Consider the following 70,534-nt stretch of genomic DNA (forward strand, 5'->3'; position numbering starts at 1 on the left):
CCCTTTTTTTGATGTCCGTTAGTGCCCTATATCAATATGCAGACAGGGGCACACAATTACTGGTTCCACTTTGGGCGGTTCTGCTGCCCACCGGAGCCGGGGTGGTGTAATCGCTGTCGAATGTTTTCTCAGCCAAATTTTACTCCACTAAAAGTAAAGGTGAAATTCAACAACAATGTGGCCGGCAAAAAAGCAATGGAAGATATATGAATACGATATATGCCAAAAAAAAAATGCTGAGATAATTTATGGGATTTTTTTTTTTTTGCAATTTGAGTAATTATTTGAGTAATTCGATCTCTTGAAGTTACATTATTAGCATTTAAGTTTATTCAGCATCTGGAAATTAGTTTAATTTAAGATGACATTTGTTTTGGCTAGCATTCGAGCATAGCATTGTCACATACAATAATGCAGTTCAACTTTTTTCGAACTGTAAATTAAGATTAACCAACAATGTGTTTATCTGAGGCTAAAAGGCATCATTTAACAAATTAAGGGAAGTGGAAAAATAGTAACGAGTTAAATGAAGGAAAGGGTGAGAAAAATTTTCGACCTTCCTAGTTAAATTCTCTATGCTTGACAAGAGCACACGGGATCCTCAGTGTCACTTTTTCAGTGGCAATTCAGTGCCACTTCTATATTTATGCCAAATGTCCTATTTATTTAATTTGTCATATGTTATTTATTTAAATTTCTTCTACCATCACGTGATTAGTGAGATTGACACTGGATTTGGCATCGAGTAGTGGCACAGAGGGTCCCAACTGTGACAAGAGCCCCATATTAATAATTTGATATGGGCTACTTTCTTATTGCTTAGTCAAACTTTGATATTAAAATTTTAATCTCGTTGTCTTGACAAGAATTGCCTCAAACATTTTTTTTTTCTCCTCAGTTTTACTGGATTACAATTGCCAAACTTAATATGTTAGGGATACGGAAGTTTACATGTGAAAGTAAAAAGGTAAACAACAACATGGGATCACCATTTTAGTTCACTTAAATTAAAATTGAAGATTAGGATCACATGGAACTATTAATTTTTCTCCTCCACAAAAAGAGGAAGCTGACTCAAGCATTAACTAGTGTTTTTCTATCCCGTCACGTAATTAAAAAAAAAAAAAAAAAAAGGTCAGGCAACAAGTAGTTCTGTATACTAAATTGTTTTTTTTTTAAAATATATATATATATATATATATATATATATGTGACTCACAAAATGCAGTATAAATGGGTAGGGAAACAGATTGCGCTGTTATCCACTGTCTTGAATCTGTATAACTGTGGTACATGCATGCAATTGATCAAAGAACGACATACATGTTAAACCTTCATTCATCATGGGGACGTAATATATATCACTTAGTATAAATTATTTGAGATTTGGTTTGATGCGAGTGACAATGTTCAAAGAATACCAGTTAAGTGCAGCATTCACATCTTGAATGAGTGGCCAAATTAATGACTGCAAATTGGCAAGTTGGAAAAAGAATTTTATGGGATTCCATTAATATGGATTGGTGGACGCTTCCTCCGAAACCAGCTCATGATTCTCCTTTACCTCATAAACATTGAAGAAATATTTGTTTTTTGCATTAATTTCTTCGACCATACACTTGTATACAGTGTACTTGTTAATGAAGCATATAATTGATCGACTGCATAGCTCATGTCTTCGATCCTGCTTAGATGTCTCTACCCCAAAAAGGTGAAGAATGGATTAATTAATGAGATTGATGCAGAACGAATACTGCCCTCTTTGCTACTTCTTGGCATATTAAGTCAAACCTAAAAAATAGAAAATTTTATGCTATTATTTAATAATATTTTATTTAAGTTAATGTTTTAGTAATTTTATTTGAATCAAATTATGATAGTTTTATTTCGTACGAATTAGTATTTTAATAGAAATTTTCTTGTAATTGTAAGACTTATTTATCAAGTCTCTTATAATTGTAAGGCTTGTTTATCAAGTCACATAGTCTATAAATGAAGAGTTTTACTATTGTTGTCACTTAAGAAAAGTGAAAGTTTGGTAAGGGAAGGGTTTTTAAAGTTTTTCTCGCTTCTAGACTCTGCTTTGAATCCTATAGTTGTATTGATGAGTTCGTTAATTAACAATTATATTGAAGTCAAATGAATATTATATTTTAAAGTATAAAATAAGAGTTCGGAGTCCAAATTTAGAGTGTTCCTTTAACAAATATGGCCATACATCTTTTTCGTCCAAAGTTTCAAATTTCAACATTCTTTTTTACAGACCAAGATGTGTTAAAAAGCCTACACACCTATAAAAGCGTTAAAGATTATAAAGGGTAATCGCTTTCCCATGCATGCATGTAAATATTCCTTTTCTTCAGAACTAGCATTTGCTTACAATAATGCATCTGGCCGAGTATCCACAGGTGAATCGTGTATGTCACCGGGGTGAAAATATATTTCACATAGGCCCATCACCATCTATCAAAGTTATACTTGGTTCTTTTTTATTTTCTTTCCCACCCGAAACAGCAAAAGATAGATTTAATTGTAGGTTTTGGTGGTTCATGACGACATGAGAAAAGGTGTATCAATTGATATCTTACTTTAGAGTTGAATAACATCATGATATCGACCGAAAGAATAACAAGAATAGTTAAAAGATTTGACAACCAAAAAAAAAAACTATTTCCTTTTGGTTTGCTTACAAGGCCTGACTGGTTTAGGAAGTAAGCAAACGCAACTTAACCATTGCCGTGGATGAGGAAACAAATGTAGCAATAAATTATGAGATACCTTGTACTTTTGTTTAGAGTTGGAGTACATCATAAATCCCTCTTACGTTTGGTTGAAGTTGCTTTCTACACAACTTCTTAGGTTAAATTTACTTAAGAAAATGCCATTAACTAAAGCCCCTCGTGCAAGTTGGCATCTGACTATTTCCAACGCGCTCACCTGAATCAGTGCTTCAAAAATTAATTAATTAACGATCTGTTTAACACGGGTGCTCATAAGGCACATGTCCAGATGTTAGATTTTTGAAAATATAAGATTAATTAGAAAAATTGTATAAATGTAAGGGGATTAATTAAGAAAAGAGAAAATCGTTCAAAACGTCTCTCACATTTTGTAAAATGACTTTTTTTGTCCCTTACTTTTAAAAGTATAATTTTATATCCCTTATAAATTCACATTGGTCAAATTTGATCCCTATTTAGGTTTTTAACTAGTTTTTGACTAGAATTCATTACGTGCCTTGCACGTGATTAATTTTTAAGGGTAAAATTGTCAAATCAAATTTTACATTATTCGATTCATTGTCCTTCACATTTCACAAAATGAATTTTTTCAACCCTAACATTTTACAAAATGAATTGTTTCGCTCCTCTCATTTCACAAAATGAAAATTTTTCATCCCTCACATATTTCAAAATGAATTTTTTCATCCCTCATTAATTATATTTACGAATAGTTTTTTTCTCTTTAAACCGATGTATATATCTATTTGCTTTCACTTGAGAGTACGAATAACATGTAATATATCTCTATTTGATTTTACCTAAACAGACTAATCGTAGTTATGCACATGCTATTCATAGAGATATGCAAGGGTTTAAAACTAACAATTTTATTTTAAACTCATGTATATATGTATATAATTTCACCATGTGAACCTATTCAATATTTGTGGCCTTTTTCTTTTGATAATAATTTATTTACTGAGTTGTATAATAAGGTCATCTAATTAATGGGTTCTAATTCGTATTCTATAGTCGTACTAACAAATTGCAGTTTAAATCTAAAATTTTTACTCGCCACTTTTAAGATCAACAGTTGAATTACTTATCTTGTGATTATTTTAAAATTTGAAAGTGTCAATCACTTATTTCTTTTTATCACACTTTTCCCCTTTTGTTTAGTCCAAATTTAATTTAATATAAATACTCGATAATATTTAGGATTAAATGTCTTCTTTGTTTTCAATTTTCGAATAAAAAAATGAATATGAGTGAAAAACAAACAATTTTTTTTAAACCTATGTATATATTTATTTGATTTCACCTGAGCAGTACGAATAACATGTAATATATGTCAAATAGAGATATATTATAAATCAAATAAAAATATATTACATGCTATTCGTACTACTCATGTGAAATTAAATAGATATATACATGAATTTTTTAAAAAAAAACTATTCGCACACATGATCAATAAGGGATGAAAAAATTCATTTGGAAAAATGTGAAGGATGAAAAAATTCATTTTGTGATATGTGAAGAACTATAAATCGAATTATGTAAAATTTAATTTGACAATTTTGCCCTTAAAAAATGATCACGTGCAAGACACGTAATGAATTCCGCCCAAAAACTAGTCGGAAACCTAGATAGAGACCAAAATTGACCAATGTGAATTTGTAAGGGACGTAAAATTACACTTTAAAAGTGAGGAATGAAAAAAGTCATTTTGCAAAACGTGAGGGACGTTTTGAACGATTTTTCTTTAAGAAAAGTGTGTAAATGTAGAAAATAATAATAATTATTAGTGCGTGTGTGTGTGTATATATATATATATAAAAGGTTAGATAAAATATATGTATGTTAACGGGTAGGGATGTAATCGAGTCAAGTCAAGTTCGAGTATTGCTATACTCGAGCTCGACTCGACTCATATATACCTAGGTTCGAGCTCGACTCGAACTCGACCGAGTACAAAAAATCGATATTCGAAACTTGACTCGAGGAACTCGTTTTAAGCTTGAAACTCGACTCGATAAGGCTCGACCTTTAGTCAAGCCTTATCAAGTCGAGCCTAATCAAGTTTTTTGACACACTTTCGTCTTTTCTTCCCTTTTTTAGACATTTTTTCTTTTTAGGTCTTTTTACAATTATGTTTTTACTTTTTTGCCATTATGAAATTTTATTATAAAGAAGAGTTTATTGTAAATTCCGTAAAACTTATACCCATAATGGTCATTTTATAATTATAATACATATATATTATTTAAATTATAAATATATTATTTAAATACTCCCGACTCGACGAGTAGCTCGACAAGTCTCGAGCCTCAAAATATTGGCTCGAAACTCAACTCGAATGACAATCGAGTAGCTCGAAACTCGGCTCGAACTCGCTCAACCCGAATTCAAGCCAAGTTGTTGACCGAGCTACTCGATTATGGCTCGACTCGCGTACATCCCTATTAACGGGTGCCCATATGACACCCATTAGAAAAACTCATTAATTAATCAAGTAATTAATCGTCCCCTAATCAAAAACTAAAATAAAAAATCAGATAATATCGGTTTAGGAGCAACTCCATAGATCCCAAATCTGGTTGATAATACATGTGTCACCAAATAATGATTATAACTTGTTATGTTTATCTCAAGTAAAGGATACCCATATCTAGAATAGTGAAATTGCAATAAAGTGAAAAGGCATATTTGCCACGTATAAGACTACTGCTTGATACGAATCTTCAAGTAAGAGGTTCAAGAATTTGCAATCATATGCCCAAATGCACTCCAAGCAATCCAAGTTCATGAGTTAATCAACCAATATGGAATTGTAAGAGTATAATATTAAAATCTTTTTAGTGCAACCACAACAAATTGAAGAAAGAAGTCATTGTAAAAGATTTTACAGTTTAACCTATACTGTAGACTTAATCCTGCCCCAGTATTGAATATTCAGTGTCCTATTGTTTCTGTCTCCGTGTTATGGAGGCACTTGCACATTGCCCTACTGTTTACATACTAAACTCAAGAGCTTCTTGACCAATCAGGAGCTTTGATTTATTATGCAATCAAGATTTTATTATTCAACCCCCATTTTTAATAGTCAACAGTTTGATGTGATGCCTCTTCAATTATTTATAAAGATACAAGAGTAGCATTAATACCAATTATTTATAAAGTGCCTTTTAGGGCTGGTAAGGTGTCCAATGTGTCAAAACTTGAGTATATAAATACACCACGAACGAACATGTTAATATTTTACTCAACATTGTTTAGTTCATATACACATATTGGTAGAGATCGTAATAAGTGATTATTATATACCCGTGTTTTGGTATTACAATGCTATTTGCAAGATTAATCCTGAATGTAATTTCCTACTTAATTAGGTCTTGTTTGAATTGTGATTTTTTGTAAACATATTTTCTAATCACCCTTTTATCTCATATACATCGAAACGTTACGGTATATTTTTCTATAACAACTTTTAAAAATAGCAATTCAAACGGAGAAAATTAAACAACCGAAAAATACCAAAGAAAATTAAACAATCCTGAACAGCATTATGAACTGTAAACATGGGTGACTTTGAGGTAGTACTCTCATATTGGACACATCAACCGTCTACATTCTTCAAGCTAAATGATCTGTGTTGTTTATCTACACTCTTCAATGGTATATCTTCATTTCGCCAATTTTTTTTTTTTTTAACCTTCATTTGTTTAATCTCTACTAATTCACATCGTACACCAACGAACAAGTATGACCAAGTGCAGTCTGAAAGTGACAATAATGTTTTCTTTGCCTGTCAAGGTGACTGCTTCTTAAAAAAAAAAAATTGAAAAATTTTTTCGCTTTGTCCTCTAGTAATAATTAATGAAGTTTATATATGTGAGAGGAAACACAGAGGAGTTACAAGGTCATATCATGATAATTGCGTTCAATAGTCTGGGTTGAATGAATCAGTAGTATTTTATTTTCAGACAAGCAATTTACAACAAATAATATCGTGTGTGTCTCGAATTTAATCATTAAAGAGCTGAACAGATCCAACAATATGATTGAAGATGAGACGAATATTCTGCGATGGAAAAAAAAAACTAAACGAATCAAAATGAGAGGCGCAAAAAGGAAAAAAGTGATTCTAGGAGCAAAACAAGCAGGAAAATCAATACAACCATGGAAAGTACAAACAAAAAGAACTGCTATTTAACAAAGAGGCCCTTTTTTTTTTTTCTTGCATATAGTAAACGTTATTCGTAATTGTCAAACCTTCACCACGAAATCTCCAATCAATGATTGGACGAAATATAGCAACATAATAAACAGGAAAAAAAAGGCTATTAATCCTCCTAAGCCATGAATAATACAGCATGGCATGAATAAATCTGTTCAATCATTTGATTATATTTGTGATTCCTTAACCAAGGCCTGGAATTATATCTTTCGCCCTTTATTTTTCTTCTCTATAAATTTCAAAAAAAAAAATAACGAAAAGCCCCTTTAGAATATGATTAGTATCACACCAAACACAATTAAAAATTGCAATGCGGCCAATTGGGAGAATCCTATTTTTTGGCTGTCCTTTTTCCGTAAATGATGAGAAAAACTTTCATCTTCAGTTCTTGGTGTTTTCCACCCAGTGGTTTTTTCAATTGTTGTTCTCACAAAATTGATTGGAAGAGGACACAAGAAAATGGGTAGGGTCATCTGGAGCCTCACAAGTCACAAAAACTCACAACTGTTTCAATCTTTACACCCGAGCACGAGCAGCAGCCTCAATTGCATGGCTAGCCATCAATGTCGACCACTGGCTTTATTGCCATCCCGTACTCTCGGCTTCCTGCTTGTTTGGGATGCATCACGGCCCGCTATTTTGGCCATTTTTTTTTTGTGACCTTTCCAAATTGGAAGAGCTTTCTTCGCATCATCAACTTCTAACATATTTGTTATTTTCAATTTTCCTCAATTATTAAACCAAGGTAGGAGAATACCTTCCTAAATTTCTATCCTCATTTTTTTTGTTCTTGAATGCTGATATGTCAACATAGGCTTACCAAACAGGGCCTACACGTAATGCATTCGAACAGCTAAACAATACTTTGTTTTTAAAATATCTTCATTTTTTATGGGACAAAATTGACATGACATGATTTGTGAAGCTTTTTACAACATTATAAGCTTCACATTGCAATAGCCACTGAGTTGCGCTGTATGAAGTTGGACCCTTCAATCAATATCCAGAAACAAAGAGAGGCCATCCCTAAGACACATGTATGGCCGTTACCCAAGTTTAGCCCTCGAAAGAATTCTTTTTTTTTTTAATGGAAAAAATGGGGAGGAAGAATGACTTAGGTGAGTATTCAACCTCTTTTTCTCTTCAATTTTTTTTTTTGGTTGGAGGGTTGGCTGGTAAAGAGAGAGGGATTATAAGTAGGAGATGCTGGATTAAAAATTTCCCACTTACAAAAAAATTTAAAAAAAAAAACTCTTTTTTTATTTTCTATTTCTTGGATAATAAAAGAGAAGTATTTCAAAACCAAAAAGAAAAACTGTGAATAAAAAGGAAAACTTTTATTCCTGATTTTCACTGAAAACCATCAAGAGCCAATACAATAAAATGACTATTGCATTATAGCATCAAAGCAAAATGGTAACCTAGAGGTACCCGTAGCACAAGAAACTTGTAGTAAGTGTTAAGATTTAAGTGGCAATGCAGGGCCGATTGGTTCAATATTCTCGAGTTCCATCAGATTCAAAAGCATTCAAGAGTCTTTTAGCACACTTATCTACAAGGAATTGGTAAAACATTTTGCACAAGTGCAATTTAACAAGTATATTAGTACGTTTTACTGGCTGAATCTATACCCTCTCTAATTTAACTAATATTGTCAGTCCAGTGTCCTCACATGAATATGACATTGGGCTTCGACTATAATAACAAAATCTAAAATGCCTGTCCAATACACTTGAGCTGCGAATCTGCAGGGCTAAAGTTTCCACAGCCCAATTAACGTGATCTATGGTGTAAAGGTCTACTGTAGTCCTTGACCATCATATGAATCTTTTTACCCCAAACTATGGCCCAATTTATCGTAATTATGAAGTAGCGACCATCCTAATTGCTCCTCTCCCTAAAACTCCTGGTTTAGTAATAGAAAGAATTAATTTACATGCTGAAGTTACGCATTTTCTCGACCCTCAAAATCTGCTAAAACCATCAAAATCTCTCCCGGGCGTGTCAATGTTTCCTTAGAATTGTCCTCTTTTTTAACCCTTACAAACAACTTACTCAAATCATCACATTTCTTCATAAGAAAATAATTTATTTCAATACAGTTGTATAAAAAAATAATTAAAAAAAACACTTTTAAATTTTAAAATTTTAAGTTTGGAAGATATTAAGAAGGTTTGTTGAGATAGGATAAAAATCACTCTTGTTTCAAGTTTTGAAGAGATAGATATGGTTATTTCAAGTATATCACAACAATATCCATTTGAATCTCAACTATACGAGATATTTTAGGATGTCTTTTCGTCTCACTATATCAAACCGCTATATTAGAAAGAATCGACCTGATTAAAATCTTACGATCTCTTCACTCAAAATACCTACACATCTTCTTCATCAACCATCAACCATCAACCATCGTATCTTCTTTACCATGGAGAAAAACATACACTTTTGGGGCATGACATATATTCTAGTTATAATATCACTTGGCATGGGCAATGCTGTGTGGACTACAGCAAAACCTGATTCGAGTGCACCATCTCCGGCCGCTGTGGACTGCAGTGAATTAATATTTGACATGTTGGATTGCATGTCTTTCCTAAACAACGGTCCATCTGATCCGAAACCTTCCCCTTCATGTTGCACGGGGTTTGAAACCGTGATAGATGCTGATGCTGAATGTGTGTGCGAAGGTTTGAAAAATGCTGCTAGTATGGGTCTTAGTGTCAATATTACAAAAGCTGCAATATTACCCTCACTTTGCCATGTTTCTGCTCCATCCATAAGCACTTGCAATAGTGAGTTTTTTTTTTTAAATATCTAAATTGGTCATGTGATTCAATGTGAGTTTTTTTTTTTTAATTTATTATTTTTGCTAATTCTTGATAAGCTATGTTTTTAATTGCAGTGTCGATTGCTCCCACACCATCTAATCCTATACCATCACCTTCTACACCATCTCCTGGTATGTTTTACACCATCTCCTGGCATGTTCTGGTATGTAAAATATAGTAGTGTTTTTTCTTCTTGGTGACATTTAAATATAGTAGTGATTCTGTCTAGGCATAAATATTTGATGTACTATCTATCACTTGTCCATATTTGTATCAATTTGGGTATCCTTTCAATTGCTTGTGTATCAAAACTCTCAACTCTCAAGAAATATTACTAGTGATTTAGTTGGTAATTTAGCTGCCAAACCCAAAGGATGATTTAGATTAGAGGGTGAAAAGAGGAATAAGACTCATTGCTCTTCTTTTAACATATTTGTTAAATTTATTACTCTCAATTACTTGTGCAGCCGTACCACCCACCGCTAGTCGCCCGAAAACTTCGCCGCCGACAACTAACCCACCGACAAATAATCCTCCGACATCAGCTCCAATAGCATCACCACCATCGGGCGGGGGAAATTCTCCAGCTATTGCACCATCTTCCCCTAGTTCTAGTTCAGGAACAACCATTAGCATCATGTCAATTTTTATGTTTTCTGCTATCACGGTTGTTGGTTCCTTTTCTTTTTTAGCAGTGATTTCTTAGAATGAGCATTGTTGCAACTCATTTTTATCTATTTTTAGTATAGTTTAGCTATTTTTTTTCGTAGTTTAGTTGAGCTTAGTAGTCAAGACCCTAATGTCTAATCTTTTATTTTCTAGTTCGTCTTGTCTATTTCTTTACTTCTTGTTTATATTACAGCAAAATATACAAATCTGTTGGACAGCAAATAAATAAAAAGGCCACCTAACATAGCAGCAAATGAAAAAGGCCACCTAGTAGTATTAGTTATTATTACAATCTGTTGATAAGGAGTCTGTTGATAAGGACCAATGTTATCCTAACAGCCTCTTGATTTAGTTTTGAAAAATCAAAATAATTTACTCTAATTTTGTTATACACCATATAAAAAGTATCAGGTCCCTATTTTCCTAGAAAACAAAAAAAAAAAATCATTTTGAACAACACAACATCGGAGGAGATAATGAATAATTATGTGCATCAAAGAAAGTAAGATTAGATCATTAATGGTATTGTAGGACCTTGAGATAATGATATCACAGAGTCTTGTCAAGGTTTTCAAAAATTAGGAAATCATATGTTAACTTGTCTTGGAATATGCAAAATTCGTTCTTATCAAGATCGTAGGATGGTTTATATATGATCAATAAATGCAATCTATTGACACTAGTCTGTTTTCAGCCAATAGTTCATAAAAATAAGTAAAGTGAGGTAGAAAATGCAATTTAACTAAAAATAATAGTTTCTTTAGCTCAAATTTATACTAGTTGTTAACATGATGTACTAATACTAGCAAAGTTTACCTACTATAATAAACTTAATTCGTTTTTAAAGGAAAATTAGAAAAAAAATGATATGAATAATTTAACTTGATCAAATATATATCTGTTCAAGATCCATCCTAAATTTCCATTAAATCTTTTTTTCCAACAGAAAAGTCTTTGGTTTGAGTTTGAATTATTGTAACTTTATCTATTCTTGGTAATTTAGAGTTAATGTTTGAATTAGAAGATCAGATTATAAAGAAGACATTATTGCCTTTGTTCTTTTAATCATTCCTTGATTTTCTCCTGGAAAAAAGTTAAATGATACGTCAATCCTCCTAAAGGTAGCAAGTTATGATTGTTAATTAGTTTCTTATTTGTGCAAGTGATGATGCTTTTACAAGTATGTGATTATGCATTACATATTTGTCCCCCATTTCTTTTATTGTGAGGGAGAGGGAGGAGGCAACTACTAAAACTTAAGTGAAGTATTACCCAACTTTTAAGGGTAATTCATGAACTAAAGGCCCGGGGGAGGGACAATTGCCCACCCTCAAGATAATGTTGCTCCGCCCTGACTCAAATTTAACAAAGTACTCCCTCCGTCCCACTTTAATAATCATGTTTCTTTTTTCACACAGTTTAAGAAAAAGTAGTTAACTTTGTTGGAAAAGTAAATTTAGATTGCTATTTTTCTAAAATACCCTCACATTAAATATGGTACAATTTTATGGGAATTTGAATTGATGGTAAAAAAAGAATCAACTCTCATTAAATGTGGTAGGTTTATAGTAACAACTACTTACATTGAATAAGGGTATTTTAGAAAAATTAAAATACAACTACATTCTTCAATTGGAAAGTGGACTATAATTTGGGACAGATGAAAAAGGAATACATGACTATCAAAATGGGACGGGAGTATATTATTAAAGTGATCAAGGGAAAACTTCTCAAGAAAGAAAAAAATTTTAGACCTTACAGTTGCCTATGAAATTCTTATGAGTCGTCTACCAATACATTTCCCCGGTGAAATATGAACACACATGTTTATTGACCTAGATTTTACCTATGAACTAATCGGTGTTTGCGACCATGGCTTGTTAAATGAGGATGTAACTTCGAGAGACTGTTGCACCGTGCCGTGTGCCATCAAGTTTTCATGACCTGAAGAATTGAAATATCCACGTAGTTTAATCCAGCAACAGAAAATGACAATCAATAATATGACTGATGCAAAAATAGGTGAGGAATGCATGCCTCTACCCAACCCCCAACCATAACCGAACACCAATGCAACAAATTTAATACCCACTCTTTTTTTATTGGTGGATCATACAACGCACATTCAGTCACCTACACACTTCATCATCTCTGTGTTTTTATTACTACATTTCTTGTTATATCAAGAAAGGCAGGTATTCTATTTTGTGATCAGAATGAATAGTTGGATATCAACTAAGAAAGGTAAAAACAAGTATGACAACTTCCGCCTTTATACCACAATCACAAATACACTAATACAGGGCAGGATAAACGAATAATTGGACAAACACTAAATTCTTCTTTCTTTTTTCTATCTATACATAAAACGAGAATGGTTGGTTGGTCGACTACGGCACCCAACACTCGGTCAACAATCCAAACGAGCCAATCCCCTGGAAAACTCAAAACGCCGCCACCCCTGCCTGCACCTGTATTTCACGATATTTGTATATTTTAAGTTAGCTACCTTAGTTTAATTAATAAAGAAAATAATTAATTTTTTATACACTGACAATATATACACTATCACTATTGGATACTCCCTCTGTTCCATTTTGATAGTCCTAGTTTTTTTTTTTTTCACAAAGTTTAAGAAAAAGTAGTTAATTTTGTTGGAAAAACAAATTTAGATTGCTATCTGTCTAAAATACCCTTACATTAAATAAAGTTGATTTTTCATATATCAATATGTTTTGGAAAATCTAAATGCATTAAATGGGGTTGGTTATATTCAATACTAACAATCTATATTAAATAATGTGTAGTTTATAGCAATAACAACTTATATTAAATAAGGGTATTTTAGAGAAATTAAAAGACAATTACATTTTTCAATTGGAAAGTGGATTACAATTTGGGACAGATGAAAAAGGAAAACAGAACTATCACCGTGGGACAGAGGAAGTATATGATAATTCATCTGAATTTAAATTTAAAATTCATATATTATTCATGTGTAATGCATCTAACTGTGACAGTGTATACACCGTCATTGTATATAAAATTTACTCAAAAAAATTGATTTGAAATTTTTACTAAGAAAAAAAAAGAAAAGACTTTGTCATAGGAAGTATCAACCTCGAATCCTACAACCTCCTTCGTGTACTAAAATATTACTAACAGAAGTAATCTGTTAAATTATTTTTACAGATGGGCCTTTAGGATCGTCTGTTACTCAAACTGGTACATAAAGATTTTGACTTTTCACACGTTGAAAGACAAGTACTAAAATTTTTCCATTGATTCATAAAAATGTAGAAATTGGACAGAAAATGATAGAGGAGTGCAGGACTATAGGGGTGGGCATGGGGGGTAGGTGGGAGCTACTACAAAGATTGGAGGAGGGGAAGGGAAACCTTTTGTTTGCAGGCGGAAGAGGCAGGTAGCCATGTACCACGTGCAAAGAGGGTTTCAATTTTTCTCTCATTTAAGGACCCTTTTGTGAATGAACCCATCATCATCATGATCATCATCATACATACATGAGTATTTAAGACACTCAACCAACCTAAACCAACCCAAGACCAAGAACCTTTTAGTACCAGTGCATTGTCATCACCACCCCATCTGTCCCTCCTCTCTCTTGAAGCATCACAAATTTTTAAATTTTAATTCAACTACGTAGAATTTGACTGCATCCCAGACTTGTGCTTTCGCCTTCTGGTGTCTGTAGAAGTTTTCAGTGCATTTCAACTCCAATTCTTGAAGATAATGCTACCCAGAAGCCAATTAGATTGAATTGTTTGACTGTCCGTTTCTCAAAGTTTGGAGCTTTTTGGGCGGGTTTTTAAGGTCAGTCTCCTCAATTCAAATCTTTCTTTTGGCAGATTTTAGGCTGAGAACTTATGTATTTCTATAAAATTCATATGCAGTAAGTGTCTTGTTCTGATTTGGGTTCTACTGTTTTGCTGGAAACTTAGCTCAAATTGTCTCCGAGTATTGGGGAATAAAGAGAGTTCTCAACTTTGTCGTTGTTAGTTGCATTTACGGGATGGTATTGCTTCTGTGAATTTGAATACGTGATATGAACACCCAATTAGCTCAATATGATACTTATGTTTGTTTGAATTTTCTGCTATAGTGTTTATACGTGGATCATTTGCTTGTGTGATATCGAATAGCTGCATTTAATCAATGAGTTTTGACGTTATCAAGTGGCAGTTCTGGTATGATGCTGCTGAACGTAAAGAATGGATTCTGTTGATGACTCTTCTCCATTTCAACATGGCTGTTCTTTTCAATTGGAGCAATAATTTGTAATATAAAGTCAGAAAGTAATAAAATTTGCTTGACATGTTTTTTGTCATATTTAAAGTTGCTTTTTCATGAGCTTCGTATTGCTTTGCTGCATTTGAACAAGTTATGGATTATTATTTTCCTTTTGATGTAGAGAGAGAGATGGATGCAAGCAGACAAGTTACTCAAATTTATTTTCATCCATCCACCACACACAGGCACTATCAAAGAATAGGGTGAAGGCTAGGATCGTACTTTCCATACTTCCTTAAGAAATTGGAGAGTAGCTTCTATGCCTTTGAATCATAAATTTTAGTTCGTAACTTCTAAAATGTGTAATACCTTTCTAGATATAAACAAGTCCTATACCAACTTGTTTCGTGAATATAGATTGTGTGTTTTTATTTACCAAGTGTTGGTGGTTTAATACAATGTCATTAATGATCTGAATGAAGTTGATGAAGGCTAATTGTGTGCCTTGTAATGATATTTAACCTTGCAACAGCTTTTTTTTTTTTGTCCCATTTCAGGTGGTGCAGCATGTCAGAAGCCCAAAGGCAGCCTTTGGTGGGTGGTACCAATCACAGTAATGGGTACATGAATGGTGCAATATCATTTAGGTCTCCCAGTACTGTGTCTATTGTTGATGAATTCTGTCGTGCACTTAGTGGAAAGAGACCAATCCATAGTATCTTAATCGCAAACAATGGAATGGCTGCTGTTAAGTTTATAAGGAGTATCAGAACATGGGCTTATGAGACATTTGGCACAGAGAAGGCAATATTGCTAGTTGCAATGGCTACACCGGAGGACATGAAAATTAATGCAGAGCATATACGGATAGCTGATCAATTTGTAGAAGTACCTGGTGGAACCAACAATAATAACTATGCCAATGTTCAGCTTATAGTTGAGGTTTGTACCTATCTTTTTGTTTCTTAGCTTAAAATAGTTTATCATACAAATCGAGGAACGCATGATAAATGTGTTTATATGCAACCTATCTACGTTGAGACACTTCAAGAACTGCTGAATGGTTAGTCTGATAGCTAAATGAGCTTAATGGTGTCCCATCATTTGCAAAATTATGGTTTTCAAAGTGTTTCTTTCTTCAGAGTTCTTGAACTCTGGGGTTCTCAAGGTGGAGGAATGAGGAAATAGAATCAGGGGAGTACCTAGATGATCTTGATGTCTTTTGAGATGAAATGGATTTTTGGTAAATGTCAGGTGATTTAGAGATTTTTTTTTGTGATGAGTATCAAAAAATCTAAATTTCTGATGAGCAATTTAACTTCTTTGTTTCTAGATGGCAGAGATTACACATGTAGATGCAGTTTGGCCTGGATGGGGTCATGCATCTGAGAGTCCCGAACTGCCAGATGCTTTGGGTGCAAAAGGCATAATATTCCTTGGGCCTCCTGCCACATCTATGGGTGCTTTGGGAGATAAAATTGGTTCATCACTGATTGCACAAGCTGCTGAAGTACCTACCCTTCCATGGAGTGGTTCTCATGTAAAGTCTTTTGTACTCTGCCTCATAAGCTCTGCTCTTCTAATGTCTGACCTGGTATTGTGTATAATAAATGGTATCTGCCTTTTAGGTGAAAATTCCTCCAGAAAGCTGCTTGGTCTCTATTCCCGAAGATATATATAGTGAAGCTTGTGTTTACACCACAGAAGAAGCAATTGCTAGTTGTCAAGTTGTGGGATACCCTGCAATGATTAAGGCATCTTGGGGTGGTGGTGGTAAAGGCATTAGAAAGGTTTGTTACCTAATATTACAAATGATGCAGTGATCCCTTTTTTTGAGTTTTAGGTCTCGAATAGTTATTTTGTGTAGCTAATTTTGGTCATAAGTACCACTTCCTTTCTAGTGATTTTTGAAATTATGGTGAAAAGATTAGTGAATTTCTATCTGCAAGCAACAAGGTTGACACTCTATTGCCATCTCTTCTTCTAACATCATTAATCAATAGTAAATTGCCATTTTGACTTATAGGTCCATAATGACGATGAAGTTAAGGCACTGTTCAAGCAAGTACAGGGTGAAGTTCCAGGATCCCCAATATTTATTATGAAGGTTGCTTCCCAGGTAATATTTTCTTCCACATAATGTGATCTTGATGCTTAAGTTTTAATCTTTAGAAGTCATTCTAACATCGGAGGCTGTTTCTTGCTATTAGAGCCGGCATTTAGAGGTCCAATTGCTCTGTGATCAGTATGGCAATGTTGCAGCTCTTCACAGCCGTGATTGTAGTGTTCAAAGGAGACACCAGAAGGTGCGCTTGTACTTTTCTTGACTTCTGATCTGTATCTCTTTGTTTTTTGTGACTCAGGTTCTCTAACTTTCCTAGTAGTTTACAAGTATATATGTGAGTTAATTGAACATGTCTTTCTTTGTCTATTCAAACAAAGAGTAATCAGTCTTTAAAGCAGCATTATAACATCAGGTCTGTGTTATAAATTTGAAACTCAACTTTGTAATATTCAGGTCCACCTGTAAAGTATTGAGAAAAGAATTTGGAGTACTTCATTTGCATTTGACGTAAGGAAAACATTTTAGGTTAATAGATAATTGTCTGAAACACTGGGAGTCATTTGGAATATGAAAACTAACTATTACTTTTTCCTGTTGTCAGATTATTGAGGAAGGCCCAATAACTGTAGCTCCTTTAGAGACTGTGAAAAAACTTGAGCAGGCTGCTAGAAGATTAGCCAAATGTGTTAATTATGTAGGAGCAGCAACTGTTGAGTATCTCTACAGTATGGAAACTGGGGAGTACTACTTCTTGGAGCTCAATCCACGGTTACAGGTTTGACATACTTTCATGTATCATTATTTCCCGAGTTTCTCTTCTAAGATTTGATTTTCTTGTTTATTCTTAAATGTCAACTGTGGCTTAAATCTGATAAGATCTTAGATTTCAAATGTGGCATATTGGGGCTTTGGCAGTTAGGTTTCCTGAATGTTACTGTATTCTTGATATTTAGGTGGAGCACCCGGTGACTGAGTGGATAGCTGAAGTAAATCTTCCTGCAGCCCAAGTCGCTGTTGGGATGGGTATTCCTCTATGGCAAGTTCCAGGTTCAGTACAAAATTACCTAAGTTTATAAAAGGTCTTCATGTCATTTATCTTTCTCAATTGGATTCCTGATAGTAATTTTACCAGAAATAAGGCGTTTCTATGGGATGGAGCATGGTGCTGGATACGATGCTTGGAGGAGAACATCAGTTGTTGCTACTCCATTTGATTTTGACCAGGCAGCGTCTACAAGGCCGAAAGGTCATTGTGTTGCTGTTCGTGTTACAAGTGAGGATCCTGATGATGGTTTTAAGCCTACCAGTGGGAAAGTACAGGTTGGAAGTGATAGATTTTTGGTAGTTACATACATACATACATATATAATCCGATTTGGTATAACAGTAATATTAAATTAAATTTTCTGCAGGAGCTGAGTTTTAAAAGCAAACCAAACGTGTGGGCATACTTTTCTGTCAAGGTACTTCTTAGAAATTTAAGACACTGAAGATTTTTCTTATATGTATCAATGGTTGACTGACTAACAACATAATTCTTGCAGTCTGGAGGAGGTATCCATGAATTTTCTGATTCTCAATTTGGTAAGTCAAAGCCTTCTGAGGCTGTCTAGTGTAACAGAACTGCACATGCACCCTAGTGGGTGAATATGTTTTGCCTGCATTGTAATGTGTGTCGAAATTATTAGACTGATTTTGAATGCTGTCAAGAGTCATAATGCTCATAATTTAACCCAAAGTAAATAAAATCCCAATTTTCAATTATGTCTTTGAGGAGGATGAGATCATTTCATGCCTATAAAAGCCTGAGTCTTGTGTAAGAATTTAATGTTTGATTACAAGCCTGACTCTATCAGTTATTTCTATGGATATCACGTTGAACTATATGAGAACACAGAAAAGGTCACCATGTTAGCTGGTATGAATAAACCAGTGGCCGATGGTTCTGTCTAACTCACCAAAGCCTTGTAGAGTTGATGTTCAAACAGTCAAGAGAACTTGCGAACTTTCAATTTTTGTATGGGCTCTTTCTGGCTGACCTGATTCAGGTCTTTCAGTCTTTTGTTTGTAAGTCCATATGGTACAATGAGAGAACTGTCCATCCCTTAGATTTTCTGAAGGCCTTGTAATCTGTTTATTCTGTTTAGTGCTTGTTTTATCGAATGTATATAAATTGTCTAAAGCTGTAGGATCGTAATGGAAATTTTTACCTCAAATTTTTTCTTTCACATATTATCCATCTGAAACGAAGGGCATTTTTTTGTACTTTTGAATATAAATTAAGTTGTTTCATTATCTTCCAGGACATGTTTTTGCATTTGGAGAGTCAAGAGCCCTGGCTATTGCAAACATGGTTCTTGGGTTGAAGGAAATACAAATTCGAGGAGAGATTCGTACAAATGTCGATTACACAGTTGATCTATTACATGTAAGTCTTTTTGAAATGGAATTATCTGTTTTTCTTTTAAGTCAACTGAATAGATGGTAGTGAATATTTTAGTGATTTTGTAGGCTTCAGATTATAGAGAGAATAGAATCCACACTGGCTGGTTGGACAGTAGAATCGCAATGAGGGTTAGAGCAGAAAGGCCACCTTGGTATCTGTCTGTGGTTGGAGGTGCTCTTTATGTAAGTGTTCCTTTCAAATGCTTAGTATAAAGATGTTGAAGGTTTATTTGGAGAATATATTTTCTGAACAACATCTTCATCATTCCTCTGTATTTTATTTATTTATTATTATATTTTTTCCTTGTTCAAATTCAGAAAGCTTCTGCTAGTAGTGCAGCTGTGGTTTCAGAATATATTGGTTATCTTGAAAAAGGACAAATTCCTCCAAAGGTACCTGCCTATCCCACTTTTTTAGTTCGAGCATGTACATCTTCTTTGTTTCATCATTGATGGCTATTTCCTACTTGCAGCATATTTCACTTGTCAACTCCCAAGTTTCATTGAACATTGAAGGAAGCAAGTACATGGTGAGTATTGCGTTACAGCATGACAAAATTGCTAGGTCATTAACATCGACCTTGAGTTATCTGATAAGAGTGATGCAAAAAGGGTGGATAGGCTTACATTTGATCTCTTTAAATAGTTCAGGAGAAAAGAATGTGATATTTCTTCCTGCCAATTTCTCTTTTATTTTTGACTCGAGGTTTTATTTTTATTTTTTCCACCTTCTTGTAATCTCTGGTTGTTTCTCAGATAAGTATGGTTAGAGGTGGACCAGGAAGTTACAAATTGAGGATGAATGAATCAGAGATTGAAGCAGAAATACATACTTTGCGGGACGGAGGTTTATTAATGCAGGCAAGGATTCTTGTTAAACATAGTGCTTTAATACGACCCTTGCATTGGCTACCCACCATATTAGCACTGACTTATTACCTAGTGCATGGATATATGAGTTGGATGTTGCAAATGGTTTTTACTTGGCATGATACTTAATGTATTGCATTTTGAAATGTCTCAGCTGGATGGGAACAGTCATGTTATATATGCGGAGGAGGAAGCAGCTGGGACTCGCCTTCTAATTGATGGGAGGACTTGCTTGCTTCAGGTACCAAAATCTAATTCTACTTTCTTACAAAATGTTTGATTTCTCATGACTTGATAGTGGAGGTCTATTTTCCGGTTGTCTCCAGAATGATCATGATCCATCAAAGTTGGTAGCAGAGACACCATGCAAGTTGCTAAGGTATTTGGTTGCTGATGGCAGCCGTGTTGATGCTGACACGCCTTATGCAGAGGTTGAGGTCATGAAGATGTGTATGCCCCTTCTCTCACCTGCCTCTGGAATTATCCATTTCAAGATGTCGGATGGTCAAGCTATGCAGGTAAACCAATTGTACATAGAAGTCTCTTTTATTTACTTCCCCTTGTCATTAAAACTCTATTTTATGGGTAGGCTGGTGAACTCATAGCAAGACTTGACCTGGATGATCCTTCTGCTGTAAGAAAAGCAGAACCTTTCCATGGGAGTTTCCCAGTTCTTGGACCACCAACTGCTATCTCGGGAAAAGTTCATCAAAGGTGTGCTGCAAGTTTGAATGCAGCTCGGATGATTCTTGCAGGATACGAGCATAACTTTGGTGAAGTAAGAAGTCTTTTGGCTTTATGGAAAAGGAATATTTTAGTTGTATTATGACTAGTATTTGCTAGGCCTTCATCTAATAGATCCATCTTCTGGGCTATATGGAGAAGAAATATTTTATATAGGTTTGCTAAAATGTATGGTTTTCCTAATCATATTCATGCACATTACAGGTGGTTCAGAACTTGTTAAGCTGCCTGGACAATCCTGAGTTGCCTTTCCTTCAATGGCAAGAATGCTTTGCTGTTCTGGCAAATCGACTTCCCAAGGAGCTTAGACATGAAGTAAATGCCCTATTCTTCTGTAATCATGTTTTCCCAAATGTTAGTACCTGGTTGCTCTTCTGGATCTTATTTGCTTCTAAATTACAAACTTTTTTAGTTGGAAGCAAAATACAAGGAGCATGAAGGTATCTCGAACTTGCAGAATGTTGACTTTCCTGCAAAAATTCTCCGAGGTGTAATTGAGGTTGGTCCTTTATCAGAAACTTGACATCCTTCAACGGCTTATATTTTGTCTGTCATTCATTTGTTCATTTATTGTTTTCAATCTAGGCCCACCAAATGTCCTGCCCTGACAAAGAGAAAGGAGCTCAGGATAGACTAGTTGAACCATTACTCATTCTTGTCAAATCTTATGAAGGTGGAAGAGAAAGTCATGCCCGTGTTATAGTTCAATCTCTGTTTGAAGAATATTTATCTGTTGAAGAACTATTTAGTGACAACATCCAGGTTTGTTCTTTTGGAACAGAAGTTTATTTAAGATTAACATTAATATCCTGCTTTCTCCCATAAAGACAAGCATTGCATTGGCAATGTGAGACTTGCATGAAATATACAGTCTTTCAGTTATATATTGGTTAGCCTTTCATATATTATATACGGGAAACTGATATAATCAAGCTTTCTTTCAGCTCTGCTTCAGTTCTTCCTGCCCCCAAAACACAACCCCCATCAGAAGAATAGGGAAAATTGAAAATTATATGAAAAACAGTTTGGTTGCCACCTTTCCAGTATGCATCATTTTTGGCAATCTATGCTTTGCTGGTCTCTGATTGTCTTTGTGATCCAAAGCTGAAAGAATAAATCATGAGAAGCTTGCTTGAAATGTCAGATATCCACCCTTCTATTTTCACCCTTAGTCAGTATCAAGTTCCAATGCATTTTCCTTTGCAGGCTGATGTAATTGAGCGGCTTCGCCTTCAGCATAAGAAAGATCTGTTGAAGGTTGTGGACATTGTTCTTTCTCATCAGGTATATCGGAAATACTGAATTGGTATACTGTGCTTGTTTCTGGCGGTCTGTCATTGTAAAGGATTGTTCCTAAACCATGCGACCTTTCAGGGTATCAAGAGCAAGAACAAGTTGATATTGCGTCTCATGGAACAACTTGTATATCCAAATCCTGCTGCATACAGGGATAAACTAATTCGTTTCTCAACGCTCAATCATACCAATTACTCTGAGGTTGGACTTCAACTCACTTAATATGCAAGACATGAAAGATTCAAGAATCTGAACCTTAATGTGCTTTTGCAGTTAGCTTTAAAGGCAAGTCAATTGCTTGAGCAAACAAAGTTGAGTGAACTTCGCTCTAACATTGCCAGAAGTCTTTCTGAGTTAGAAATGTTTACTGAAGATGGTGAAAACATGGATACTCCAAAGAGAAAAAGTGCCATAAATGAAAGAATGGAGGCACTTGTAAGTGCTCCTTTAGCAGTTGAAGACGCTCTAGTTGGTCTTTTTGATCATAGTGATCACACGCTTCAGAGGAGGGTTGTAGAAACTTATGTTCGTAGGTTGTACCAGGTACTATAGCTCAACTTCTTGTTTTTTCCCTACATAAATTTTCTTCACTTTGCTTTCTCTAACATTAACATCTTTTTCAGCCCTATCTTGTAAAAGGTAGTGTTAGAATGCAGTGGCACAGATCTGGACTTATTGCTTCATGGGAGTTCCTGGAAGAGCATATAGAGAGGAAGAACTGGTATCAAGATCAGACACTAGAGAAACCATTACTTGAGAAACATAGCGATAGGAAATGGGGAGCCATGGTTATCATCAAGTCTTTCCAGTTACTGCCAACAATTTTAACTGCTGCACTAAGGGAAACAACACACAGTCCGCAGACAACAACATCCAAGGGATCTATTCTACCAGCTAGCCATGGTAACATGATGCACATTGCATTGGTGGGCATTAACAACCAGATGAGTATGCTTCAGGACAGGTAACCAAACATCTCCTTTCCATTACTCGCTGCGTTGCCAGTGACACAATGGGAAAAAAAGAGAGGATGCAAGTTTGCTAAAATTTTCTTGACTTGAGCACATGTGAAATGGAAGACTTGCAAGCATATGGTGCAGCCAAATGGTGTTGATTCAGCTAACTTAATTAATCTATTAAGTTTTTTGATTCATCAGGAGGTATAGGCAAATGATGACCTCAAATTGGTGCTTTTACCTATCTGAGAAAACATTTTAGTCCTTAACTGTAGGTAGGCAAACTCAACATGCAGAAAGATCATTTTCTACAACACATACGAAGAAAATTATTCTCCATATGGGCAAATGCAAAAATCCTACTTAATTGATTCCTTTTTTTGCCTGAATAGTTCCCTAAACATTTTATTGGTCTGCATTTGTTACCTGACATGATAAGAATGATTTATTTATGCTCCTTTCTAAATTTGGTTAAGATTCTACTTATTCATGCTTGATGTGAATGATTATTCTTATTGTGCATTTGGTTCATCTGCAGTGGTGATGAAGATCAGGCTCAAGAAAGAATAAACAAGTTGGCAAAAAAATTAAGAGAACAAGAAGTAAGCTTTAGTCTGAGAAGTGCAGGTGTAGGCGTAATCAGCTGTATCATACAAAGAGATGAAGGTCGGGGCCCAATGAGGCACTCTTTTCACTGGTCAGCAGAAAAACAGTATTATGAAGAAGAACCTCTATTGCGCCACCTGGAGCCTCCTCTATCCACATACCTTGAACTGGTTTGTCATCGTCTTTGCCTCCAAAATTTTTGTTCTTTTTCTGCCTTTTGTTTTTAAGAATCGATGAGGAAATAGCAGAACTAATTGCTTGTTTGCAATAAATTTGACTTAACTCCCATCTGAACAGGACAAACTTAAGGGTTATGACAAAATACAATATACACCATCCCGTGACCGTCAGTGGCATCTGTACACAGTTGTGGATAAGCCTGTTCCAGTTCAGAGAATGTATCTCAGAACTCTTGTCAGGCAGCCTACATCAAATGATAGTTTAACAGTTTATCAAGGATTAGACAAGGAAAGGAGTCAATCTCCGTGGGCTATATCGTTTACATCAAGGAGCATTTTGCGGTCACTGGTGTCTGCAATGGAGGAACTTGAACTGCATGTCCATAATATTACTGTCAAATCTGACCATGCTCATATGTATCTTTATATTTTACAGGAGCAACAAATAGATGATCTGTTACCCTACAACAAGTAGGCACATTTCTTCTTGATAAGTTTCTTACAACTGAAAGCAGATCAAATATATTCAAAGAAGATCTAACTTCAAGACATTGTTTGCAGGAGGGTGGACATTAACGATGGGTGTGAGGAAGCTATAGTTGAGAAAATCTTGCAAGAGCTGGCACATGAGATTAATACATCTATTGGTGTGAGAATGCATCGTTTAGGTGTTTGTCAGTGGGAGGTGAAGCTTTGGATATCATCTGAAGGAGAAGCAAATGGTGCTTGGAGGGTGGTTGTTGCAAATGTGACAGGACACACTTGTATTGTGCATGTAAGTTAGCTGCTGTGCTTCAATTGCTGTTAGCAAGTGATCAGCAATTGTCTGGAGATCTACTCGATTTTTTTTTTTAAATGACAGTTATCATAGCCTACGGGCAGAGTACAAACATCTAAAAGTTCGTAACTTTACGAGAGATGCAATGTCTGAATTTAATGAATTTATTAATAATGGTAAATTTAATCATGTAAATCGGGTAGACTTTTGCATATAGTTATAAAAATATGGTTTTGCAGTGTGAGCAGTTAGAGGCATCTTTGTCCATACATATCCTTACATTAAGTTATAATTATGTTTTTTGTTACTTGTGCAAACCGATGTGCATCTGATTTTGGGCAACAGTGGTTGCAATTAGTGTTAGATGATGAATATTGCGTAAATTAAATTAAGGTCTTAATGTTATATATCTATGCTCAGGTATACCGCGAAGTGGAAGACCCTACTGAACACAAAGTTGTCTACCATACAATAACTGAGAGGGGCCCTTTGCACGGTGTCCCTGTTAATGCATCATATCAGCCTTTGGGGGTATTGGATCGGAAACGCCTTTTAGCCAGGAAAAGCAACACCACTTACTGCTATGATTTCCCGCTGGTAAAGATTATAACTCTTGTTTCAAGATAGAAAAATCACTATGTCCTCACTAAACAACTTTTTCTTTAACAGGCATTTAAAGCTGCCTTGGAGATGGCTTGGTCATGCCAACATTTAGGGCATAAAAGGCCTGAGGATAAAGTTATCCTCGAAGTGACAGAGTTAATTTTTGCTAACACTGGAGCTAATTGGGGTACTCCTCTTGTTTCTGTGGAGCGGCAGCCTGGGCTCAATGATGTTGGCATGGTAGCCTGGAGCATGAAAATGTCTACACCTGAGTTTCCTTCTGGACGGACAATTCTTGTTATAGCAAATGATGTGACCTTTAAAAATGGATCCTTTGGCCCGAGGGAGGATGCATTTTTCCAAGCAGTGACTGAGGTCGCCTGCAGTCTAAAACTGCCTTTAATATACTTGGCGGCCAATTCTGGTGCTCGTATTGGTGTTGCTGAAGAAGTAAAATCTTGCTTCAGAGTGGGGTGGTCTGATGAATCAATCCCTGACCGCGGCTTCCAGTATGTATATTTAACTCCTGAAGATTATGCTCGGATCGGATCATCTGTAATAGCACACGAAACAAAAATGACAAATGGAGAATCACGGTGGGTAATAGATTCCATTGTGGGGAAAGAGGATGGTTTAGGGGTTGAGAACTTAAGCGGCAGTGGAGCCATTGCCAGTGCATACTCACGAGCATACAAGGAAACCTTCACCCTAACATATGTGACAGGCAGAACAGTGGGCATAGGTGCTTATCTTGCTCGGCTAGGTATGCGGTGCATACAAAGGCTTGATCAGCCTATTATCCTGACTGGTTTTTCGGCATTAAATAAGCTTCTGGGTCGGGAGGTATATAGCTCCCACATGCAACTTGGTGGACCAAAAATTATGGCAACCAATGGAGTAGTTCATCTGACAGTTTCAGATGATCTTGAAGGGGTATCAGCTGTTTTAAAATGGTTGAGCTTCATTCCTCCTTACTCAGGGGGTCCACTTCCACTGTTGCCCCCCTTGGATCCTCCAGAGAGACCTGTTGAATATCTGCCAGACAATTCATGCGATCCACGTGCTGCTATATGTGGTGCTTCAGATGGCAGTGGAAACTGGTTGGGGGGGATATTCGACAGGGACAGCTTTGTCGAAACATTGGAAGGCTGGGCAAGAACTGTTGTTACTGGAAGGGCAAAGCTTGGAGGAATCCCCGTAGGAATAGTTGCTGTTGAGACTCAAACGATGATGCAAGTCATCCCTGCAGATCCTGGGCAGCTCGATTCCCATGAAAGGATTGTCCCTCAAGCAGGCCAAGTATGGTTTCCTGATTCTGCCACAAAAACAGCTCAAGCATTAAATGATTTCAACAGGGAAGAGCTGCCACTTTTCATTCTTGCAAACTGGAGAGGCTTTTCAGGTGGACAGAGGGACCTTTTTGAAGGCATCCTTCAAGCTGGATCGAATATTGTCGAGAACCTTAGAACATATAAACAACCTGTTTTCATATACATACCTATGATGGGTGAGCTCCGTGGTGGAGCATGGGTTGTTGTGGATAGTAAGATCAACCCTGACCATATCGAGATGTATGCAGAACGAACTGCTAAGGGAAATGTTCTTGAGCCAGAAGGTCTAATTGAGATTAAGTTCCGGACAAAAGAGCTGCTGGAATGCATGGGTAGGCTTGATCAGCAGCTGATTGGTTTAAAAGCAAAACTTCAGGAGGTGAAGAGCACAGAAGCTGTAGATGGCCTGCAGCAACAGATAAAGGCTCGAGAAAAACAGCTTTTGCCAGTTTACACACAGATTGCTACAAAATTTGCAGAACTGCATGATACGTCATTTAGAATGGCTGCAAAAGGGGTAGTCAGAAAAGTTGTAGATTGGGCAGATTCCCGTTTTTTCTTCTATAGAAGATTGTACCGGAGAGTTGTTGAGGACTCACTGATAAGGACAGTAAGAGATGCTGCAGGCGACCTGCTGACTTACAACTCTGCAATGGATATGGTAAAGAAGTGGTTTATGGATTCTGAGTTTTCAGGAGGTAAACCAGATGCTTGGACGAATGATGAGGCTTTCTTCTCATGGAAGGATGATTTCAGCAATTACGAAGAAAAGTTGCAGGAGTTGCGTGTGCAGAAAGTGCTGCTTCAATTAACAAAGATCGGTGATTCAGCATTGGATTTGCGTGCTCTACCTCAAGGTCTTTTTGCCCTGCTACAGAAGGTAACGTGACATAAATTCTTTCCCTTTCTACTTCTCATGTCCTACTACAGTTTTGAGGAGAGGGCTGATCTTTGGAATGCAATGCAGGTAGAAGAGCCATCCGCTAGAGAACAATTGGTTGGCGAACTACGAGCAGTGTTTAATCGATCAAGCAATTCATAACAAGTCAATAGTCGAATTTGAACACCAAAGTAAAGCTCATTTTGCTCCTTGGATGAGTTCATTGCTGATCATTAGTCTACTGAATTCCGTGCCTTAATGTCAAAAGCCCCATGATGGTGGCTTGAAATGGTTGGCGCAAGATGCAAAATGATCAAGTAGCGGTCTACTTAATTAGACGAAACTTGACAGGTTTTGGTCGTCCAAAAAATATTGAAGGGGAAAGGTAAGATTCCAAAGCAGTGAGTATAGCAAAGTGTATATAGTGTAATTTGTCTGAGAGAAATATTAGTAGTATTCCATTCTTTGACCAGAGAAGAAACAGAGTGCCATTGGCGGTGAATTTCAATTTCATTATCATCATTTCATTGTTAGTGGAACAAATTACATGTAACTGATCATAAACCATCTTTCATCTTATTACAAAGCGGTGTACTTTTAAGAAAGCCTGAGAAGCAGCAGAGTCATCAATGTAACATGCAAAGTAGTTAAAAAGTTAACTCTAATCTTTCCGTAGTTTTTGGATGCCTGTCCAAAGCACAAGGTCGTTCCTAGTATTTGTGCAGTAAAACAGTGTAGTCTCTTGCGAGACGTCAAAAGACAATGCCAGGGGTGTGCATTCGGTGCAAAAGCGGTAATTCGGTGCAATGAATTCGGTTATTCGACCTATAGAAATCTAAACCGTTTTCAATTTCGAATTGGTCATAATCGAATTCATTCCGCAACCGATTTCAAATTCGAAAACGATAATGAATTCGGTCTAACCGAATTCATCTATTAAAAAAAAACTGATTTTTTTAAAAATTATTACTGATTTGATCTCCAAATTTATTCATAATTTAACACATTACTTATGTTCTAATCATTTTGTGGTTTAATTTAATTGGCATTTATTTGATCACTTATACCTAGAATCCTTAATCAATAATTTAAGAAACACATAAAAAGTGATTAATTTAAACTAGAATAAACTTTAGACTGTATAATGATTAGTGATAATTTATGAATTTATAATTTACAATGATTAATAATAAGTAATATTAGTTACAAACTTACAAATTACAATGATTAGTGTTAAGTTATATTAGTTACAAACTTATAATTTATTTCAAATCAAAATAAAACTTATTTACTTACATATGTTATTGTGAAAGTCAATACACTAATACATTGATTTGCAATTCACATGCATTCGCTTACACTGCTTAGTTGTCTTGTCTATACTTAAAGCCTTAAGATTAGTGAATAGATAATATGAATTTTTATGTTAAATATGTAATATAAATTTAGAGCACACTAATACTTGCAAGTTACAGATTACGTATTCAAATATTCAATAATTCAAACATGAATGATCAATGATGTATCAAATTACCAATATCTAAATTCTAATTACTAATTATGTTTATTGTTTAATATTTAGTATTATACATATATGTAAATTAATTATTATCTAATTCTAGTCATGTTACTCATGTATAAAATAATAAGTAGTTATCTTATATTGTTATGTATTACTATATATTTGTATTATTATAGTCATATAACAATTAACAAATACTAAAATAATATATTGTACATTATTATATATTATTATTATTATAAGTACATGATATGATGATAATACCATATACTAATTATTATTAATAGCATTGACCTATATAATATAATAATATATTAGTAGTATATACTAATACTAAATAGTATTAATCTATATATTATATTATTTTATATACCAATTTGGTATTCGAATGCGGTAATGCGGTACCCTATTTCAATTATCGAATTTGAATGCAAAATCGGTTATTACCAAATTCATAATCTCATTACCTATTTCATACCATATTAGAATTCGGTGAATTCGGTATGTATCGAATTTGTACCAAATTACCAAATACCCGATTTCAAATTACCGAATTAAATTTGAATTCGGTATGAACCGAATTTGCTCACCCCTTGCCAAGTAACGGATTTAATGTACTTGCACTATTTGCCATGGAAAATTGAATTGCAACAAGCACTTTCCTGCAAAAATGTAATGTTTTTAACATTGACTCTTATTACTTACATTAAGAGAGAGAAGAAGAATAAAATGGTCCAAATATATGTGTTGAATGTCCACTGATGCTCATCCACTTTATATTGCATTCAAAAAAATAATTTTTAATTACTCATTGTATAAATGGAACCCAAGGTTGGGACGGTTACCAGCTTAATAGTCTCGAAATGATTTTGTCCAATTTAATAAAGGCAATAATTGGTCAAGATTACATAGCAAAGAAAATAACAACTTGGCGGTCCTCAAACGAGGAAATTTAGATTAAATTTCCTATCAATTTTTTTGCTCTTTATCTTGAAGAGCGAGTTATTAAAAATCTCGTACACCAGATACAATACAAACAATTTATGGATTGCACATAAAAAAGAATGATTAAATAACATTCATTTCTTCTTCCGTTGTTTCTTTTCTTTTTCCTTCTTCTTCTGCTCTTCCTTTTTCTTCTTCTCTTTCTCAGCTTTCCTTTTCTTTTCCTCCTCAGCTTGTTTCTTCTTCTCTTCCTTCCTTTTCTTCTCCTCTTTTTCCTTCCTCTCAGCCTCTTCTTTCTTTCTTTTTTCCTTTTCCTTCCTCTCAGCTTCTTCTCTTTTCTTCTTCTCCTTCTCCTTGGCTTTTCTCTCCTCTGCCTTCTTCTCCTTCTCTTTTTCCTTTTGTTTCTTTTTCTTCTTCATCTCCTCCAACTCTTCCTTTGTTTGCTGCTTCTTCAAGTTGAAACACATTTTGCCAGCTCCTTTTGGAATGAAATTTGCAGAAGTCTACTTCTTTCCTATGATCAAAGAACACCCTAACAAATTGTTCCGCTCAAGCCCATCATCTCATGTTCTTTATACTTTACAGTCTAGCTGCATGGGATTAGGCTGTCCCTAATCTGCGTTGTCTCATGGCTAATCCGCCAAATATTTTGCTGCCGTCCAATCCTTTTGGATTCAGGCATTTGTCTTGTTGCATGTGCACTTTTATTGCAATGAACCGTCATTTTTATCAGACCAAGAATGTTTCCACGCCAATAAACAAAAGTTGTCTAGCAAGTTCTTGTTTATTAATAACAATAACAAGAATCTATGTGCATTACACAATAAATAAACAGTACTACAAGAAGAAAACTGCAAGTATTGGTTAAATGAGCAACGCTTTCTATGCATCATCGTCGCTACTGTTTGCACTCTATAAAGAAAGAATTATTTGCATCGATCTATGTGATTTGCCTATTGAAATTTGCCCAAGTAAGAATTCCTCTTATGCAATAAGAGCTCATACAAACTAGTTGTAAAGAAACTTTAACAGTTAAAAAGTTTATAATAGATCTATAGATAATTAAAATATCAGCTTCTCACATAAATTTGGATGACTAAGATGATACAAAAAGAAAATACAACCTAGTAATGTGCTACATAGTTAAAGGTGTTAGTTATTTGATTGCCTTCTTTCAATCTTCAACGCGTAATGAAGCTAGGATTTAAGATCCACCGTCCACAGCTAAGGTTCATTGAAGATTCCTTTATGACTGGAAAATCAGTATTGCTTGGTTCTTGTAAAATAAGTTTTAGAATGTGAATCTGGAACACAGTCACTTCCCCTTGTCAATCCATATTTAAGTTGTCTACTAACTTTTGTTATCGAGTATTCAAATGCCTATGAGGGCGCTTCAAATCCTCTGTCTTGAGATCACTTTCTGTCCCATCTGTCTCGTGTTAATTTACTTATCACAGGCACACACATATGATCATGTTTTAGGTCCTAGCCATCCAGAATGGAAAATGCTACTACGTCTTTTAGTGAGAATTGAACACTCAATTTATGAGAAGAAACAAGTATCTTCTACCATTGAATTATGCACGAAGGGACAATGCTTCTTCAGGCTATAATTTTGTTAAAACCCATTTTTATTGATTGTCCTTTGTGTCTGAAAATCATGAATTATAAAACAAAAAATTCAACAAATTATTAAAGGAGAAAGAAAAACAACACCTATGTCCCATCTATGGTGTCAAGACTCTGGAGAAGTTGGTGAGTATAGTTCATGTTTACTGATAACCCACCACTAAATATTAGTACTTTACGTGGTATTGTCATAACATGAGAATTTTTTTATCAATTGGGAAACAATTACCAGGTGTACTTAGTAGTTGCTCTGGATCTACATAAAATTTTTTATAAAAATATTGAAACTTCCATCTCCCACTCTCAGAATGATATTTTTAACTAAATCCCAATGCATGAGCCCATTATTTCTGCTAATCTGGTGCATTTTTGAACATTGTGGTTGCGGAAAAAAAAAATCATAGATATCTTAATTTCTCCGAAAGCAAAATTTAAGAGATTATACAAAACGTATGCAAAATTACATAATTCACGAATTGATGATCCTTGCCTACAATTGTCCCTAAATAGGACTAGTTGGTAAACAATTCTGTGATCCCAAAACAAAATACTAGCATCCAAAACATTTCTTCTATCTAGTGTTGTAATTATTGAAACTTCGAATCACAAAAAGCCAATGGCACGAGAATTTGCCTATTATTTGTCCCCCTTAGGGATCGCATCTTTCGAAATGCCTGCAGCTAGTAGGCCGAGTACGGCTGCTTCTGATGACAGCCCATGCAGCCCAGCGCCTATAATTTCCGAGTCCCGGTGCTGCGGAAAGCCCATATTCCATGTTGAATCCTTCTAAAACTGTCCTAATCCCCATTTCATATGTTCAAGAGTGTATCTCTTACGTACACTGATAATGTATATATATATACACCATCATTAATTTTATTTTAAATTTTGTATAATTATCATTCAATTCAAAACATTGATATTGTATACATTATTATTAATCCAATCTCAAATTTAATGTAATTGTCATTCATTCGAGCAAGCTGACAGTTTATACATTTTAGTATATATAAGATTAATCCTATGATCATACGTTCTACAGCAGAAGGCAATTATTCTTCGATTATGTTATTAGAAAAACAAAGAAAAAAATTAAAAAAGAAGGTCCATATCCAGAATATTTTTCTCTGAGCGAAAATGTTGTCATGCAAGCCTCCAGACGAAAATGTACGAGTTTTGTTAAACATAATTTCTTCAGCAATCAGTTTCCAAATTGTTTTCTTACTTCAGAAAAATATATATTGATAAAACTCCTATTCCAAATTTAATCGACAGAATCTTCCTAAACTTCTATATTCCTGTCTAAACTTAAAAAGGGAAAATCCCCCAGATATTTCGCAGTAGCTGATTGTATCTGATATACATAAATCTCATGTTCCTACCTCAACCTAAAACCATAACCAACTTTTGTGACTTTCTTGATAATATTCATCATATCTAGTCAAACTAAACCATTCGTCGTAGGTGATATGGATGAAGAATCCTGGAAACCTGATTTTTCCATTCTCATGACTGTTTTTATTTTAAATTGTGAGTCGTGACAACACCAATTATTTCATCCAAAATTTTCTATCCTGGGACTGTGAAAGATGGTTCCATAATTTTCCTGAGACACGACACCGTGAATATAACCAGAAAGAAGGACGAAACACAATGCAAAAGTTGACCAGACCATCTCAAACAATTTAAATACATATTGTAGTGTTATTTGAAGCTCTATCCTTGGGATAATATGTTAAACGCCAGGAACAAATTAACCCATCAAGGTATTGCAAGTATGTAATTGGACTTTCTTATTAATATACAAAAAAAAATGCAAAATCTTTGGAGAGAAGGGAATATCTTCAAAAGGGAGGGGTTTTGAGGCTATAAAATAATTATATATATATGTTTTTCAGTTTTGAGACAAAGTATCTGCCAGGCATCTATAGTAGACATCAGGGTCCAAGACACCCATTACGGTTAATATAACAGTCTTCAAGAACATAAACAAGTGCTATATCAATAATCATTTATGACTTGGAGACAAAATATGCATGTCGAGTTTAGTTTGGACTGCAAGAACCGATGGTTAATTCAACATCATTAATTTAGCTATCTAATTCTCAATACGGCAATTCCGCGTAAAACTCAACAGACAATTTGATTTTGACAACATTCATTTACAAGTGTTTGGCTTTATTGCAACTGATCCTTATGACCAAGAAAGAAGACAGAAATTGCTGAGTTTTTGGCTTTATTGTTACTTATCTCTATATACACCAATTCGTGTTTCATTATTATCGAAGCAGTGAGTTTTATTATATTATTCCTTGACCAAGTTCTTTCAAGTTTTATCTACTTCTAATAGTATATATACATGCAAAAAAAACCCTCTCAGAGCCGGCTAGCAGCTAGTCTCATTGCTACATGGATGGTTGCCTGAGCTCAACATTAAAGAGAGGGAGCAGCATCATGATGAGCTATTCTGTACATCAGAATTTTAACGTTGTTTCATGCAGAGCTACCATACAATGTGGACAGAAAAGGGCTATAAACTTTCATGAAGTTCTGTCTAGTAGTGGAAGTGTGAGTGAGATAAAGAAGGCATACAGGAAAATGGCACTTCAGTATCATCCTGATGTTTGTCATTCTTCCGTGAAGGAAGAATCCACCAAGATGTTTGTGGAGTTGCAGGAGGTTTATAGGAGTTTGATGGATGGAGCTTTGGAAAATGATTGCAGCTTTGGGGTAGGCTTGGAAGAGAGGCAATGCCCAGAAAGGCATCCAAGAAGCAAGTGGGAAAGCCAACTCATTGAATTGAGCAAACAATCTCAAATGCGAAGACTCCGGAAAGATGGAAGTTGGGGATGCAGAATGAGGGCTCGATTTATCCATCCGTGAACTTGTGATATACTGTAGCATTCTTCTCCATACTTCCATCATCTTATTACTATAAATTTTTTTTTTGTTCCTTCCCCAAGTCAATAAGATAGTTTTGCAGGGGTAGAAAAGCTATATTGGATTGAATTCTTTAATTCTTTTACCTTCATTCTTTTGTTTTACTGTTTGTTTTACTTTTCATGAACCTTTGCATGTAAAATATGTGCTAGTGCCTTGGGTTGTAAGGTATTGGAAGATTGCCGGTTCTTAGACCCTTTACAATCCTTAGATATTTGTAATAGAAAAGGACGTATGAAACTCAAAGGCTCGAGTCTTGGCATGCTTTTCAATGACAAAGTCTTGAAAGGAAAAAAAGAACTGTGCTGTTGCGCTTTAGTTTTTGGCTAATCAGTGTCATTTTTCTGGTGATGGAAAAATTCGACAAACTGAATACGCAGTAAAAATAAAAAATGTAACCTAGTGTTTTTTTTTAATCATCGCAAAGTTTATATCGAAAGCTTCAAGAAATGCAAACGTTTGAAGAGACAAATCTGTCGTTTTAACTTTTGACTAAAGTAACTATTTACCAATGCAGAATTTTCCAAATATGTTAGACAAAACTTCTTCGGAAATATCTTCACCGCTTATCTGCCCAAGGGCCAAAGCAGCTTCCCTCAAATCGATTGTCCAAAAGTCTAGCGGAATTTCCTCCTCTATTGACGACTTTAATCTAACAAGAGCATCCCTCGTCCGAACAAGCTGCTCACATTGTCTCTGACAATCAGTAACATTTTGAAAATCAGAACAAAACATTTAAGGGATAAAAATTAGAAAAGTTATGACACTGTAAAATGTAAATCCATATTGGAAGTACACAAGTCAGTGTAACCAAAGGAAACAAAGTACATAACTCAGTGGCCAGACATCCAAGGGGGGTCTCAAACCATTCAGAAGCCAAACTCGAATCTTTAGCAATAAATTGCATAACATGCCCAGACATACAAGAAGGTGAATATTCTAAGATAAAAACAGGTTATTGAATTATATCATGCGTAGTCGGATCCCTAGAAGCTCGTGATGGAAAGCAATGGAAGGCTTCTCTTTCCACGCTGGACTAACAAATATAGCTCAAATACAAATAATAGGTCATTGTGAAACCAACATCCAGAGACTTTGGAAGAGACAATTAAGATGGCAATAAGTCAAAGTTTCCCAGAGCAGATGAAAGACAGGAAAGTTGAAATGATTTCACATGCAAAGAAAGTTACAGGAACTAACCTGGTTCACGGCCCATCTGCAACCTCCTGCAGGAATTGTGTTAAGACCAACAATCTCTAGAATGGCAGCCTCCAGATCAGTAATCCCTTGTCCAGTGACAGCACATGTAAAAATAAGTTTATTGAAAAAGGTAGCTGTAGTGTCCCATTTGTAGGAGGTAGTTGGGGCACAATCAATTTTATTAATAACAAGGATTATTGGAGAGGTAGATCCTGATGCACCCTGGAATTAAACAACAAACGATGAGAATCAGAGGTTTAATCTCAGAAGAAGAAATCTCAGCATTAGTTGCTGTTGGCTTACCTGTATGGGATCTCATAAATACTATTGCCAACTAAATTGTTGATTAATCATTACAGCTATATTTTCTGCACAGACTATTATGGCAACCTAAACAATCTAGGATAGCACCATGACAGAAGGCCAGAAACACCATATCTGCGCAATCATTTCGGAAGCTACCCTAGCATGGTTTGTTAGCAAGAAGTGCATATAGGGCACAGCACTAAGACCCCTGCAGCTGAGCAAAGGCAGAATCGTAGGCATGCACCTGAGCACAGTGGTTCTGGTTTAAGTATTGAATGCCAAACTAAATTTTGACAGCCATGGATTAACGAATAATACATATACCTAAATCAGAGCTTCATGATAACAAATTTAAAACTACTTATCATGCAAGCCAAGCAAGTAGCAAGCATTCTATGTGAAAGGTTACCAAATTCCAAATCTTGACATGCAACTCATCATTCAGATGCATACTCAAGAGAAGCAAAAACGTGACAATAAACTGGAACTGATTTGTGATAGTTTGAAAAACAAGTATTCCACTAACTGAGCATCTCAGCGGTGGGATTAAATAAGGGGACCAGCTCTTCTCCTCTCGAAGTACCTACCAGCAAGAATCCAGTCATGCCAGTCTAAGGTTGCAACAAGAACTGAAGATAATTCCTATTTTCCATAATAATCAGCTTAACGGAGATATTTATCATTTCATAGCAGTGCAAATGCATAAAACACACATCCACAGTATTATGATATCAATTTCCAGGGAGCACAATTTGGCCAGAAATTTTCACAATATGAAGAAATAAAAAGGTCTCTCCAAGTCTCATGTGCAATTCAAGGCAGTATGAAGAAAATAATACCTTGTTACTTTGAATCCTTTCAAGAAGTACGGTGTCCTCTATAGTCCACCCATCGGCTGCACTTACGGTCATGATAATAACATCAGCACTTGTAGCAACTGCTTCTGACCTTTCCACACCTGTTACATAGTCAAATTCAAGAATGACAAAATCAGCATTTCCAACTTAAAATAAACATTATTTTCTGGTTTGAAAAATTAAGAAGCATATGGGCACTTGATATGGCTAAAGGTCTTCACACACAAGGAACAAAATAAGTGAATCAAATGCAGGTTGCAATCTTGTTTTAGCATAGCTTCTTTGAGTAAAAACATCGGTTTACGCTTTGACTTGGTATTCTCTTGCTGGTTAAATAAAACAAGCCAATAGACAAGAACACTCAATTTGCCCAGGAATTCAATTTTCATCGGCTTTGACTACTTCTTGTAACTCATACTTTGTTCTTAGATGACAGACAAGGGTCAAGTCAGCATGAAAAAACCAGCGATTTTTTACTTGTTTCACTATCTTTCTGACGAGCAAATGAAAAAAATGAAATCTTAAAAGTAAACAAGCATGTTTTTGAGTTTTAAAGAAATTGCACAAGAAAGATAAACTCAGAAGTCTAATCATTGCCATTCTGTCAAGTAATTTGACACAGAATTAAAACTATTCATAAGCAAATCTCCCAGTACTATGATAGAGAAGAACGACAGAAATCTAAGCCATGCTGAATAATCTAATGTACAAGTACAAAAGGAGATGCATTGGTGGCAACATTGACGTTACAACTTAGCAAGGAAGATTATCTGGACTTACCAATTTTCTCCACTATGTCATCAGTTTCCCTGATACCTGCTGTATCAAGAAGCGTTACAGGAATTCCACGAACTGATATACTGGCTTCTACAACATCACGTGTTGTACCAGCTATGTCTGTAACAATAGCTCTCTCACTCTGCATGCTAAAAGGTAAACAAGATACACAATCAGCAGTTGACAGAGTATCACAACAAGATGCTAAAATGATCATGATTCACATACAGCAATGCAACTCACATCCTCTCCCCAGATCTACACAATATGGCATTCTTCTAACTATTTCAGATTTTTTGTCCCACAAAAGTCTCCAGCACTTCAAGATAAGCAGCTTAGAGCTCATAAGATGTCAGGGATTATAAGTCTTATACCAAGAAGCACTGACCGTTTTGTCTTTTCTTTCTTAAATTAAGCCAATAGCTTGGGATGATATCATTTTAAGATATCTTGGCAATTATTAGTCAGCTAATAGTGGGAAAAATGTGTGATTCTATGCAAATGACAAATTATGCAGTTAAAAAAATCTTGCCCTTAACTAGTAACTATCTCTCTCTTCTCCAAGTTTCCAAGCATTTTTGTTCTTTCTTGTCATTCTCTTGGTCTTCTGATATCTCCATTCTTGGTTATTCCTTTCATTGACTCCTTAATTTTCTCACTAAAACTTCTCTCACTAAATAAGCATACAGCATCAATTCAACTTGGTCAAGAATTAGCTGCACTGAAATTCTTGCATGAGAATGCCACCTATGTAGCTTAGAAAGTTGATTCCCCCCCCCCCCACACAACCACAAAAAAAAAAAAGAAACAGAAAAGAAAAAGAGTTGAAAGATAATGAAAAGAGATTTCTTAAGTTCATTGAAAAAAATTCTACATAAAATTTCACAGTGAAAACTTGAAAGCAATTACGCACAACTGAGTGATTTGTAATACATTTAAGGTACATGCGTCAAAGATGGCTTTCAGCCTTTGTGCATGGACACAAACAATTCCTTAAGTTAAATCATGCGGTAGTTATTTTTAAGAAGCACTTCAGTGATAAAACCAAAAGTTTGAAACAAATAAGAGAATTTCGAACATACTCTGCTCCAAGCATTAAGAAGGCTAGACTTTCCAACATTTGGTCGACCAATAATTGCTATCTGAAAGAAAATTTCCAGGAAAGAGCTTAACTTTCTGTTAAATAAAGTATGAAGATGTTATTCAAATTTAAATAGAAGCATTAAGAAAAGCCATGAGTTGAACGAGCAGATTGCGTAAGTTCCCCACCTTAAAAAGGTTGAATTCCCAACAATTAAAAAGTCTATTTTCAAGTATGGATTAGGAATCTAAAGTCAAGTAGACAACTTTTATTCCATCATGCAAAAGCAGAACAGTAACAATTATAGATGATGGAACACAAGAACACATTTCTTCTATATTTCCCAAAAAAAAAGGAAAAAAAGGATTGATAACTGTAGGAAGGACAGGGAATTGCTTAGCAATCAAAAGGGTGGAAAAGAAAGAAAGATACAGAAATGGAAAAGATGTGTACCATGCATACAAAGGATGATAAGCTTTCACGTACATTTTAGTAAAAGAACTTTTTCTCCCCAGCTCTATTACTCAAACAAGAAAGGATTTGTTAAAAACCCCAAAATCCTTGCAATACCTGTAACCCAGATTGCAGAAGTTTATCATAATTGGCAGTTTCTAATGCATTCTCCACATCTTGCAACATCATGTGTATTTTGCTTGCAATAGATTTTAAGTCTAGGGGTGGCATCTCATCCTCAAAATCTAGACGAGCTTCAATTTCCGTAAGCAACTCAATGCAGTTCATTCTTAGTGTTCGGACCATCGCAGAGAAACCTCCCTGTCAGAGAGCAAGGATTTTATTTTCACAGAGAGCCTACTATTGGAGATAGCACATATGATGCATATAAGCTACAGCTAGCTTAAAAAATGGAAGAAGTATCTAAAATTGCGTGCCTGGTCAAAAAAGTATTTACTAACCAATAAAATATCAAATATCAATTAAACCAGAAATTAATGGAATTTACTTGTATTCCAGCCAGTGCAGAGTCTGCAGCTACCACCGATTTTGCTGAGATAAGTTTTTCCACATTTTCTGCTTGAGAGAGATCTAAGCGACCATTTAAAAAAGCTCGAAGTGTGAACTCTCCTGATAAAGTCAAGACAATAATTGCATCACCTTAGAGCACTGTCTCTATTTCACTTATAGATCAACAGCTTCTTTTAAAATGCACAAGGCACTTGAACATGTACTGATTTAAGCTAAATAGTTCAACTAGCACAATTATTACAGACGGGCTACAGAGTATATTGAGTTCCACGTCAGTGGAGATCCATACTTCCAGGGGAAAAAATCAATTTCAATAGCGCCAATTGATATGCTATTGAAGAACCAATGACATGACTTAGGAACCAATGAGATGCTACCCTTTAAAGAACCAAATGGATAACCTAAAACGTTTTAGAAGCTTGACTAAGAACTAATATTCATGGTCTCAAGGACCATACGATCCAGAGTAGACAATAGATCAACCCAAACACAGCTTCACTGCTGTTGACATCATAAGTATTGACATATAACTACTTCCTTGGACATCTACTCTAAGCACAGATTCAAATTCCTTCAAGAAAATATAGTTTTCAAGGCTTAAATTAGTGAAGTTAAACATCAACACCTACCAGTTAGTGAATTCAACTTGCCATCATTATATAAACTTCAATCAGACAAGTGCAACTTTGAGAAATAAAATGTGCCTAAATTGTTAAAGCCAGTTGCAACAGATAAGTTACATTTCAGAAAGTCTAGAAGAAGTCAAAAAGTACTTCAGGTGCCTGTAGTAAATAAATTCCACCTTAAAAGTTACAACCTAGAGCTTTAATTTGTAATCAGTCCATTTTAGCCCTATTTCTACAAGACTAATTCTACAGAAATAATTAACTCGAAAAATTCAGTGACAAGGAGCAAACCAGGTTCTGCAAGCTTTGCTCCAGCTTCTACACAAGCCCTCAATACACGGCGCAGACAAACTTCACTTCCATGACATTGGAGTTCAATCACATCTTCCCGAGTGTATGACTTTGGGGCCAGCATTGGAAGCACTAAAACCTACACCAAGTTACGAATGTCCATTTATGCATGAAAAAACATCACTTCCCATTAAGTAAAAGCACAGCCAACAAAATCTACATCACCAACACAAGCAATTTGCCCTAAGAATATAGCGACCATGGCTGAAAAACATAAAATCAGTCAAACATTTTTTTTTCCTTTTTATTCCACAACTAAACGAACAGCTGATATACAAATTCAAACTACCTAATTATACCACTTTTGATTTGATCAATACGCTATAATCCATATCCAGGAAACAAAATCATAGAAAGAGTGAATCTTCCAGAAAAGCACACATAGAAATTTGCAGAAAATTTAAAAACAAAAACAAAAAATGACAGGAATGTTTCATGTTAATAGAAAAGGGAGCAACAATTGCTTCCCTACTCCACAAAAGACTACAATCACTATAAGAAATGCAGCAATCACATGGACATTAAAATCAAACAATTAGTAACTTGTACCTCGTCAATCACATTCCCTTGAAGATCCAAGACCTCACCATACTCCACGAAATGGCTCTTAGGCCTCCAAATTGAACTCCTCCATTTCCTTTTGGACTTTGGACGAAACAAACGCCCAACGACAGCCACAGAGGACGGCCCTGATAACCTGACAATCCCGACAGCGGCAGGAGGACCACCCAAGGAGGTAACAATGGCTGCTATGGTGGTTGAGTTCCCAAAATGCTGCTGCTGCTGTTCATAAGAGCCCACAACTCCATCTCCCACCAATCTCTCATCTTTATTCAAAACAAACGTGTGTTCTGCGACAAAAAGATCATAACTTCAGAACCCACATGAGAAATATGTAAAAAAAAAAAAAAAGAGTATAATTTGGGGGAGCTGGAGGGGCTTTACCTCTATGAGAGGCATGGAGGCAGGGGGAGGGAGTAGAGTAGGAAGAGAAGAAAAAAGACAACTTTTTGGAAAGTGGGATTGAGAGCTTGGGCAAGGAGGAGGAAGCAATAATCTTGCGGGTTGAGGAAGTTGGGTACGCAGTGCTGGAAGTAGAGCCATCGGGGTGCTTCAGATTCTGCCTCGGTATGTTTTGTGCTGAAGAAAAGAGATGAGCAGTAGCTTCCGCTGAAGGCACACTTTTTTTTTTTTTTGGGTAGGAGCTAAAGGCCTAATTTTGGTTTAACTTAATCGATTAATTATTTTGGCTCAAAATGGAGATTTAGAATTGATTACTTACCCTAAGCATTGCTTGAGTACTGGAGTATTTAATTGATCTCAGCTGCTTCCAGGTCCCTGAAATTTCCTTTGGGAATTTAACAAAAAAGAAAAAAAAAGTAGTCATTTGGGACCATTAAAATGATTTTTCTCAAGTTGAAAAACATTTTGCAGAAAAAATTACGAAGAAGTTCAATCATTACCATGCAACTTGTGCAACCGAAACTTTTCTTTTTTTTTATTATTATTTTTTGTTGGATCTTTCCTCCAACATTCATAACACAATTGACAAATATGTATTGAATAGTGCCTCAAAATAAATTCTTGTTATAGGGATGTACATCAATGTTATATTTTTATCACAAAATTATACAAGGTAATAGGTATAAATTTAATATGTTCAAAAGGTCATAAATTATATTAGATGTCGCACTATCAATTGTTTCTTTCCTTCCCATGAAAAAGATAACAAGATGCAAACAAAAAAAATAAGAAGAATATATATTTTATTATTCCCCCATAAGATAGTATATACTATCAATTATATTTAGTCATCATTGGTCTCATAAAATTTTATTCTCAAAAAGAAAAGCACAATATTATATATGTGTGTGTGCGTGTGCGCAAGCGTGTTTCCTAAAAATAATATATTAATCCCAAAATTGAAGGTTTTTCTTTTTGGAATAAAAAAGTGAAGGGGTTGAATTAGACAATTGGATATGGTCCCAAGGAGCATGAGTAATTATTAACATAATTGTCATAAATACCACTTCCGAACCTTGTTCCCTTAAGAAGCTCTCCTACCAAACCTCACTCTAAAAGTTGAACACGTATAACTATTTACGTAATCTCACTTCTCCTATCTAAAGTCATTTTAACATAAATCCTGATGTATTTGTGTATGTCGTGTCCACCGCATAATATTTGCCTACATATCATATACAGATAGCTATGTTCAGTATTGAGAAATGCACGTAGTTGGAATAAAACTCAGTAGCTTGTGATTTAATGACTAACTTTCATGCACTTGTTGGTGGCATTGAAAAGACACAGTTAGGATCAAGTAAAACATTACGTAGAATCCTAGAATCATGGGCACTGCCCTCCCACCCTATCCTAACATAAATGAATTTTCATATTACGGTCACACACGGTTAGAATATTTTGTGATAGGCCACCATGCCTGCTCCGATAACGTTTCCTTTCGTTAGATCTATACCAAACAGATACGTGTGTTATGTCAATAGGTCCAACGTATTCCTGATAACATGGGCTAGTGTTACGTATTTAATAGGTTCCCATAATGACTAACTGAACATTTAGGCCTTAACCTTAAACTATGGTTCGAACATAGCACTGTTTTGTATTTTCGGATGAGTTGTATGATAATCTATTGGCCTGACAAAGTCGCGTCTCAACTAAACGAGAGATGCAAGCCAACGTTGTAGATGATGATCCACTGTCTCTAACGAATGTTGGAAGCTCTCGGCTAGAACCCTAGGTCGCTCATTATGAATCAAGCACATAAGCGTAATGACGACAGACTCATGAATTTACACCCGTTGTGTGAGGTGCGGCTTCCAATAACCACGCTCAAACAACATGTCACACAATGACAAGAAAAATGGAGCTTCCATGTGAAAGTTGTCGAATATTCTGTTTCAATAGCTGTTTATTAGCTCTAGAATGCATTGTTCACCTGACAGTAAACTATCTCGAATTCTTCGCCTCTGGAAAGAGTTTAGGTACTGGTTGAATAGCGCCAACTCTAAAAGCACAAACATGACAAAGGTCAAAAAGAGCTCGTCCTCGTCAGATTTGTCAGAGATGTCCCCACCACGTGAATAATCTTCATTATCCATCAAGTGGCTAGTGCAGCTTCATCAAAGATGAATCTGCAAGGTGTTAGGTAGCAATATAGATCAAAATCAGGGCCACTAGAAAAATAAACCTGAAAACTTAAAAAGTTCTAAACACCTACAACCCAAACCCCTGAAATTTGGGAGGTTCTTACAAGGCAAGGCATTGCCTTCCTAACACAACCGAACAATTTCACATTAAAAAAAAATGGTATCCTAACAGCCAAATGGAGAAAGACTAAGAATCGAAGTATTGACAAAATATGCACAACTAGAAGAGCAATATATAAGTTGGCTGCCTACATTATCAATCAACTGACACAACTATTTGTTAACTTGTCTGAATTATATGAATTATAAAATACTCAACAAAGTCATGGCCATGCAAAGCATGACAAAGGAAACAAATGACAGCCGAAGAGAAAAAAACACTCAAAATTCTGGTAGCAAGTGCTATAACTAAGGTTCTCAAACATAAATAAACACAGGCAACAATAGCCAGTTTTAGAGAAGTGCTCCAATGCACTAGCGACTAAAACGGGGGTAGGAGGGCTCTTGAGTGTCATATTCAGGTGGGAAGTAGTCTCGACACTTCATAAAGGTGATGCGGTCGGGGTCCGATCCAACTAAATTCCAAATAGTTAGCTCCTGAGGGTTCTTCAATATTTCTACCGTGGCCATTTTGGCTTTGTAATTCACGTTCTCTAATTCCCAAAGTTAAGCCAAGGCAACATTATGCTCTGATTTCTTTGATCCAGGGCAAGAACGATACTTGGTGGGAAAATTTATTGACACACTTATGCTGCTAGTCTTCTTCCGACTAACAAGCGATTCAATGGTGTGAAGAGCCCTGAAGTATCTATCAGTCACTGAACCGGACGCGGTGGCCATAGGACTATCGCTTGATGCATCACCAGACTTTGGCTTTCCTTTACCCTTATTTCATTTCTCTTTATTCACCCCTACTACCTCCACATCAGCATGCCAGTCCTCATGCTTCAACCTACCCTTTTTTCGTGCACATCGTGCAGCAGTTTCCATGCCTAGCTCATCGGTTGAATTACGGGGGTCGTTTTCGAAGTCAGAATTAAAGTCTCCCGTTGCGCCTTGATTGACAAACACTTCCTTCATAAATGATTGACTAAGTAGTCATTTTGGAACTTTATGAATTTTGGGTTCACCTTGTACAAAAAAGAAAAAAAGGGAAGTTAACAAATTAGTCCAACTAAGGAAAAATAAACATGTGCAACCAGCTTACAAGTTCATGAATAGTTGTAAATGCTCCATCTCGGCCCACTTGTTATCGTCCATAAGGAATGTATGGTTCTGGCTATCCCAACCCAATCCCGTTCCCTTTCTCTTGAAGGAAATGTACAGCTTGGTTAACTATCGTATTGCATAGTATTTGCCTCTTATACTATCGGAGCTAAAGGAAGTGCCGTATTGGCCGTTGTATTTCGGGAACCACATAACTAGAAATGTTATTGTCCCTAATTTCATTATTCCTGTGTATGTTGACCAGGTGTTGGGCAAAGACAATTTCTTGCTCCTTAGATAAGTGCACATGCTCCGTAAATCCGTGCCTTTGTTTTCTCATCTTAATTTACCCATGGACAAATCTACAAACAATAAATGAAATGTATTTGATTAATAAAGTATATTCTTTACAATGTCCAAACAGAAAGAGGAGCAAGAACTTACCTTGTAGTAGTTAGAAATGCACTGGACCAAATCGTTTTCCCCCCAAGTAGAAATGGGTGAACGAGTAGCCTGGCCGCTTGCTCATTTCAATGCTGGCAATATAATTACAAAAAATTATACTATGTCTTGGCTAGGCATTCAACAAATTCCAACTAAGCGAATATACCTTTATAAGCACATCGGATAACAGAGGGCATGTAGCCTTAAATGACGGCATCCATGCAATCAAATGACAACCAGCAATTGAGCACACTAGGAAGTATGATGATAGACAGAGTACAAAGTGTATCACAAGCGGCAGCTCAAATTACATGCATTAAGCAACTGTCAGCTAGCCACATTGAGGAAAAAATACAGTAATAGAATATTTTGCGAACAAAAGTTCAGTTTCTATGCAATAAACAACAACAGCGATTGTCATACTGTAAAAGCAAGGCAGCTAACAAACATCTATTGCTTTCCTACAGTAGAGTAGATTAGACCCTAAAAGTAGCCATGTCCATACCAAAGCTGGCTATTTCTTCCCCAAAATAGAAAAAAAAAATCCCATGGAACGAGTTATCATCCTAAAAAGAAGGGGAAGCTCACCACAAAAGCAAATGTATCGATCGAGGAACATGCTATCTGTCCGAAGCCCGGTTATCTGCTGGTCGTTTGTCAAATCGAAATCAGCAAAACTGTCCTTGTCTGATATAATTGCAGACGGGTGAGAATTGCTGCAGCCTCCAACCTTCCTAATGATTGAGCACAACCATACAAAGACGTGTGTGGCTCGGCTAAAATTTGCAACTGACTGACAAAGAGCTTTCTTCAGATCGGCAACGGTAGAAGGAGAGCAAAACAGGGTATGGAGGTGTCATGGAGTGAAGAAGAAAGGCAGAAGAAAAAAGGACAAGATCTACCAGTCCGGCTTGAAGAAGAAAGAAGGCGTGTCCAAGGCTACAAAGAAGGCGCGGTCAATCAGCCTGAAGAAGACGAAGGCGTGGTTTCGAAACCACGCCTTTCCTCTGGTTTAACAGAATTATGCTTTTGTTATGCGCAAGTGGAGCTGATAATTCTAGAACTCCACGTGTCATAACCTTATTAGTCTGTTTAGAAGTTAGTTAGTCCAGAATTGTCCATAAAAGCATGAAGGAATCCGGATGATAGGAAGTTTTTTGTCATAATTCTCCAAGTGATTGTAAAGGTAATTTGGCTTTGCCAAATTCCCTCCATTTTCTCTTTTTCCTTCATTCTTTCCCCTTCATTCTGTATCCGTTGTTTCTGTTTCTGAAATTGATCTTTTTCCGCTATTAATGAGAAGTTGGAGTTCATTATTTGTTTTCCATTTCCAATTCTAATAACTAGCTAAGAGATTAGCTCACTACTGCTGCAAGCAATCCGTCACCATTGCTGTAATTAGGTTCAATACCATAACAGTGGTATCAGAGCTTAGCTACGAGCCATTGGGATGACCAAATCTCAGGAGGAGGTGTTGAAGAAGGATCTCTCTGAGCTAGGCAGTGTGGTCAAGGTGTTGGGGCATAGGCAAGAAAGCACAGAGAGAACTCTCAAGAATCTAGACAAAAAATATGAGAGTATGATGGCTATGATGGCTCAGATGATGGCAAGATTCAATGATAAGGACAAGGAGGCAGAAAGTAGTAGCTCTATTGAAGGACCTAAGAAGGAAGAAACACAGGAAGAAGGTTGTGGCAGATCAGATTGGAGAGAAACTAGATCCTACTCCAGAATGCCTAAAGTTGAGTTACCTAACTTCACAGGAGATAATCCCAGGGAATGGATCCGTAAGGCTAACAAGTACTTCAAGATCAATGGAGTAGAAGAGAACATGAAATCTGAGATTGCTGAGCTATACCTGAGGGACAGAGCTGATACCTGGTTCCACGGGGTATTCAGTGGCAGGGGAACCATTCTGTGGAATGAACTGGCTACTGCTTTGTGTAAAAGGTTTGGAGAAGGCACTCCAGAGGAAGCTATTGAGGAATTCAACAAGCTGAGGCAGGAGGGATCCATAGCAGACTACCTGGAAAAGTTTGAGCTGCTCAAAGCACTGGTAATACCTTCCCTCCCTCATTTGGCTGATTTCTACTATAAAGCATGCTTCCTAAGTGGTTTAAAGGAGGAAATAGTCAATATGGTTAAAATGTCCAGACCTCTAACTTTGGCTGATGCAATAGGAACAACCAAACTGCAGGAAAAGAACTTAAAAGCCATGCAAAAAATTCACAAGCCCCTACCTAACATTCTCCAGTCCCACAAAACTCCCTACCAAAACCAGAACCATAACAAATGGAACCCCCCACCTCCAAATCCACAGAACGAACTCCCACAAACAACTACAAAAATCCAAACAGCAACACAAACCATTACAAAAAAATCACCCCTAGTGAGTTCAATCTCAGAAGGGAGAAGAGACTGTGTTATAAATGTGCTGAACCATATACACTTGGCCACGTATGCAGACAATCCCACATCCACCTTCTGCTAGTAAATGATGACAGTAAGGACCCTGTAGCTAGTCAGAGTGAGAAGGAGGCTGAACCTGAAGTTTTCTGTGATTGTATTGAGGGCAAGGTAGGAGATGAGCATATAGAAGTTTCCATCCATGCTTTAGCAGGGGGAAGTGAGCACAAAACCATTAGACTAAATGGGATACTGAAAGGGAGGATTATCACTGCACTCATTGACAGTGGCAGCACTCACTGTTTCCTGGATGAACAACTAGCTGGAAACCTGAAATTGGATAGTAGTGGACCCTCCCTAGTTGTTAATGTAGCTAATGGGAAAAAGGTACAGTCCAAAGGCTTATCTAAGCCTATAGTATGGAAGATGCAAGGCTATGAATTCCAGCACCAATTTAACACACTGAAGTTAGGGGGATGTGATATGGTGCTGGGAGTAGATTGGCTTGCTAGATTCAGTCCCATGGAGTTTGACTTCAAGGGACTAAGTGTGAAATTCTGGAAAGGAAAACAACAGATAGAATTGAAGGGGGGGAGTGATCAGGTGCAGCTAAGATTGATCAAAGGGAGTAGATTGCACAAGTGGGCCAGGAAACAGGCCTATGGAATTATGGCTCAGCTCAGTGCAGTCAAGAAGGAGGTACATGCTAATGTTACTATACCTCCAGAAATGGAGGGGGTATTGCAGGATTTTGAGGAGATATTCAAGGAACCTCAAGGGCTACCTCCTGAAAGGGGTCATGATCATTCCATTACCCTTAAAGAGGGGTCCAAACCTTTTCAGATCAGGCCATACAGATGTCCCTATATTCAAAAAACTGAGATTGAGAGGCTAGTGCAGGAAATGTTGGGAAATTGTATCATTCAGCACAGTAACAGCCCCTTTGCATCCCCTGTACTTCTGGTAAAAAAGAAGGATGGCACCTGGAGATTTTGTGTCTATTATAGACAATTAAATGAGCTGACAGTCAAGAACAAATACCCCATACCCCTTATTGACGAACTATTGGATGAATTATCCGGTTCCAAATACTTCACCAAGATAGATTTAAGGGCAGGATACTTCCAGATCAGGGTAAAGGCAGCAGATATTCCCAAGACTGCATTTAGAACTCATCAGGGGCTCTACGAGTTCAAGGTGATGCCATTTGGGCTCACCAATGCCCCTGCTACCTTCCAAAGTCTGATGAACCATGTATTTCAAAAGCAGCTGAGGAAGTTTGTGCTAATATTCTTTGATGACATCTTGATATATAGTTCAAGTTTGCAGGAACATCTGAAGCATGTCACAGAGGTTCTGAACATCCTCAGAGAACACCAACTATATGCCAAAAGGAGCAAATGTGCCTTTGCTCAAACACAGGTGGAGTACTTGGGACACATCATATCTGCTGAAGGAGTAAAAGCTGATCCTGAGAAGATTGAAGGCATGGTGAAGTGGCCTAAACCAGAAAATGTAAAACAGCTAAGGGGATTCCTAGGCCTGACTGGGTACTATAGGAGATTTGTTAAGGGTTATGGTAGTATAGCCAGACCATTGACTGCACTATTGAAGAAAGACAGCTTCCAATGGGGAATAGAAGCTGAGGAGGCATTTCAGAAGCTCAAAGGGGCCATGTGTGCCACACCTGTCCTGGCTTTACCTGACTTCAACCAACCCTTTGTAATCGAGACTGATGCCTGTTACAATGGGATAGGGGCAGTACTAATGCAGAACAGGAGGCCTTTAGCCTATATCAGTCAAGGTTTGGGGCCAAGAAATATGGGGCTATCTATCTATGAAAAGGAGCTACTGGCTTTAGTTACAGCAGTCTCCAAATGGAGACACTACTTGGAGGGCCAACACTTCATCATCAACACTGATCACCAGAGTTTGAAGTACTTGTTGGAACAAAGAATCACCACCCCCCCTGCAGCAGAAGTGGCTGACTAAGCTCATGGGGATGAGTTATGAGATCCATTATAGGAGAGGTAAAGAGAATGTGGTAGCAGATGGCCTGTCTAGGAGAGGAAATCCAAGCTTGGAATGCACTGCAATAACTACCATAGTACCAGAATGAATCAAAGAAGTAATTAGTAGCTACCAAGGAGATGACTGGGCACAGAATAGCATCAGAGAAATATTACTGAAACCAGACCAAATTTCCAACCTCAGCTATCAGAATGGTATACTAAAATACAAAGGGAGAGTGGTCGTTGGATCTGGGGGAGACATAAGAAAAAAACTGATCTGCACCATACATGACTCCCAATTGGGAGGACACTCTGGTATTCAAGCAAGTTTCATGAGGGCTAAGCAACTGTTTTACTAGCCAGGCATGCACAGAGACATTAAAACAGCTATCCTGGAATGTGATGTCTGCAGGAAATGCAAGGACGAGCATGTGTCCTATCCAGGACTCCTGCAACCCTTGCCAGTTCCACAGTACCCTTGGAGCCATATCACTATGGACTTCATTGAGGGACTACCTAACTCTGAAGGGAAGAATACCATTATGGTAGTGGTGGACAGGTACACCAAGTATGCTCATTTTTTGAGCATCTCACATCCTTTTGATGCCCCAAAGATTGCCAGAATTTTCTTAGATGGAGTAGTCAAGTTACATGGAATACCCCAGATCATGCTGTCAGACAGAGATAAAGTCTTCACTAGTCAATTTTGGGGTGAAATGTTTACACTACTAGGAGCTAAGCTGGACCACAGCACAGCCTACCATCCACAGTCTGATGGCCAGACTGAGAGAGTCAATCAGGTGCTAGAAATGTACCTTAGATGCTTTTCACATTTGGAACCAAAGAAGTGGAATCATTGGTTGACCATGGCAGAATGGTGGTATAACACTAGTTACCACACAGCCATCCAAATGACCCCCTTTGAAGCTCTATACGGGCAAGCACCCCCTCAACTAGCTCTGGGACCATACACTCAGGCTAAGGTAGCTGTAGTTGGGGACTACTTGAAGGAGAGGCACAAGGTGGACATCATCCTGAAACAGAACCTGAAGCAGGCTCAAGAGAGAATGAAGAAATATGCTGATGAGAGGAGAAGCGAAAGGAGGTTCGATATTGGAGATTGGGTATACCTGAGGTTACAGCCTTACAGGCAAGGTTCAGTGGCTATTCGAAGCAACACCAAGTTATCAGCACGCTACTATGGACCTTATGAGGTGGTAGAGAAACTTGGAGAGGTTGCATACAGGCTGAAGTTGCCAGCAGATTCAAGGATACACCCTGTATTCCATGTCTCTTTGCTGAAGAAGAAAGTTGGGAACCAGATTACACCTATCTTACAGCTACCAGAGGTAAATGGAAGTGGGCACTTAAGGGTCGAACCAATTGCAGTTCTAGCCAGAAGAACAGTCAAGAAAAAGAATGCAGCTGCAGTGCAATGGCTGATTCATTGGTGGGGAACAGATCCAGCAGAGGCAACATGGGAATTTGCAGAAGAAATTAGGAAACAGTTCCCTCAATTCCAATCTTGAGGACAAGATTTTCTTTGAGGGGAAGGCTCTGTCATGGAGTGAAGAAGAAAGGCAGAAGAAAAAAGGACAAGATCTACCAGTCTGGCTTGAAGAAGAAAGAAGGCGTGTCCAAGGCTACAAAGAAGGCGCGGTCAATCAGCCTGAAGAAGACGAAGGCGTGGTTTCGAAACCACGCCTTTCCTCTGGTTTAACAGAATTATGCTTCTGTTATGCGCAAGTGGAGCTGATAATTCTAGAACTCCACGTGTCATAACCTTATTAGTCTGTTTAGAAGTTAGTTAGTCCAGAATTGTCCATAAAAGCATGAAGGAATCCGGATGATAGAAAGTTTTTGTCATAATTCTCCAAGTGATTGTAAAGGTAATTTGGCTTTGCCAAATTCCCTCCATTTTCTCTTTTTCCTTCATTCTTTCCCCTTCATTCTGTATCCGTTGTTTCTGTTTCTGAAATTGATCTTTTTCCGCTATTAATGAGAAGTTGGAGTTCATTATTTGTTTTCCATTTCCAATTCTAATAACTAGCTAAGAGATTAGCTCACTACTGCTGCAAGCAATCCGTCACCATTGCTGTAATTAGGTTCAATACCATAACAGGAGGGTGACGGCGTTATTCTCAATTGGGAGCGGGTTGTGCTTTAGGGTTTAGTTAATAGGTTTCAAATACAAGACAATTGGTTCAACAATTGCAAAACGACCTGGGTATGCCTACCTTGTATTGTGCACTAATCTGATGGTGATTGATAGGCGGTGTGTTGTTTAAAGACAAAAATAATTTTTGAAAAAATTGAAATCCAAACAAAGCCTATGTTATAAATTGGCTGGTGGTGACAAGGCATTGAATGATGCAGTGAGAGATATGGCTTCTAATGGAGGGATGATAAAGGTTAAGTAAATGAGTGTTAGGATTTTTGGAATTTGAGTTAGGGTTATATCCAGGGATGAAGTGGGATGTACAGCTTTTAATGCAGCGATTATAGACAGGTTAAGTGAATGAGTACTAGGTTTTCGTAACTTGGTCTACGGTTAAATTGGTTTTGTGTGACAACTTTTTCTTGTTTAATAATAATAATTTAGATGTTGTGTGACAACTTTATTAGTGATTTGAATCATTGAATGAGTTTCAATTGTGACAGTTTTTGCTCTTATCACATTACATGACACAAGTGACAAATTTCAAACAATTGTTAGTATCATTTAAACTTTTAACACTAGTTATCGGTGTGAGAACTCATAATCATGAAAGCATTATTAAATAACTTATATCTACAACATAATTGCCATCATTCTATATAATTGGTCTTGTTTCAATGGAATCATGATATCAGAAATTATACAGCAGTCGAATCAGCCTGATGGCTGAAGATTGGCACTACAATGCTGATCTTTTTTCTCCAGCCCTGTATGTGCACCATATTTCCACTAAGAACTCAGACTTCTTCAGCTAGTTTTGGTGAGCAAGTATGAACTGCATCTGCTACCGTGAGAAAGATCTTATCTTGGCCAATTAAATTTGCAAAATTAGAAGCATGTAACTTGTCAAGTACGACTCGGCCGGGATTTGCCAGGATGAGCTGTTGACACAAGCAGCAAATTTTCTCAAGTAAGATTTTCAAGATCATATTAACTCTTACTGCCCAATGCAGACAGCTAATGTGTTCCACTTATTGAACAGGGTTCTATGGTTGGTTTGTGACCCTTGGATGCCAGTCATACCTGTTCTTTTTTCTCTTTCGTTTGGCAAGCTACTGTAAGTTTTCGATGAGATCTTAAATTTAATCATATCAGAGCAAATTCATGATTTATGCGCTTGTTTGGCATAGTTGTCTTTGAGACAATACGATAATCTGTTCTCTAAGTTCAAAACGAGGAATGAATGAAGAGCAATTTTGAGTTGATTACCTGAACTTGTCTTTTCTGGAGACTGCCGTGCAGTTCTTCCAAGGCATGGATGCCGCTGGTGTCAATGTCTGTGACAGCTGCAGAAACGATAAGTATTTCAAGAGTGCATCAGTTATAAGGGCAGGACAAGGTAGTGTGCATCAAATTCTATATAAGCCATATAATACTTACGCGACATTTCAACTATTAAAAACTGAATTTGAGGATGCCCAGCTGCTTTTAGTTGCTCTTCCTCATCGGTCAACCATCTCAATATTCTGTGGAGAAGATTGTTTGGAAGTCAAACTTTTGATGAAAATCTAGACAAAGTTGAATTAGTAGGTCTCTTTGTTTATGATACCAATTTACATAATTCCACAAGTAGTTTCCAGCTAGGCAGGCTTCACAAAATTCTGAACTACAACTTTTGAAGCTGACACTCTAAACCAATTTAGGATGTCCTAATATATTCATCATGGACCACCAACATTTTGACTTAATATTGCAAATTAGTTGCATAGCTTTGTTTTCAGGTTCATTCAGTAGTTAAGTGGAACAGAATGATATGCATACCAATAAGAGGAGAAAAGAAAGACCAAACATCTCACCTCTCCCGAATATAGTTAGAGTTTGAAAAGTAAATTGCAGAATCAATCCTCACTATTAGGAGCCCTGGAACTTTATTCGCTTCTGGGTATTGTTGGATATTCCGGTAGACATTGGTCCTAGGAATCCTTCCAAGAGTTGCAGTTCGTGGCCTCGTGACTTGCAGGAGAATTTTAGCAAATGATATTGTAACCTACCACAATAAAGAGTAGCATAACTCTCAGTTAAATCACTTTTGACTCCTGACTGACATTTAAAGGAAAAAAAAAATGAAAACAAAGAGAAATGTGAACACTGTCCATCCTTACAGCAATCAGAAGACCTATCTCAACAGAGGCAAAAACCACTCCAAAAAACGCTCCCATGCAAGCAACAAAATCAAATTTATCGATCTTCCAGATCAAAATTGCCGCATCATAATCTATTAATCCAATGACGGCAGAGATAATGATGGCTGAAAGGATGGCATTTGGTGTGTACTCAAATAGAGGTGTTAAGAACATCAATGTTAGGAACACAACAACGGACATAACAATGTTAGAAACTGCAGTTTGGCATCCGGCCATGTAATTAACTGCAGACCTCGAGAAGGAACCTGCAAGCGATGAATAGATCATGTTAACAGTAAAATAACTGCATTGGAGCATACAATTCTGTTGTAGATGACAAAATACTAGTTGATAGAAAATTGTGTCTATGACATATAGAAGTCTAGGATTGTGAATGTGGAAAGCATTTTCCTTCATCCTCATACTCTTTGACTTGAGAAGAAATGTTTCTGGTTACGAAGAAGCATTCTCTGTAGGTAGTTTGCATCCAGATGATTCTAAAACTTAACCATGACATTGCAACAAAATCTCTGTTTGCATTTCCATTTCACCTGTGGCTACGTAGCAGGATGTCATTGAGCCAACAACATTCATTGCTCCAAGAGCCATCATTTCTTTGTTCCCATCCAGTTGATAGTCCTTCATCGCCGCAAATGTTCTTCCAATTGCAGCAGCTTCCTGACATAATTAAACACCAAGTAGCAGTATTAAGGCAGAATATCAAGCAAAATATACAAAAATTGAGCAGTACTTCTTTCAAAAGACTTGCTTACTGTCAATGCAATCATGCCTGCTACAACTCCTATCCTAATTCCTTTTAGAAGATAATCGCCAGTAAAGTATATTTGACCCACAGAAGAAGGATTAATTCCTTTCTCTATGTGTTTCACCTGGTAATATCAGCATAGAAGCAGTTTAAAGGCATTGATATGGCTGACATAATCATGGATTGGTACTGTATGAAACAGGATCTTACAATTTGGACCCCCTTCTTGTCAGCATGGGTGATATACACAAAAAAGGTGGACAGCATGACAGAAATCAATGGTGCAATTGCAGGTACCCAAAAGAGTTTCTTGTTCTTCTTTCCCTATTTCACCAATCAGTAAACAGTTAAGAAGATAAGGAGGTTTTTTAAACTTGTTATAGATGAATAGAATGGTAAGAGTTAGGCACACTCACAATGTACTTTGCAACAAGAAGGAAGGCTAAAAAGCTTGATCCAATCACAATGGTCTGCCAGTTCCACTGCAAATTGATATGGACAGAAAATATGTTAGCTTCTTTTTGTTTTTACAGTGCAAAAACCATTGCTTCTGCTTCTAATCATGTTAGAGATGTTATGGTGTGCCTGGGACTCTGGGAGAGGGAGACACTGTACTTACCCCATGGTGGATAGAACCAAAAACTGAGCGCATTACAGAAATGATATCTGCTTTCTTTGTAAAACTTTTAATGCCTAAAAATCCCTTAAGTTGTTGGAGGGCAATTGTTATAGCAGCACCACCCATAAAACCAACAATAGCAGCATGAGATAGGAAATCGATTAAAAAGCCCAACCTGAACACAATAAAGGAGTAAGATTACATCTGCAGCCTAGGCACCAGCGAAACATGCCATAAATCTGATTGAAGAAGCACTGGCACATGAATTAAGCGATTTACTAAGCTAGGCTTATAGAACTCTAGCTTCAAATTTGTAGCACCCATAGGAAAGTAAGTGATCAAGCACCTGAGGATCCCAAGGGTAGCTTGAGTGATCCCAGCAAAAAAAGTAGCTGTAAATGCCAGTCGCCGATAATCAACTGCATTTTTGGTCGGATCAATCTCATTCTGCAGTAGGGTCCCCAGCAAGAGAGAAACTACAGCTACTGGTCCAATGGCTATATCTCTTGAACTGCCCATGAAGGCGTAGATCAAAGGGGGAACAAAGCTGGAGTCTGGTAGACACTTTCAACTTGTCAGAGCTTGCATTCTAAATTCTATTATTAAGTTATTCAGGTTAGATACTTACACAGTCCATATTGAGGATCTAAATTTGCAAGCTTTGAGTATCCAATATCCTGTTGTACAAGTAAACAATTTGTTATGATCCATTAAGTGTTGCAGTATAAAGTTGGCTTTTCATCTCACAAATCACCATGGTGGTACCTGAGGAATGCAGAGACTTGCAATGGTGAGCCCAGCAATCAAATCTCCTTTAAACTTAGCAAGATTATAACTTCTACCCCATTCAAGAATAGGGAAGATGGCCTGCACACCAAGTATGAACTGCCGAGACTTTGGCTGATCTTTAAATGGTCGTAAAGGATCATCTGCAAAGAACGTTTCCTTCACAGTGGATGTGAATTCCTTCACAAGATTTTGTTTTGGCGGAACACCAACCTTGTGAATGTATGGTAAATGCTGATGGTGCGAGGATGACAAACTTCTGATGTCCATCTCTTTTGTTTCAGTTCCCCCGTCACCAAAATGGCCCATTAGAGATGAGGACTATTCTGTTCTCTGGAAGGAAACTAGATAACCAATTTACCTGTAGCATAGAGGAAACATACATTATTAGATCAGCAACAACAAAAAGACAATTCCAACTTACAAGTGCAAGCCCATCACAGAGGTCAACAGTGAAATCCTGTTGAGCTTTTGCTAAAACCCTCCTGATCAGTTTACTTGGATTTTGTTAATCTCACATGACCACTTTATCTATCAATTGTAGCATTCAACATAAAAAATTTCATTGCAGACATATTTTATAAAAGCAGCTGATGTTTACTTTATAAGGAAGAAGAAGACAGTAACACCACATTGAACCAAGGAAGAAAGTACAACCACCAAGAAACTTTTGTAAATCAAACTAACACCGGGAAAATGAATAATAAATAACATGCAGCAGCAAAGAGAGACAACTAACAATTCAAGTTCCAAGCCTTGTTCAAGATGGAAGGAGCTTAAGAAGTCCAACTTATATAAAAATGTCGGGACATTGCAGGTCAAACCTTCCAAGCTAAAATAGAGCATTAACAACAGCAGTAGCCATGAACCTGGATCTCTTTCTTGTCAGATGCTTCTTAAGAAAGAGAAGCACGATCAGACAGCTCAAAATTTTTGACCCAGTTGACAGATGGATATCCTAAGAACCGCTGATTTTTTAATGATCTCAAACAGCAAAGGAAGTTTTCCCAATGAGCATATTCATGCCTAGATTCATAATCCTTTTCCCTCTCTTCCTTAGATATTTGACTTTAGACTGGCGTCTATTATTTGCAAGAGCAATAAAAATTACTTAAATAAATCTGCATTCTGAAGTGGAGCATTTTGCTCACAAACTTAAGCCTGAATAAAGAAGAGTTGAACCAATTCCTTGTCACGAAAAGGCAAAAATTGGATCATTAATTTCAGCAACTAATGATCAGATCCTTTGAAACGTCTGACATTATGAATGTCACTACAACAATGACGAGAGCCTTGCTGAAGATCCCTTGACATTAATTTAATCCTGAACTGATCACTTTCCATGTGTTAAAAACCAACAAAAAGCTCACTTCCAAAGGTCCAATGGTTAACCAACAAACATTCTATTGAACAGTAGCAGTTCAAGCATGCCATCTTTTAGGACTTGTGAAATTGCATAATTAGATTAATTTGCTACTGTATCTGCTCCAAAGTGCCAAGGTTTTAACTTCTCCTGTTCGTTTATCTTTATCATTTATGTTTTATCCTTAGGGTTGATTCCACATTTCTATATACAAGCGTATTTAATCTGGCAGTTACAGGGGATGGTGAGGAAATTAATTCAGACACATTGAATTTCTTGCGTTACCTATACTAAACTGTAAAATTGCCAAACTCTAATAGCAAAACCCAGAAAAAGAAAAAACAAATTCACTTCAGTTTCCACGAAACAACATTCCTTAGCAATTGGCTACAAGATACCAAAACACATCGGGACGAAATTCACCGCCAAAAATGTACCTAAAATCCAAAATGCAATGCCTATATGGTAGTAACAGTAACTCTTAAAAGAACATATTCCATCCATGCCATGCAAAAATAACGGGTACAAACCTATTCCAAATTTCATGGTACAAGTAAAAAGTTTGTTCAGAGAATAAAGCCACCACTAAAAAAAATGGAAGCATTTGACTAACCTCTTCGGGAGTTTCTAACTTTCAATTGATGCCACTGATAGTGGAGAGATCACAATGGGGCAGCTCGAGAGAAGGGCCCTACCTTCTGAAAAGTCACAAAATCTGCAAAGCCAAACTATAAAAACTCGTAAACGATTAGAGTAAAAGCTTCAGAAAAAGTTAAAAGGCATATTAAGAAACTTTTGAAGATACGTGCAGGAACTTTAACCACCGTGCCTTTTTTCTTCCCACACTCGACGGTCCTCCTACTACTGGAATCCAGTGCACTTATTTTGAACCCAGAAAAAGGAGGACGAAACTCCAAGAAATCCAATTCCAGATGGGAGAATACATGATCCCTTCAAAAAAAAAAAACGTCCAAGTTCAATGAATCTGATGCCTCGAGGTGTTTTTCCCAAAAAGGGTTGCGAAATTTTGTGATTCTCTTTAATGGGTTCTTAAGAAAATCTGTGAAGATCGAGGAAGAGAGAACATCCTGAAGCTCTCATCAAAGAGAATGAGGAATGCCGACAGAACTATAGATACCACATTCAGAAAAAAGGGAAAAAAAAAGTCCAATATTACGTGCACATAGGTCATGCATAGCAGTGTCCTAGGAGAACATTTGTAATCGTACCGTGCCGTCTAAAGATGATTGAATTCGTCGAGAATTTTAGGATTAAAAAAATGATGTCTAAATTCATTAAAGAAATATGAGGAAGACAAATATTTGACATCGAAAACTCCACGTGACGTTGGGAAAGTCAATGGGAAGGGAAGAAATTGGAAACACCACCCCGTCATGGACCTTCGAGTCTCCGAGCAACGTTAGGCATCTCACCACTTTTGGGGCCTTTTAGTCAACAGGCCCTTGTTTGGATATGGGCCCCACAGTGGTCAATCGTTCATAAATAATAAATAGTAGTAGTATTTGTTTCGTCGACTTAGTTTAATTATAATAAAGAAGTGTATGGAGCCGTTTTGTCGTCTAGGTTCATTAGGTGGAAAATATGGTTGGTTGATGTTAAAGCTAGAGGTGGAAAGTCTCCGTCGGAGGAGGGAGGGACTACTGGGGGAAAAGTACTTTGAATATTCGATCCCGTTTCCATACCGGGGTGGGGTCCATTGATTTGTAGAATTTGGTTCTGGTGTCTTTTGACTCTGTTAGTACTAGATGTTTGTTGATACAGTTCTGATCATGTGATGGATAAATGATTACCTTTGAAAATTGAGCGGCATTTTTCATGAGGGGCATTTCATGCTGATTGAAAATATAAAAAAATAAGTTGTGAAATGTGTTTATAATATAAGTAAAATATTATTTGAAAAAATTTGGTATTTCAAAACAAATAAGCTATTCCCATTTTTGTAAACAGATATTTACTTTTAGTGGGCAAAGTCTCAAAATTGGCGAAAATTTAGAAAAGAAAATTGGACAAAGTTTAGAAAAGGCTTCTAGTCTAGTCCATCTCATTTCTTAAACAATTGTGTATTTAATATTTTATAGGAAGAAAATTATTCCTTTTTAAGGGAGTAAAAACTAATACATATTGTATGATTAGATTATTAGAATAAAATTCAGGCCTGGAGATTTGAGATTTGACAAAAGAATAATAGGCTGGTTAGATTTAACAAGATGAGTGTGTGATTGGGACTAGAAAGTTATTTGTTGTAAGTGAAGCTTACTAGATGAGATGAGATTAAGGGCTTTTTTGCTTTTTTGTTAAAAAAAAGTAGTTTAACAGACTGAAAAAAGGTATTTAGGAGATAATTTCTTTTTGTTTTTACTCTTCTATAAATCTCTTTGTTAGTAGTTCAAGATTTATAAAAACTAAAATGGGAAAAGAGTCCCAATGGCCCTCCAACTCTTTCCCAAGTAAAGTTTTAACCCTCCAAAAATTAACGGTAAAGTTTTGACCATCAATCTAATAAACTAACATATTTGTGACCCTTCTATCAAATCCAGCAGTTAAAATTGACGGGAAGCATCATCTCGTGCGACGCGCGACCAAATATCAAGGGCATTATGGTCTCTTTCCCAGGGAACTTTGACCTAAGCTGGAGATGACAGTTTTTAAAGTGGTAGTATTCTTAGTCCCGTGTTCGAAACTTGGGAAAGATCTACACCAATGTCAACCCCGTCGAGAGTATGGAAACATTGATGGGATCGTAAAAGAACTTGATTTTCTTATTGGGGTTGCGGGCAATGAGCGTGAAGTTGAATTTGGAGTTGACCCCAGTGGAGGTGAGGTTGAAGTGGGACAGTTGAAGGGAGGAGACACTGAAGTTGGGGTGGTGGAAACGGTAGATAACTCAGAAGACAACCCCGGCTACGGCGACGAGGACAAGGATGAAGATGATGAAGAGGGTTGTCTAGAGGCAGCAGGAACAGCAGCAGCTGCGGTGGTGGCGATGCTTGCTGAACCACCATGACAGAATCTTCACCGCCCGTCCCTCTGCCACCTCGTCCTCATTGGATGAACCACCATGACAGATTCTTCACCGCGTTCTTCTACTACTGAACCATCACCGCCGCCTCCTTCAGCTTCAACTTCGTCACCGACGACACCAATAGCATCAAGCCCCCAAATTTACATCCACCCCAGAAGGGAGCCATTTGAACATGGTCTTTTACCCATCCCAAAACTTATATTCTTAGATGGGACCCAATCATTAGCGTCAATCAAGGATAAGCTCTTGTCTCTTTCTTCTTCTTCCTCCTCCGAGTCTACTCACTGGGTCAATTCGGTTGCGATTGCTGAGACCCTCCTGATCTCGCCTGACCATGCTCGGCTTGTGCTCGACACCATCTCCTCTGTTCTGCATAATGATACTGACCCTCTTGTCAATGCCAAGCCCTCGGAGACACCATCTCCTTTGTTCTGCATAATGAGACTGACACAGGTGGTGGGGTGGTGGAGGGGTCGGTGGGACGGAGGTGCTTGGTAAATCATTCAGAAACAATAATACCCTTGATATTTGGTCGCGTATCTCACGAGATGATACTTTCTGTTAATTTTAACTGCTAGATTTGACAGAAGGGCCACGAATATGCTATTTTATTAGATCGAGGGCCAAACCTTTATTGTTAATTATTGGAGGGCTAAAACTTTATCTGTGAATGAGTTGGAGGGCCATTGAGACTCTTTTCCCAACTAATATAATCTTTTCATAATATCAAAAGATGTTAGTGTAATGTTTTGAACTTTTAAAGAGGTGGCTGAAATTGTCAAAAAAAACCTATAGGAAAATTTTTTGAAATTATCCCTTTCAGCAAATCAACATTTCAAAGTATTGATCCAGGGTAGGGGTGCAAATGAGCAGAGTCGAACTTCAACTTAGTTTTATGAAACTTGAGCACCAGATCAAAATGTAAAAATCGAGCTTGGGCTCAAAAAAATAAAAAATAAAAAATTTCTTAACAAATAATAAAATATTAGAAATATATATATGTAATTTTATTATTAAAATAATATATATATATATATAATCGAGCAAACTCACGAACTAACGAGTTGAATATTTTTGAACTTGAGTTCGGATTCGAGTTTGACTTGATCAGGTTAAACTCAATGTTATCCGAACTCAAGTCGATTTCGGGCTCGAACTGCTCGTGAGCGGTTCGATTCATTTTGTAGCCCTAGTCCAGGGCCCAATGCTCTAATTTCGTTTGGTACTCGCTAAAGTAACATTAAGAAACACTTAAATGGCGTTGCCAAAAAGTAAGACCATTAATTCTAGGAAAAATCGTCCAAAACGTCCCTCACATTTTATAAAATAACTTTTTTCGTCCCTCACTTTTAAAAGTATAATTTTATGTCCCTCACATATTCACATCGGTCAAATTTAGTCCCTAACTAGGTTTCCGATCATTTTTTGGCCGGAATCCATCACGTGCAAGGCACGTGATCATTTTTGAAGGGTAAATTTGTCAAATTATATTTTACATAATCTGATCTATAGTCCTCCATATTTTATAAAACAAATTTTTTCGTCCCTCACATTTTATAAAATGATTTTTTCATCCCTCACATTTTACAAAATGAATTTCTCCATCCCTCACATTTCAAAAAATGAATATTTCCATCCCTCACTAATTATGTATGTGAGGGAAACCCTAAAAAAAAAAGTGTGTGAATACATTTTGTTTAAACACATGTATATGTCTATTTGATTTTGTTTAATAATACGAATATCATAAATATATGTATGTGTCTATTTGATTTCACTTAACAATACGAATACCATATATTATACGTGATCTTTTGATTTCATCTGGTATTAGCTAGTAAATAATCTTGCATTCATTGTCAAGTTGCCCAATAAAACTATTTTTGGTCTAAATACAATAAGAATATGCAAATTAAGGTTCTATTGGTAAATATTAGTCATAATCATACAAAAAGAGAAGATAGCCCACAAGTTGGATCCAATTACATATATGTGTTTATGCTATTATTATTAAGCAAAATCAAATAGACATATACATGTGTTTTAAAAAATGTATTCACACACATAATTAGTGAGAAATGAAAAATTCATTTTTTGAAATGTGAGAGATGAAGAAATTCATTTTGTGAAATGTGAGGGATGAAAAAAATCATTTTATAAAATGTGAGGGACGAAAAAATTTATTTTATAAAATGTGGAGGACTATAAATCAGATTATGTAAAATATAATTTGACAAATTTACCCTTCAAAAATGATCACGTGCCTTGCACATGATGGATTCCGATCAAAAAATGATCGAAAACCTAGTTAGGGACTAAATTTGTCCGATGTGAATATGTAAGGGATATAAAATTACACTTTTAAAAGTGAGGGACGAAAAAAGTTATTTTACAAAATGTGAGGGATGTTTTAGACGATTTTCCCTTAATTCTATTGTGAAAATTTAAATGCTACAAAAACCTATGGAGATTACTTCCATCATGAAAATTAAATGCTACAAAGACCTACCAAGATTAGGATATTAGGGGTTCATTGTCACACGTCTAGAAAAAATTTGTGCTCAAAATGCTATCCAATCCAGTCCGTATTGTTTTGTCAATATAAATGCAAGGTTAGGCTTCATTGGTTCCTTTTGCAAATATTTAGGTGAGGCCGTGAGGGTATCAAAAGTGCCCTCCTCTCTATCTGTTCCTCTCTTTTTATCTATTCCTTTCTCTTTTCTTTCCTGCAGCAGATTTTTTTTTTTTTTTGGAGAGAATCAACATTGTAGCGCCCATTAAATCCACATGAGATAAAATTAATAAAATTATATTATTTTCTTCACTTCTTCCTTCATAATTCAAACTGTAACATCTTAGTTACACACGAGGTGTCTCATCAACTAAGTTGCCACTTCGCTGTCCTTATAACCCATTAAATAATGCTTTTTTTTTTTTCTAAAGCTTTTGATACTGAGTTTTCTTGAAAATTTTATCTTTTTTTTGGGTGTGTGTATGTGTGTTTGGCACAAAATCAAGAACACATTCAACTCCATTCAATTTAAATCTTTCCCAAGTCCTATACTCTATTCAGTACACTACCTATACGGGCCACCAGAGTCAAACTTGCAGTGTTTTAATCATTGAATTTTTGTAGTGTTTGGAACATTGAATCGCTGAAGATGAAATAAGATCCAATCAGGCCTCCTTGATTCACTTATCAACTACCCAGTGATCCAACTCCAACCACAACAACTACGAGTTAGTCAATCCCTTCTTTAACACCATTTTCAAACCTTTTGGGTTAAACTTAACATAGGAGTAAACAAACTCTGAATAACAAGTGCCCTTTGGGTTAGACTTGACAAACGAGTAAACAAAACTCTGAATAACAAGTGCCACATTTTGATATGGATTTAGTTCAATGAAAACTGAATAGTCCGCCCACTCAAAAAGATGCATCCTCTCAAGCATTATAGCCTATAGGAGGATGCCTTCAAATCAGAGAATCAAACAGAACATCTTCAAGAAAGTTTGGTGCATTTTTCTACAGATTAAAACCCTTTAGCATATTGATCATGAATCTATTGTTTATTGTATAAAATTACTGGCAAGAGCGGAATTTGATGACCTGTAAGTAAAGATATGGCAGGAAAAAAGACCCCACCAACCCATTATATTTATTCGTTCGAGCGACATTCCCACATCCCAAAAAAAGGTAAAGATTTGGATCATGTCATGCAAGGATCAATTACGCAGTGTCCAAACAAATCAAAATTTGCGGCACTATGGACATGTCTATCTAGACCTTTTTCAAAGATTCTACTTACAGAATTATCGTAGCTATTTGTCATTCAATATGTCTAATGATTTAGTTATGAAGGTTATGCCAATGAAGTATATTCTTTTACCAAAATCGTATCGAACAATTTCAGGTTATACCTCATAGTAATTTTTATAGCTTAATATGATCGATATGACGCGAACTAACTTACCACAAGCCTGTTCTATATCAATTTTACTTTCAGAAGTATGAAAGTTCAAAATTAAAAAAAAAATAGTAAAAGATGTTGAAACAGCAGTATATAGCTTAGAGAAAAATGCAATTTTGGTACCTAAACTTTGACGCATGAGCGGTTTTAGTCCCCAAATTTTGGACGAAAACAAATTTGGTACCCGAACTTTCAAATTTTGAGCACATTAAGTACCCTTGACGATTTTTTCCCAAATTGTTACCGGAAAAAGCCATGTGACTGTCACGTGTCCGGCCAAAATGGAATAAAAAAAGGTCAAAATGCAGTTTTGGTACCTAAACTTTGACGCACGAGCGGTTTTAGTCCCCAAATTTTGGACGAAAACAAATTTGGTACCCGAACTTTCAAATTTTGAGCACATTAAGTACCCTTGACGATTTTTTCCCAAATTATTATCGAAAAAAGCCATATGACAGTCACGTGTCCGGCCACAATTGTATAAAAAAAGGCCCAAAAAATATCAAATGCCATTCTAATACTAAGTATTAAATTTAAGGACTAATAGCGTAATAAAGAAAAAATCCAAGGACTAAATAACATCACATGAGTCAACAAAACCCAAGAACCGATACAAATGAGCTCCAATTCCAGACAAATTTTGTGACTTGATTCTTAGATTAATGAACTGGAATTGGAGCTCATTTGTATCGGTTCTTGGGTTTTGTTGACTCATGTGATGTTATTTAGTCCTTGGATTTTTTCTTTATTACGCTATTAGTCCTTAAATTTAATACCTAGTATTATAATGGCATTTGACATTTTTTGGCCTTTTTTATACAATTGTGGCCAGACACGTGACTGTCATATGGCTTTTTTTGGTAACAATTTGGGAAAAAATAGTCAAGGGTACTTAATGTGCTCAAAATTTGAAAGTTCGGGTACCAAATTTGTTTTCATCCAAAATTTGGGGACTAAAACCGCTAGTGCGTCAAAGTTTAGGTACCAAAACTGCATTTTTTGCCTTTTTTAATTCCATTTTGGCCGGACACGTGACAGTCACATGGCTTTTTCCGGTAACAATTTGGAAAAAAATCGTCAAGGGTACTTAATGTGCTCAAAATTGAAAGTTCGGGTACCAAATTTGTTTTCGTCCAAAATTTGGGGACTAAAACCGCTCGTGCGTCAAAGTTTAGGTACGAAAACTGCATTTTTCTCTATAGCTTAAATTGGACTTAAAGATCACAAAATCTTTCACCCTTAGGATTTCTTACTTCAAATTTATACTCAAGTTATACTTGTGTAATATTAGTATGATTAGATAGAAGGACTCTGAATGCAGCAGCAGTCAAGGGACAAATTTGATTTGTCGAATGAAGTTTGCTAGCTAGCATAAGATTTTAGGGAAAGTCCAAGGACTTAAATTGTAAATTAGCAAATAAGCCTCTTTTTTTTTTTGGGTAAGAAAGAATCTAAACTTTAGACAACAATTTAAATCGGTCAATGGTTTTTTTTTGTTCTTTTCCCCCGGAGTAAATCCTTAACAAAAGATTCTGCACCTTCAAAATAAAAAGTGATCCGACTGGTAGGGTTGGCACTATTACAACTTGTAGGTCAATCCACGAAAAAAGTTCTTATCAACTTGTGAACACGATGCCCAACTGGTAGATTTGGCACTATCAAAACTTGTAGTTCAATGTAGGAAAAAACTTCTTTATCAACTTATGAATACGACGGACAAGGCCAATATCATGGAATGTGGTAGGAGTCATAAGATAACTGCATTCCTTCATCCAGAATCGACAGTAGTGGGAATAATGGGTGGAATTTGAAAGAAGGCCGGCGTAGCTACTGCTTCTCTGTGCAGGACCATTCCCTAAAAGCAAGCTAATGAACCTCAATCAACAACCAGCACGCCTCCCCACTCCTCCACTCTTAACTCTTAGGGGACCATTGATACCACCTTCTTAATGCCATATATTTTTGTACCGCCTGATTTAAGAAAGTAATTCACCTCCAAACATGTGGAGGCAAATGCCAGCGTACATTTTTCTTGCATTGTTTGGTGCTTGCTTTCTTCCAAAGAATTGACTTCTCGTATTAGGATTCCAAAAATCTTTTGCAAACATTTTGACATATCTTCAGTTTTTGGTGGGTATAAAAATTGAATAAGTTTGGCATAACGGAAGAAATTTGACCAATGGTCACATTAGACTCGGGCAAATTTAGGTGGAAACACACAATAGTTTAGCAACAAAGAGTTAAGCATTACATTTTTATGTGATGTAGCTGGTAAAGAATCCAAGAACGAATATTGGTGGATACGATGCTAAGTTTTTGTGGATGGGAGTCAGCAGTAAATTTAATGTTAGTCAGGCTGTCTTTGTTGCACCTTATTGATAGATCGACAAAAACCCCTGACTAATTTTTTTTCTTAATAAATTGTATAGAATTAAAATCAACTCACAATTATTGGGAGAATCAGGTCAAGGCGAGTAAGAGGGAGATGAATCCTTCTCTGATCAAAGGGGTGCATTACTGCATGCCGTTTGAATGTTACTGCATGTGTAGAGGTTTGAATCCCTAACTTTCAATTAAACCTACATCTTATGCTTTGCTTTGTGCTAACTCGATCAACTAATTACATTTGATCAACACTATAGTTAAACCACAGAAGTGGTGGGAAGAATATGATATAACAGGAAAAATATTAACATATAGTAGTTAAGAACGCTAACCCCTTACTACCTTAATTACAAATATGGGTAGCAATGTAGCATAACCATTAATAACTGGAAGCAGATGTATAGTCAACTGATAAATTTTTTATCAAAATTATGACCAATGGTGCATTTCCATCCTTCAAATGACAATTTGGCTAGAATGTACATTGAAGCAAAAGTTGGGGTAGAATATAAATACTTGAACTTCAGGAACTAACATGTTCACACTAATGTTTCAGAGAAAGTCATCCAGTATTGGTTTGTGGACTGATTGATGCCACGAAGTTAAAACAGATAAGGGTAGGCATGCAAGATTTGCAGAATTGTTGGACTTTGAAGTGCAATAGATCCATACTTGTCCTGTTGTCCCTGTCGTTTATTCCTTTTTATGTTCCAACAAGCTAAGTGTAGTGCAAAAACCATCATAGATTTCCAAAAGTTAGCAATCGGCATTCTGGACAGTTCATTGGAACAATTAATCAATCAAAGTCAAGAAGAAAAATATGACATTGGCTTGCCTTATTTTGTCACTGTCATGGCAATCACTCAAAGTTTAGATTAACATATCGAGCTCGTAGATTACCACAAGATGGGAAACGTCTTAGAAGGGATCACTGGAAGGTAGTAATGGAGGGCAAGCTTTTCAAGGCATTTTCCATGTGTAATCTGATTTTTTGAGTTAGGCTCTGCCTTTTTTTTTTTTTTTTTCCCGGTAGAAATATAGGTGAAAGTAGCCTTTTGCTTTCGGGTAAAAGTCTTTTTCCAAGAAGGCTGATTTACCTTCCCCCCTTTCGTTTACTCTAGTTTACATATCGAGCAACAAATACTATGACTAATGCTACATAAAGAAAGAAAATTTGTTATGAAATTCTGCGCATTGTTTGGAAGAAAATTTGTTATGTATTAGTCTTGGAAAATCTTCTTGGTGAACGAATTAATTTACTCATTTTTTACATGAGACATGAATGAAAATTTTGTCTACATTTGGTCTAGAGAGACTCATGCATTGGGTATTTTTCTTCCTCAAGTGGTAGATTCTAAAAATTGACGCACAAGTGTTTTTGGCACATTGTTTATAATAGTTCAAGTTGTCCACGAAATAAAAATCCCACAAAAATAGATTCGCATGATTTGATTTGGACATTTTGAAAATGGGGGACCGAAATAATGCTGATTACTAAAGTTTAGCGACTAATGAAAATGCACCAAAGGACAATAATAGAAGGCGTATGGAATTGGAAAAAAAAAACACAATTGTGAATTTTATGCTAACCTCTTACTTGATTTTGGACGAAATGGTGATTTGATGACCTCCATTGGATTTACGGAAAGCCATAAAGGGTTCGACCTACACATTTGAGTGGATAAGTATTAGCTTACAACTCTATATAACTTTACCATAAATCTACCTCTCAATCGTCAACGTGGCAATATGGTAACGTTAAAAAATCCCTTATGATCTTTAAATCAGAACGGATGTTCAATGGATACTCGTTAACACACTTAAATTTTATCTAATCTATCATGTATATACACACAATAATAATTACTATCCTCGCTTTCATTCAAATACTTTTCTTAATTAATTCTTTATATTTATATACTTCCTCTAATTAATCTTACTTTCTCTAATTAATTAACATTTGAAGCACATCTTAAGCAGGTGCACAGTTAGACTGAATCTTAAAAGAAAATTTGGTGAGGTATACTACAATAAACATTCCAATAATTAAAAGCATATCATTCACTGAATAATTGAATTTACTGAAAAGGGTCAAAACTGTATTTATATTCAGCAAGTCTAGTTCCCAGGAGGGCAGGACAGATGAGGAATAGCCAGATTTAATTTAAAGTTTTAAACACTCCGAATACCTGTAGTGGCCTAGCTAACTTCACAAATGGCTCAAGAACAGCAGCTTGAAGTTGTCAATAATGGAAGGACAGAAAGGACAGGGTGGTTACTAAATTCCCCTGATCCCCCTGGTTTTTTCCATGAAATTTTCAGTTCAATAAGGAGGACGATCTTGCCTCATGGAACCAAAAATCATTCCTCATTGCCCAAGAAGTCTTCTGCAAGTAAAGCATTCTCATTCCTTCAAGGCTTATTTCCTATTCTTGAATGGGGAAGAAACTACAGAGCTACCAAGTTCAAGAGAGATTTGATGGCTGGCTTAACTCTTGCCAGCCTCTGCATTCCTCAAGTAACTAAGCTATTGAATAACTTATGATCTTTTCTTTTCCATATTCTTCATTGGATTTCTGCGAAAATGAAGCGATTTTCGTGCTGTCTCACTAAGTCTCAATGTGAATCCTGCCAGAGTATTGGATATGCAAATCTTGCGAAACTTGATCCTCAATACGGCCTATGTAAGTGCTGATATACTATGCTGTCGGAGTTCTTTACCTGTTATCTTTCAATCAGTTTTATGAAGCACGATTGCAAGGATTGCTAATAGTCCTTCTGGGGCTTCCACAGATACAAGTGTTGTCCCACCTTTCATATATGCATTCATGGGGAGTTCACGAGAGATTGCTATTGGTCCTGTAGCAGTTGTTTCATTGCTTTTGTCGTCACTGATCCAGAAAGTAGTGGATCCTGCAGTTGATCCTGTTGGCTACAGAAGACTTGTATTTACTGCAACTTTTTTCACTGGTGCCTTTCAAGCAGTTTTTGGATTATTCAGGTGGTCTTTCTTCAGAAGTGGGTGTTTCTTCTCTTTATTCTGCAAATCTAATATTGTTGAGTAGATATGAAGATTAAGCATAATTTTACACTTGTACAACTGCAGATTGGGCTTTCTGGTTGATTTTCTGTCACATGCAACAGTAGTCGGATTCATGGGAGGTGCTGCAATTGTGATTGGTCTCCAGCAACTCAAAGGGTTACTGGGAATCAGCCATTTTACCACAAAAACAGATGTAATCTCTGTCTTGAAAGCTGTATTTAATTCACTTCGCCATCAGGTAAGTCTTTCGCTTTTGGGCTCTGATGATGCTCCCTTTAACACCTTTTTCAATTC

The 70,534-nt window shown here is 36.5% G+C and overlaps 6 protein-coding genes and 1 long non-coding RNA gene across 11 annotated transcripts in view; 4 read left to right on the forward strand and 3 right to left on the reverse strand.

The window, feature by feature from the left end:
- The first annotated feature begins 9,451 nt into the window (after positions 1-9,451).
- On the forward strand, positions 9,452-9,972 carry LOC113749315 (non-specific lipid-transfer protein-like protein At5g64080). Its single transcript, XM_027293003.1, has 2 exons — positions 9,452-9,758; positions 9,869-9,972. Exons 1-2 carry the CDS (start codon positions 9,452-9,454, stop codon positions 9,970-9,972), a joined length of 411 nt encoding a protein of 136 aa, XP_027148804.1.
- Positions 9,973-13,996: 4,024 nt separating this feature from the next.
- LOC113748902 (acetyl-CoA carboxylase 1-like) lies at positions 13,997-28,124 on the forward strand. Of its 2 annotated transcripts, XM_027292495.1 has the most exons (33): positions 13,997-14,297; positions 14,378-14,499; positions 15,272-15,656; positions 16,048-16,254; positions 16,343-16,504; positions 16,741-16,833; positions 16,925-17,020; positions 17,381-17,554; positions 17,733-17,826; positions 17,912-18,099; positions 18,192-18,242; positions 18,324-18,363; positions 19,083-19,207; positions 19,291-19,407; positions 19,543-19,617; positions 19,698-19,754; positions 19,981-20,085; positions 20,249-20,335; positions 20,421-20,612; positions 20,684-20,872; positions 21,043-21,153; positions 21,251-21,337; positions 21,424-21,600; positions 22,045-22,122; positions 22,213-22,335; positions 22,408-22,677; positions 22,758-23,098; positions 23,629-23,866; positions 23,994-24,346; positions 24,437-24,650; positions 25,074-25,250; positions 25,323-27,467; positions 27,555-28,124. In XM_027292495.1, exons 3-33 carry the CDS (start codon positions 15,282-15,284, stop codon positions 27,627-27,629), a joined length of 6,816 nt encoding a protein of 2,271 aa, XP_027148296.1. In that variant the 5' UTR covers positions 13,997-14,297; positions 14,378-14,499; positions 15,272-15,281; the 3' UTR covers positions 27,630-28,124. The 2 variants fall into 2 exon arrangements, with proteins under 2 accessions (XP_027148296.1, XP_027148295.1); XM_027292494.1 differs by lacking the exon at positions 14,378-14,499.
- Positions 28,125-33,972: 5,848 nt separating this feature from the next.
- Positions 33,973-34,446, forward strand: LOC113749317 (chaperone protein dnaJ 20, chloroplastic-like). The gene has a single exon (XM_027293004.1). It carries the CDS (start codon positions 33,973-33,975, stop codon positions 34,444-34,446), a length of 474 nt encoding a protein of 157 aa, XP_027148805.1.
- A 470-nt stretch (positions 34,447-34,916) lies between these two features.
- On the reverse strand, positions 34,917-43,807 carry LOC113749318 (tRNA modification GTPase MnmE). The gene is made up of 11 exons (XM_027293005.1): positions 43,645-43,807; positions 41,631-41,825; positions 41,235-41,536; positions 40,626-40,764; positions 39,686-39,807; positions 39,295-39,498; positions 38,726-38,785; positions 37,647-37,785; positions 36,849-36,967; positions 35,704-35,925; positions 34,917-35,199 (listed from the first exon to the last, which is right to left on the reverse strand). Exons 1-11 carry the CDS (start codon positions 43,805-43,807, stop codon positions 35,005-35,007), a joined length of 1,860 nt encoding a protein of 619 aa, XP_027148806.1. The 3' UTR covers positions 34,917-35,004.
- A 799-nt stretch (positions 43,808-44,606) lies between these two features.
- Positions 44,607-46,353, reverse strand: LOC113749882. Its single transcript, XR_003464598.1, has 3 exons — positions 45,672-46,353; positions 45,506-45,597; positions 44,607-44,985 (listed from the first exon to the last, which is right to left on the reverse strand). It is a non-coding gene; the product is annotated as an uncharacterized LOC113749882 (long non-coding RNA).
- Positions 46,354-52,715: 6,362 nt separating this feature from the next.
- On the reverse strand, positions 52,716-58,510 carry LOC113750051 (sulfate transporter 1.3-like). Of its 3 annotated transcripts, none has more exons than XM_027293967.1 (14): positions 58,412-58,510; positions 56,415-56,796; positions 56,278-56,326; positions 55,996-56,203; positions 55,650-55,824; positions 55,447-55,512; positions 55,241-55,354; positions 55,038-55,154; positions 54,816-54,942; positions 54,244-54,530; positions 53,938-54,128; positions 53,522-53,607; positions 53,351-53,427; positions 52,716-53,022 (listed from the first exon to the last, which is right to left on the reverse strand). In XM_027293967.1, exons 2-14 carry the CDS (start codon positions 56,742-56,744, stop codon positions 52,879-52,881), a joined length of 1,971 nt encoding a protein of 656 aa, XP_027149768.1. In that variant the 5' UTR covers positions 56,745-56,796; positions 58,412-58,510; the 3' UTR covers positions 52,716-52,878. The 3 variants fall into 3 exon arrangements, with proteins under 3 accessions (XP_027149768.1, XP_027149770.1, XP_027149769.1); XM_027293969.1 differs by lacking the exon at positions 58,412-58,510 and adding an exon at positions 57,305-57,484; XM_027293968.1 differs by lacking the exon at positions 58,412-58,510 and adding an exon at positions 57,175-57,228.
- A 10,818-nt stretch (positions 58,511-69,328) lies between these two features.
- Positions 69,329-70,534, forward strand: part of LOC113748911 (low affinity sulfate transporter 3-like) — a 4,707-nt gene continuing 3,501 nt past the window's right edge. For both annotated transcript variants that reach the window (XM_027292506.1, XM_027292507.1), the window contains exons 1-4: positions 69,329-69,715; positions 69,833-69,881; positions 69,991-70,198; positions 70,304-70,478. In XM_027292506.1, the coding sequence (XP_027148307.1) occupies positions 69,413-69,715; positions 69,833-69,881; positions 69,991-70,198; positions 70,304-70,478 (735 nt within the window). In that variant the 5' untranslated portion in view covers positions 69,329-69,412. The remainder of the gene's footprint in view (positions 69,716-69,832; positions 69,882-69,990; positions 70,199-70,303; positions 70,479-70,534) is intronic.

The sequence above is a fragment of the Coffea eugenioides genome, chromosome 10 (assembly GCF_003713205.1).
Source record: "Coffea eugenioides isolate CCC68of chromosome 10, Ceug_1.0, whole genome shotgun sequence".
Classification (NCBI taxonomy): domain Eukaryota; kingdom Viridiplantae; phylum Streptophyta; class Magnoliopsida; order Gentianales; family Rubiaceae; genus Coffea; species Coffea eugenioides.

Excerpts from the sequence above, each read along its gene's own strand:
- LOC113749315 (XM_027293003.1), top strand. The coding sequence starts at position 9,452 with ATGGGCAATGCTGTGTGGACTACAGCAAAACCTGATTCGAGTGCACCA. Across the intron at positions 9,759-9,868 it reads ATCCATAAGCACTTGCAATA|TGTCGATTGCTCCCACACCA; the intron begins GTGAGTTTTTTT and ends TTTTAATTGCAG.
- LOC113748902 (XM_027292495.1), top strand. The coding sequence starts at position 15,282 with ATGTCAGAAGCCCAAAGGCAGCCTTTGGTGGGTGGTACCAATCACAGT. Across the intron at positions 18,364-19,082 it reads ATTTTCTGATTCTCAATTTG|GACATGTTTTTGCATTTGGA; the intron begins GTAAGTCAAAGC and ends ATTATCTTCCAG. Across the intron at positions 23,867-23,993 it reads TATCCACATACCTTGAACTG|GACAAACTTAAGGGTTATGA; the intron begins GTTTGTCATCGT and ends CCATCTGAACAG.
- LOC113749317 (XM_027293004.1), top strand. The coding sequence starts at position 33,973 with ATGGATGGTTGCCTGAGCTCAACATTAAAGAGAGGGAGCAGCATCATG.
- LOC113749318 (XM_027293005.1), bottom strand. The coding sequence starts at position 43,807 with ATGGATAATGAAGATTATTCACGTGGTGGGGACATCTCTGACAAATCT. Across the intron at positions 41,537-41,630 it reads CCTCCATGCCTCTCATAGAG|AACACACGTTTGTTTTGAAT; the intron begins GTAAAGCCCCTC and ends TTTTTGTCGCAG. Across the intron at positions 37,786-38,725 it reads TTCTTAATGCTTGGAGCAGA|AGTGAGAGAGCTATTGTTAC; the intron begins GTATGTTCGAAA and ends TTTAGCATGCAG.
- LOC113750051 (XM_027293967.1), bottom strand. The coding sequence starts at position 56,744 with ATGGGCCATTTTGGTGACGGGGGAACTGAAACAAAAGAGATGGACATC. Across the intron at positions 54,129-54,243 it reads AGATAGGTCTTCTGATTGCT|GTTACAATATCATTTGCTAA; the intron begins GTAAGGATGGAC and ends TTATTGTGGTAG. Across the intron at positions 53,428-53,521 it reads TTTAATAGTTGAAATGTCGC|CTGTCACAGACATTGACACC; the intron begins GTAAGTATTATA and ends TCGTTTCTGCAG.